The 71,258-nt window shown below is 42.9% G+C and overlaps 4 protein-coding genes across 8 annotated transcripts; all 4 read left to right on the top strand.

The window, feature by feature from the left end:
• The first annotated feature begins 27,818 nt into the window (after window positions 1-27,818).
• Window positions 27,819-33,375, top strand: LOC110489850. 2 transcript variants are annotated; one of them, XM_036945577.1, is made up of 13 exons: window positions 27,819-28,221; window positions 28,336-28,403; window positions 28,503-28,548; window positions 28,800-28,852; window positions 29,342-29,396; window positions 29,777-29,911; window positions 30,148-30,242; window positions 30,338-30,386; window positions 30,488-30,588; window positions 30,878-30,964; window positions 31,099-31,200; window positions 31,450-31,569; window positions 33,045-33,375. In XM_036945577.1, the coding sequence occupies exons 1-13, from the start codon at window positions 28,056-28,058 to the stop codon at window positions 33,093-33,095; spliced, it is 1,128 nt and encodes a 375-aa protein (XP_036801472.1). In that variant the 5' UTR covers window positions 27,819-28,055; the 3' UTR covers window positions 33,096-33,375. The 2 variants fall into 2 exon arrangements, with proteins under 2 accessions (XP_036801472.1, XP_036801471.1); XM_036945576.1 differs by lacking the exon at window positions 33,045-33,375 and having other exon boundaries at window positions 31,450-32,142.
• A 5,758-nt stretch (window positions 33,376-39,133) lies between these two features.
• Window positions 39,134-49,675, top strand: LOC110489849 (annexin A13). Of its 3 annotated transcripts, none has more exons than XM_036944115.1 (11): window positions 39,134-39,280; window positions 42,219-42,294; window positions 42,482-42,576; window positions 43,204-43,374; window positions 43,494-43,527; window positions 44,816-44,895; window positions 45,232-45,300; window positions 45,386-45,487; window positions 45,708-45,783; window positions 46,051-46,163; window positions 47,993-49,675. In XM_036944115.1, exons 1-11 carry the CDS (start codon window positions 39,194-39,196, stop codon window positions 48,110-48,112), a joined length of 1,023 nt encoding a protein of 340 aa, XP_036800010.1. In that variant the 5' UTR covers window positions 39,134-39,193; the 3' UTR covers window positions 48,113-49,675. The 3 variants fall into 3 exon arrangements, with proteins under 3 accessions (XP_036800010.1, XP_036800012.1, XP_036800011.1); XM_036944117.1 differs by lacking the exon at window positions 39,134-39,280 and adding an exon at window positions 41,061-41,216; XM_036944116.1 differs by lacking the exon at window positions 39,134-39,280 and adding an exon at window positions 41,330-41,789.
• A 1,831-nt stretch (window positions 49,676-51,506) lies between these two features.
• On the top strand, window positions 51,507-58,439 carry LOC110489848 (annexin A13). The gene is made up of 11 exons (XM_021562792.2): window positions 51,507-51,772; window positions 53,073-53,148; window positions 53,304-53,398; window positions 53,557-53,727; window positions 53,822-53,855; window positions 55,527-55,606; window positions 55,907-55,975; window positions 56,061-56,162; window positions 56,296-56,371; window positions 56,514-56,626; window positions 56,975-58,439. The coding sequence occupies exons 1-11, from the start codon at window positions 51,671-51,673 to the stop codon at window positions 57,092-57,094; spliced, it is 1,038 nt and encodes a 345-aa protein (XP_021418467.2). The 5' UTR covers window positions 51,507-51,670; the 3' UTR covers window positions 57,095-58,439.
• Window positions 58,440-61,269: 2,830 nt separating this feature from the next.
• LOC110489847 (coiled-coil domain-containing protein 106) lies at window positions 61,270-66,331 on the top strand. 2 transcript variants are annotated; one of them, XM_021562790.2, is made up of 5 exons: window positions 61,270-61,535; window positions 62,160-62,376; window positions 63,075-63,293; window positions 63,510-63,719; window positions 64,696-66,331. In XM_021562790.2, the coding sequence occupies exons 2-5, from the start codon at window positions 62,169-62,171 to the stop codon at window positions 65,073-65,075; spliced, it is 1,017 nt and encodes a 338-aa protein (XP_021418465.2). In that variant the 5' UTR covers window positions 61,270-61,535; window positions 62,160-62,168; the 3' UTR covers window positions 65,076-66,331. The 2 variants fall into 2 exon arrangements, with proteins under 2 accessions (XP_021418465.2, XP_021418466.2); XM_021562791.2 differs by having other exon boundaries at window positions 61,341-61,535; window positions 62,157-62,376.
• The last annotated feature ends 4,927 nt before the right edge of the window (window positions 66,332-71,258 follow it).

The following is a 71,258-nucleotide window of genomic DNA, read 5'->3' as shown; positions in this document are numbered from 1 at the left end:
TTGTAGCTTCACGGTCGAATTTGGTTTATTGTTTTTGTTACTCGTTTGTATAGTGTTCAGTCTTTCTTGATTAAAGATTTGCCATGGACACTTACCACGCCGCGTATTGGTCCTCAGATCCATCTCGTCTCTCCTCTTCAGATGAAGATACTGAACGGAGAGGGAGGAGGAGGAGGAGATACTGAACGGAGAGGGACCCTGGGCACAGGCTGGGGAATATCGCCGCCCCAAAGCAGAGCTGGAGGCAGCGAAAGCTGAGCGGCGGCGATATGAGGAGGCAGCACGGCAGTGCGACAGGTACGAGAGACAGCCCCAAAAATTTTTTTTGGGGGGGCACACGAGGGGTGGAGCTAAGCCAGGTAGCAGACCTGCGCTCACTCCTCGTGCTTATTATAAGCAGCGAGATACTGGGCAGGCACCGTGTTATGCGGTTAAGCGCACGGTGTCGCCAGTACGTGTCCATAGCCCGGTGCGCTATGGGACAGCCCCCCGAGAGTGTCATGCGAGTGCGGGCATCGAGCCAGGGCGTATGGTGCCTGCTCAGCGGGTCTGGTCGCCGGTACGCAGTTTTGGCCCCGGGTATCCTGCGCCGGCTCTGCGTGCTGTGTCTCCGGGGCGCTGGGAGGGTGCAGTGCGTCCTCTGCCCGCGCTCCGCTCGTGCCGGGCGAATGTGGGAATGGAGCCGAAGGGAGAGGTGCGTGTAGTAAGCACTAGATCTCCCGTGCTTACCCACAGCCCGGTTCAACCTGTGCCTGCACTCTGGACGGTCCGGGCTAGAGTGGTTATCCAGCCTGGGGAAGTGGTGCCAAGGTTGCGCACCAGAGCTCCAGTGCTCCCCCACAGCCCGGTCTTTCAGGTGCCTCCTCTTAACCCCAAGCCTCCTGAAGGTCTTCCCAGCCTGGTGGTTCCTGTGGCAGCCCCACGCACCAGGCTGTCTCTCTGTCTCCTCCCTGCAGGTGGTCCTGTCTGTCCGGCGCCGCTGCCGGAGTCTCCCGCCTGTCCGGCGCCGCTGCCGGAGTCTCCCGCCTGTCCGGCGCCGCTGCCGGAGTCTCCCGCCTGTCCGGCGCCGCTGCCGGAGTCTCCCGCCTGTCCGGCGCCGCTGCCGGAGTCTCCCGCCTGTCCGGCGCCGCTGCCGGAGTCTCCCGCCTGTCCGGCGCCGCTGCCGGAGTCTCCCGCCTGTCCGGCGCCGCTGCCGGAGCCTCCCGCCTGTCCGGCGCCTCTGCCGGAGCCTCCCGCCTGTCCGGCGCCTCTGCCGGAGCCTCCCGCCTGTCCGGCGCCTCTGCCGGAGCCTCCCGCCTGTCCGGCGCCTCTGCCGGAGCCTCCCGCCTGTCCGGCGCCTCTGCCGGAGCCTCCCGCCTGTCCGGCGCCTCTGCCGGAGCCTCCCGCCTGTCCGGCGCCTCTGCCGGAGCCTCCCGCCTGTCCGGCGCCGCTGCCGGAGCCCCTCTGCCCAGAGCAGCTGCCTCTCTGTCCCGAGCAGCTGCCTCTCTGTCCCGAGCAGCTGCCTCTCTGTCCCGAGCAGCTGCCTCTCTGTCCCGAGCAGCTGCCTCTCTGTCCCGAGCAGCTGTCTCTCTGTCCCGAGCAGCTGTCTCTCTGTCCCGAGCAGCTGTCCCTCTGTCCAGTGGGGTCATTGAGAGGGGTGGTCATGCTGAGAAAGCCACGGAGGCGGACAATAAGGCGGACTAAGACAATGATGAGGTGGGGTCCGCGTCCCGCGCCAGAGCCGCCACCGCGGACAGACGCCCACCCAGACCCTCCCCTATAGGTCAAGGTTTTGCGGCCGGAGTCCGCACCTTTGGGGGGGGGGGTACTGTCACGTTCTGACCTTTATTTCCGTTGTTTTGTATTTATTTAGTATGGTCAGGGCGTGAGTTGGGTGGGCAGTCTGTTTGTTTTTCTATGTTTTGGGGCATTTCTATGTTTTCGGCCTAGTATGGTTCTCAATCAGAGGCAGGTGTCATTAGTTGTCTCTGATTGAGAATCATACTTAGGTAGCCTGGGTTGCACTGTTTGTTTGTGGGTGATTGTCTATGTTGATGGCTTGTTTCAGCACAGGTCTCATTTTGTAGCTTCACGGTCGAATTTGGTTTATTGTTTTTGTTACTCGTTTGTATAGTGTTCAGTCTTTCTTGATTAAAGATTTGCCATGGACACTTACCACGCCGCGTATTGGTCCTCAGATCCATCTCGTCTCTCCTCTTCAGATGAAGAGGAGGACGGCCGTGACAGCGTGACCAGAAAGCATGCTTCAGTTTGTTTTCTTCCTGTATTGAACACAGATGATCCCGTCTTCAATTTTATCGATTATTTACTTTAAAAAATACCTAGTTGTATTAAAAAAGTAGTTTGATATGTTTTGGCAAAGTTTACAGGTAACTTTTGAGATATTTTGTAGTCACGTTGAGCAAGTTGGAACCAGTGTTTTTCTGGATCAAACTCGCCAAATAAATGGACATTTTGGATATATATCGATGGAATGAATCGAACAAAAGGACCATTTGTGATGTTTATGGGACATATTGGAGTGCCAACAAAAGAAGCTCGTCAAAGGTAAGGCATGAATTATATTTTTATTTCTGCGTTTTGTGTCGCGCCTGCTGGATTGAAATATGGTTTCTCTCTTTGTTTACGGAGGTGCTATCCTCAGATAATAGCATCGTTTGCTTTCGCCAAAAAGCCTTTTTGAAATCTGACATGTTGGCTGGATTCACAACAAGTGTAGCTTTAATTTGCTTTAATTTGCATGTGTGATTTAATGAAAGTTTGATTTTTATAGTAATTTATTGGAATTTGGCACTCTGCATTTTCCCTGACATATCCCAGAGAGGGTACGAAAATATAATTATCAGGTATGAAGGTAAATCCCAGATGCAGACATCGTCGAATAAACAATGGTTTAATAATCCAACAGGGGCAGGGAATAGACAGGTCAAGGCAGGCAGGGGTCAGTAAACCAGAGGTGGGGCAATGGTACCGGACAGCAGGCAGGCTCAGGTTCAGGGTAGGCAGAGGTCAATAATCCAGAGATGGGGCAAAGGTACAGGTTGGCAGGCAGGCTCAGAGTCAGGTGCAGGCAGAGTGGTCAGGCAGGTGGGCTCAGAGTCAGGACAGGCAAGGGTCAAAACCAGGAGGACAAGAAAAAGAGAGACTGGAAAAAGCAATAACTGAGACAGAAAAATGTTGGTTGACATGACAAGCAAGATGAACTAGCAACAGACAAACAGAGAACACAGGTATAAATACACAGGGGATAATGGGGAAGATGAGCGACAACTGGAGGGGGGTGGAGACAGCACCTCTCATCCGGGCCATAACCCTCCCAGTCAACCAGGTACTGGAAATACCTGCCCCATGGTCGAACACTCAGGAGGCGTCTCACTGTGTACGCTGGATGGCCATCGATGACACGTGGAGGATGGGTGGGCCTGGAAATAGAAGACAAATGGTTGTGAGACATGGGCTTAATCCTAGTCACATGGAAAATGGGATGAATATGAAGGGTACGGGGTAACAAAAGACAAACGGCCGATGAAATGGGGGGGAAAGTTTATGGGACTCCACCTGGAGGAGCAGGTCCCAGGTGGAGAGCCAAACTCTCCTTCCAGACTCATATCAAACATCTCCCATCTAAAATCAAATCTAGAGTCGGCTTTCTATTCAAAGCCTACTTCACTCACGTCGCCAAACTTACCCTAGTAAAACTGACTATCCTACCGATCCTCGACTTTGGCGATGTCATCTACAAATTAGCTTCCAATACTCTACTCAGCAAACTGGATGCAGTTTATCACAGTGCCATCCGTTTGGTTACTAAAGCACCTTATACCACCCACCACTGCGACCTGTATGCTCTAGTCGGCTGGCTCCAGGTCATCTACAAGTCCATGCTAGGTAAAGCTCCGCCTTATCTCAGTTCACTGGTCACGATGGCAACACCCACCCGTAGCACACGCTCCAGCAGGTGTATCTCACTGATCATCCCTAAAGCCAACACCTCATTTGGACACCTTTCCTTCCAGTTCTCTGCTGCCTGTGACTGGAACGAATTGCAAAAATCCCTGAAGTTGGAGAATTTTATCTCCCTCGCCAACTTTAAACATCTGCTATCTGAGCAGCTAACCGATCGCTGCAGCTGTACATAGTCTATCGGTAAATAGCCCACCCAATTTACCTACCTCATCCCCATACTGTTTTTATTTACTTTTCTGCTCTTTTGCACACCAGTATATCTTCCTGCACATGACCATCTGATCATTTATCACTCCAGTGTTAATCTGCTAAATTGTAATTATTTGCCTACCTCCTCATGCCTTTTGCACACAGTGTATATAGGCTCTTTTCTTTTTTTCTTTCTTTTTTCTTCTTTTTTTCTACTGTGTTATTGACTTGTTTATTGTTTACTCCATGTGTAACTCTATGTTGACTGTTCACACTGCTATGCTTTATCTTGGCCAGGTCGCAGTTGTAAATGAGAACAAAAATAAAATACCCTCTGCCTGAGCCAATAGCATAGAGTAGGGGTCCGGTGGTAATCCGCTTGTCGCCTATACCTGGAAGTGGTCTTCAACAAAGCGGCTCGGGCTCTCTTACAGGTACGGCAACAGCGGCGGATGAACATCTGGGCAGAGGGATTGCTGATCACCTCCTCTTGCATTAGGGCGAGAGACCCATGTTAGAGCAAGGAAGGGTGTTGCGAGCATACTTAACCCATACCAGTTGCTGACTCCAGGTGGTAGGGTTAGCGGAGACTAGGCAGCAAAGAGTCGTCTTTAAGTCCTGGTTGGCTCGCTCCGATTGGGCGTTGGACTGGGGGTGGAATCCTGAGGACAGGCTGGCCGATGATCCAATGAGCGTGCGGAACGCCTTCCAGAACTGGGACGAGAACTGTGTACCCCGGTCTGAGACCATGTCCACGGGGAATCCGTGGATCCGGAAGACGGGCTGGAAGATGTTCTTCTCCGTGGCGTTGAGGCGGTGGGAGAAGATGGTGCAGGGATGCAGCTTAAGGTCCAGAGCAGAACATTGGGACAGAACAGCCCCCACTCCGACATCCAAAGCATCTGCCTCCACCACGATCTGACGGGAAGGGTCAGGATGAACCAAGATAGGAGCAGTGATGAAGCGGCGTTTAAGGTCCTGGAACACCAGGTCAGTGGCAGAGGACCACGTGAACGGAACCTTGGTAGAGGTGAGTGCAGACAGGGGGTGCCAGGGTGCTGTAACCCCAGATAAAACGGAGATAAAAGTTGGCAAACCCCAGGAAGCATTGCAGCTGCACCCTGGATGTGGGCTGAGGCCAATCCACCACCGCTCTCACCTTCTCGGGATCCATCTGGACACTCCCAGCAAAATTGATGTAGCCCAGAAAGGGAATGGTGGAGCGATGGAACTCACACTTTTCCACCTTAACAAACAACTGGTTCTCCAGAAGGCGCTGGAGACCCTGTCAGAAATGGAGCACATGTTCTTGGGGTGAGTGGGAGAAGACGAGGATGTCATCAATGTAGACGAAGATGAACCGGTTCAGCATGTCGCGGAGAACATCCTTCACCAGAGCCTGGAACACGGCAGGGGCGTTGGTGAGGCCAAAGGGCATGCCCAGAAATTCGTAGAGGCCGCTGGCCATGTTGAAGGCGGTCTTCCACTCGTCTACCTCTCGTATCCGCACCAGGTGGTAGGTGTTTTGTAGATCCAGCTTGGAGAAAACAATGGCACCCTGGAGCGGCTTGAAGGCCGAGGAAATGAGTGGTAGCAGATAACGGTTCTTCACAGTAATGTCCTTGAGTCCCCGATAGTCAATGCAAAGGCGCAGGGTCTTGTCATTTTTCTCCATGAAGAAGAAACCTGTGCCAGTGGGAGCCCATGATAGCACCTGTAGACCAGTTGATGAGGGGATTGTGTCGCTGGAGCCAGGAGAATCCCAAAACCACTGGAATCTGGGGTGACTTGATGAGCAGGAATTGAATTTATTTATTTCACCTTTATTTGACCAGGTAGGCAAGTTGAGAACAAGTTCTCATTTACAATTGCGACCTGGCCAAGATAAAGCAAAGCAGTTCGACACATACAACGACACAGAGTTACACATGGAGTAAAACAAACATACAGTCAATGATACAGTATAAACAAGTCTATATACGATGTGAATGGTCTCGCTGTGATTCCCAGACACACGTAGGTGTGTAATTTTCATCATATGTACACTTCAACTATGACAGACAAAATGAAAAAAAAAATCCAGAAAATCACATTGTAGGATTTTTAATGAATTTATTTGCAAATTATGGTGGAAAATAAGTACTTTTTATGGCGGTTGGCAACCAACTTTAAGGTGCGTTACCACCATCAACTGGACTGGAGTGTGGACCTCAGTTCATCTTGCAGTCACCCATGTGGGTATATGCTCCTAAAAACCAATGAGGAGATAGGAGTTGCAGCACATCAAGTGACACAAATATTTTAGCGCCTGGCTACGTAGACACTTGTTGCCGCTTGCGAGCAGTGTGGGTGCAATGATTGAATATCATGTACAGTGGCAAGAAAATGTATGGGAACCCTTTGGAATTATAAATTGGTCATCAAATTTGATCTGATCTTCATCTAAGTCACACAATAGACAAACATAGTGTGCTTAAACTAATAATACACAAATTATTGTATGTTTCTTGTCTATATTGAATACAGTGCCTTGCGAAAGTATTCGGCCCCCTTGAACTTTGCGACCTTTTGCCACATTTCAGACTTCAAACATAAAGATATAAAACTGTATTTTTTTGTAAAGAATCAACAACAAGTGGGACACAATCATGAAGTGGAACGACATTTATTGGATATTTCAAACTTTTTTAACAAATCAAAAACTGAAAAATTGGGCGTGCAAAATTATTCAGCCCCTTTACTTTCAGTGCAGCAAACTCTCTCCAGAAGTTCAGTGAGGATCTCTGAATGATCCAATGTTGACCTAAATGACTAATGATGATAAATACAATCCACCTGTGTGTAATCAAGTCTCCGTATGAATGCACCTGCACTGTGATAGTCTCAGAGGTCCGTTAAAAGCGCAGAGAGCATCATGAAGAACAAGGAACACACCAGGCAGGTCCGAGATACTGTTATGAAGAAGTTTAAAGCCGGATTTGGATACAAAAAGATTTCCCAAGCTTTAAACATCCCAAGGAGCACTGTGCAAGCGATAATATTGAAATGGAAGGAGTATCAGACCACTGCAAATCTACCAAGACCTGGCCGTCCCTCTAAACTTTCAGCTCATACAAGGAGAAGACTGATCAGAGATGCAGCCAAGAGGCCCATGATCACTCTGCATGAACTGTAGAGATCTACAGCTGAGGTGGGAGACTCTGTCCATAGGACAACAATCAGTCGTATATTGCACAAATCTGGCCTTTATGGAAGAGTGGCAAGAAGAAAGCCATTTCTTAAAGATATCCATAAAAAGTGTCGTTTAAAGTTTGCCACAAGCCACCTGGGAGACACACCAAACATGTGGAAGAAGGTGCTCTGGTCAGATGAAACCAAAATTGAACTTTTTGGCAACAATGCAAAACGTTATGTTTGGCGTAAAAGCAACACCCTGAACACACCATCCCCACTGTCAAACATGGTGGTGGCAGCATCATGGTTTGGGCCTGCTTTTCTTCAGCAGGGACAGGGAAGATGGTTAGAATTGATGGGAAGATGGATGGAGCCAAATACAGGACCATTCTGGAAGAAAACCTGATGGAGTCTGCAAAAGACCTGAGACTGGGACGGAGATTTGTCTTCCAACAAGACAATGATCCAAAACATAAAGCAAAATCTACAATGGAATGGTTCAAAAATAAACATATCCAGGTGTTAGAATGGCCAAGTCAAAGTCCAGACCTGAATCCAATCGAGAATCTGTGGAAAGAACTGAAAACTGCTGTTCACAAGTGCTCTCCATCCAACCTCACTGAGCTCGAGCTGTTTTGCAAGGAGGAATGGGAAAAAATGTCAGTATCTCGATGTGCAAAACTGATAGAGACATACCCCAAGCGACTTACAGCTGTAATCGCAGCAAAAGGTGGCGCTACAAAGTATTAACTTAAGGGGGCTGAATAATTTTGCACGCCCAATTTTTAAGTTTTTGATTTGTTAAAAAAGTTTGAAATATCCAATAATTGTCGTTCCACTTCATGATTGTGTCCCACTTGTTGTTGATTCTTCACAAAAAAATACAGTTTTATATTTTTATGTTTGAAGCCTGAAATGTGGCAAAAGGTCGCAAAGTTCAAGGGGGCCGAATACTTTCGCAAGGCACTGTACATAATTTAAACATTCCCAGTGTAGGTTGGAAAAAGTTTTTGAACCCATAGGCTATTGACTTCTCTAAAAGCTCATTGGAGTAAGGAGTCAGCTAACCTGGAGTCCAATCAATGAGATGAGATTGGAGATGTTGGTAAGAGTTGCCTTGCCCTATAAAAAACACTCACAAAATTTGAGTTTGCTATTTACAAAAAGCAATGCCTGATGTGAACCATGCCTCAAACAAAAGAGATCTCAGAAGACCTAAGATTAAGAATTGTTGACTTGCATAAAGCCCTGATGTTCATCAGTCCATAGTAAGACAAATTGTCTATAAATGGAGAAAGTTCAGCACTGTTGCTTCTCCCCCTAGGAGTAGCCGTCCTGCAAGGATGACAGCAAGAGCACAGCGCAGAATGCAAAAAAAAATCTCTGGAACGTGCTAGCATCTCTGTTGATGAATCTACGATACATAAAACACTAAACAAGAATGGTGTTGTTGGGAGGGCACCACAGAAGAAGCTACTGCTGTCCAAAAAAACACAATGCTGCACGTCTGAAGTTTGCAGAAGTACACCTGGATGTTCCACAGCGCTACTGGCAAAATATTCTGTGGACAGATGAAATTACAGTTGAGTTGTTTGGATGGAACACACAACACTATGTGTGGAGAAAAAAAGTACAGCACACCAACATCAAAACCTCATTCCAACTGTAAAGTATGGTGGAGGGAACATCATGGTTTGCGGTTGCTTTTCAGCCTCAGAGCCTGGACAGCTTGCTATTATCGACGGAAAAATGATTTCCCAAGGTTATCAAGAGCTTTTTCAGGAGAATGTTAGGCTATCAGTCCTCCAATTGAAACAATTGAAACAGGACAACGACCCAAAACACAGAAGTAAATCAATAACAGGATGGCTTCAACAGAAGAAAATATGCCTTCTGGAGTGGCCCAGTCAGGGTCCTGACCTCAACCCGACTGAGATGCTGTGGCATGACCTCAAAAAAGCAGTCCTCACCAGACCTCCCAAGAATATTGCTGAACTGAAACAGTTTTGTAAAGAGGAATGGTCAAAAATTCCTCCTGACCAATGTGCAGGTCTGATCCGCAACTACAGAAAATGTTTGGTTGAGGTTATTGCTGCCAAAGGAGGGTCAACCAGTTATTAAATCCAGGTTCACATACTTTTCCCACCCTACACTGTGAATGTTTACACTGTATGTTCAATACAGACAAGAAAACGTATAATTGTTTGTGTGTTATTAGTTTCAGGAGACTGGGTTTGTCTATTGTTGTGACCTAGATAAAGATCAGATTAAATTTGATGACCAATTTATGCAGAAATCCAGGTATTTCCAAAGGGTTCACATACTTTTTCTTGCCACTGTATGTGTAAAAAAAATGCAACTCTCTGGCGGTGTGGTCAGCATGTAAGTGATGTTGTTCAATAGTTTAGCCCAATTAGAGCAGGGGTGGTAGGGTTAGTTGAAAATAATATGTATATATATATATATATTCTTTTTTTTGCCAACCATTCCACAAATGTCTTGTTCATGAACTATAGTTTTGGCAAGTTTTTACCAAAAATTGGTTATAGACAGATTATTTTGCTTATAATTCACTGTATCACAATTCCAGTGGATCAGAAGTTCACATACACTAAGTTGACTGTGCTTTTAAACAGCTTGGAAAACTCCAGAAAATGATGTCATGGCTTTAGATGCTTCTGATGGGCTGACATCATTTGAGTCAATTGGAGGTGTACCTGTGGATGTATTTCAAGGCCTACCTTTAAACTCAGTGCCTCTTTCCTTGACATCATGGGAAAATCAAAAGAAATCAACCAATATCTCAGAAAAAAATATTGTAGACCTCCACAAGTCTGGTTCATCCTTGGGAGCAATTTCCAAACGCCTGAAGGTACCACATTCATCTGTACAAACAATAGTTTGCAAGTATAAACACCATGGGACCACGCATCCGTCATACCGCTCAGGAAGGAAACACGTTCTGTCTCCTAGAGATGAATGTACCTTGGTGCAAAAAGTGAAAATCAATCACAGAACAACAGCAAAGGACCTCGTGAAGATGCTGGAGGAAACAAGTACAAAAGTATCTATATCCACAGTAAAACGAGTCCTATATTGACATAACCTGAAAGGCCGCTCAGAAAAGAAGAAGCCACTGCTCCAAAACTGCCATAATAAAAGCCAGACTACGGTTTGCAACTGCACATGGTGACAAGGATCGTACTTTTTGGAGAAATGTCCTCATAAGGAAGGGAAATTATGTGGATATATTGAAGCAACATCTCAAGACATCAGTCAGGAGGTTAAAGCTTGGTCGCAATTGGGTCTTCCAAATGGACAATGACCCCAAGCTTACTTACAAACTTGTGGCAAAATGGCTTACGGACAACAAAGGCAAGGTATTGGCGTGCCCATCACAAAGCCCCGACTTCAAACCCATAGAAAATTTGTGGGCAGAACTGAAAAAGCGTGTGCGAGCACGGAGGCTTACAAACATGACTCAGTTACACATGCTCTGTCAGGAGGAATGGACCAAAATTTACCCAACATATGGTGGGAAGCTTGTGGAAGTCTTGACCCAAGTTCAACAATTTAAAGGCAATGCTACCAAATACTAATTGAGTGTATGTAAACTTCTGACCCACTGGGAATGTGATGAAAGAAAACAAAGCTGAAATAAATCATTCTCTCTACTATTATTCTAACATTTCACATTCTTAAAATAAAGTGGATGACCCTTACTGACCTAAGACAGGGAAGTTTTACTAGAATTAAATGTCAGGAATTGTGAAATACTGAGTTTAAATGTATTAGGCTAAGGTGCATGTAAACTTCCGACTTCAACTATATACAGTCCCAGTAAAAAGTTTGGACACACATACAAGGGTTTTTATTTAATTGTACTATTTTCTACATTGTAGAATAATAGTGAAGACATCAAAACTATGAAATAACACATATGGAATCATGTAGTAACCAATAAAGTGTTAAACAAATCAAAATATATTTAAGTTTCTTCAAAGTAGCTAACCTTTGCCTTGATGACAGCTTTGCACACTCTTGGCATTCTCTCAACCAGCTTCATGAGGTAGTCACATGGAATGTGTTTCACTTAACATGATTGTTTAGTTAAAAGTTCATTTGTGTAATTTCTTTCCTTCTTAATGCGTTTGAGCCAATCAGTTGTGTTGTGACAAGGTAGGGGTGGTATACAGAAGATAGACCTATTTGGTAAAAGACCAAGTCCATATTATGGCAAGAACGGTTTAAATAAGTGAAGAGAAACGACAGTCCATCATTACTTTGTGACATGAAGGTCAGTCAATCCAGAAAATGTCAAGAACTTTGAACGTTTCTTTAAGTGCATTCGCAAAAACCATCAAGCGCTATGGTGACACTGGCTCTCATGAGGACCGCCACAGGAAAGGAAGACCCAGAGTTACCTCTGCTGCAGAGGATAGGTTCATTAGTTCATTAGGTACCAAAACCCTGCCATTTTATATGTGCCAAACAGATCATATTCCAAGTGCATTGTCATACTGTGGGCAAACGTATTCTGTATTCTGGCTAATAAATACTTTATTGAAACAAAGTGTGAACAGAGAGTCAATCCATACAGTTTCAGAAGAAAAAGTTTCAGTTACAGGTATATAATTTTAAACAGCTGACAGTATGACATGGAGTAGCTCTGGTCCAGATCCTTTAACATTTAAGGCTAAAACCACACTTAAGACCCTGGACCAGAGCTAGACATGGACCAGATGAAGTAAAGGCAGGTTTGTCCTGCAGAGAAATGTTGGGCCTCATTCACCGTCATTCAAAATGTTTTAGGAAGGGAAAACAGTAGTATTACAGTAGTAATACTACTGTACAACAGCATTACAGTAGTAATTATTGGTCAGAGGCTGCATCCCTAACTGCAATGATTGATAACTTATTCAATTCAGAGTGTTACAACAATCTTTCCTCGCTGTCAACATGTGACACATCAGCATAACTAAATGTACAGTTAACATCTGTATGTACTTGATCCATTACATCAATCTTAAGTTCATTTAAGAGAACTACATGTGATTTAGGGGCAGGAGTAGGCTAATTATGGGGTATTGTAACTTCCAGTTTATGCTCTCTGATGCTGAAATTAAAATGTACAGCTATACGCTTCCACACTGAACAGGCTTACACTAGTAAATTCTTACCCTTAGTAAATTCCTACCCTTGGGGAATATGAAGATCATCAACAGCAGCACTTTAAGCTCATTAACCATGCATTGCCTTCCCTTTGAGCAGAGGTACTTGCAATCATTATTGCTACTGTAGTACGGTTAGTGGTAAAGAAAGAGCTTGCTCTATTTTATAATGCGGAGATACAGTAAAATACAGTATGCTCGCTGCAATGAAGCTTGCGGTGTCAATGTTCCTTTATTAAAAGGTGGGAGGTGTACAATGTTGCTGAAATAAGCGATGCATGGCGATGATAATGGATGCGTCCCAAATGGCACCCTATCCCCTTCATAGTGCACTACATTTTAACAGACCCATAAAGTAGTGCACTATATAGGGAATAGAGTTTAATTTGGGACATGGCCAGTGATGGTTGCCTGAAAGCAGATGTGTCTATCTACTTCCCGGCAACGTCTTCCTCATCTGAGTCATGAGCTCCTCTCCTCTAGAATCTCATCCTCTCCCCTGTCCATGTCTTCTGGGAACAGAGGAACAACATGGTGAGGAAGAATTTGTCATGGATCATGTCTGAATACCTGTACTAGTGTTCTACATGGATCATGTCCGAGTGTCTGTACTAGTGTTCTACATGGATCATGTCTGAATACCCGTACTAGTGTTCTACATGGATCATGTCTGAATACCCGTACTAGTGTTCTACATGGATCATGTCTGAATACCCGTACTAGTGTTCTACATGGATCATGTCTGAATACCCGTACTAGTGTTCTACGTGGATCATGTCCGAGTGTCTGTACTAGTGTTCTACATGGATCATGTCTGAATACCCGTACTAGTGTTCTACATGGATCATGTCTGAATACCCGTACTAGTGTTCTACATGGATCATGTCTGAATACCCGTACTAGTGTTCTACATGGATCATGTCCGAGTGTCTGTACTAGTGTTCTACATGGATCATGTCTGAATACCCGTACTAGTGTTCTACATGGATCATGTCCGAGTGTCTGTACTAGTGTTCTACATGGATCATGTCCGAGTGTCTGTACTAGTGTTCTACATGGATCATGTCCGAGTGTCTGTACTAGTGTTCTACATGGATCATGTCTGAATACCCATACTAGTGTTCTACATGGATCATGTCCGAGTGTCTGTACTAGTGTTCTACATGGATCATGTCCGAGTGTCTGTACTAGTGTTCTACATGGATCATGTCCGAGTGTCTGTACTAGTGTTCTACATGGATCATGTCCGAGTGTCTGTACTAGTGTTCTACATGGATCATGTCTGAATACCCGTACTAGTGTTCTACATGGATCATGTCTGAATACCCGTACTAGTGTTCTACATGGATCATGTCTGAATACCCGTACTAGTGTTCTACATGGATCATGTCCGAGTGTCTGTACTAGTGTTCTACATGGATCATGTCTGAATACCCGTACTAGAGTTCTACATGGATCATGTCCGAGTGTCTGTACTAGTGTTCTACATGGATCATGTCTGAATACCCGTACTAGTGTTCTACATGGATCATGTCCGAGTGTCTGTACTAGTGTTCTACATGGATCATGTCTGAATACCCGTACTAGTGTTCTACATGGATCATGTCTGAATACCCGTACTAGTGTTTTACATGGATCATGTCCGAGTGTCTGTACTAGTGTTCTACATGGATCATGTCCGAGTGTCTGTACTAGTGTTCTACATGGATCATGTCTGAATACCCGTACTAGTGTTCTACATGGATCATGTCCGAGTGTCTGTACTAGTGTTCTACATGGATCATGTCCGAGTGTCTGTACTAGTGTTATACATGGATCATGTCTGAATACCCGTACTAGTGTTCTACATGGATCATGTCCGAGTGTCTGTACTAGTGTTCTACATGGATCATGTCTGAATACCCGTACTAGTGTTCTACATGGATCATGTCTGAATACCCGTACTAGTGTTTTACATGGATCATGTCCGAGTGTCTGTACTAGTGTTCTACATGGATCATGTCCGAGTGTCTGTACTAGTGTTCTACATGGATCATGTCTGAATACCCGTACTAGTGTTCTACATGGATCATGTCCGAGTGTCTGTACTAGTGTTCTACATGGATCATGTCTGAATACCCGTACTAGTGTTTTACATGGATCATGTCCGAGTGTCTGTACTAGTGTTCTACATGGATCATGTCCGAGTGTCTGTACTAGTGTTCTACATGGATCATGTCTGAATACCCGTACTAGTGTTCTACATGGATCATGTCCGAGTGTCTGTACTAGTGTTCTACATGGATCATGTCTGAATACCCGTACTAGTGTTCTACATGGATCATGTCTGAATACCCGTACTAGTGTTCTACATGGATCATGTCCGAGTGTCTGTACTAGTGTTCTACATGGATCATGTCAGAGTGTCTGTACTAGTGTTCTACATGGATCATGTCTGAATACCCGTACTAGTGTTCTACATGGATCATGTCTGAATACCCGTACTAGTGTTCTACATGGATCATGTCTGAATACCCGTACTAGTGTTCTACATGGATCATGTCCGAGTGTCTGTACTAGTGTTCTACATGGATCATGTCTGAATACCCGTACTAGTGTTCTACATGGATCATGTCCGAGTGTCTGTACTAGTGTTCTACATCGATCATGTCTGAATACCCGTACTAGTGTTCTACATGGATCATGTCCGAGTGTCTGTACTAGTGTTCTACATGGATCATGTCTGAATACCCGTACTAGTGTTCTACATGGATCATGTCTGAATACCCGTACTAGTGTTTTACATGGATCATGTCCGAGTGTCTGTACTAGTGTTCTACATGGATCATGTCCGAGTGTCTGTACTAGTGTTCTACATGGATCATGTCTGAATACCCGTACTAGTGTTCTACATGGATCATGTCCGAGTGTCTGTACTAGTGTTCTACATGGATCATGTCCGAGTGTCTGTACTAGTGTTCTACATGGATCATGTCTGAATACCCGTACTAGTGTTCTACATGGATCATGTCCGAGTGTCTGTACTAGTGTTCTACATGGATCATGTCTGAATACCCGTACTAGTGTTCTACATGGATCATGTCTGAATACCCGTACTAGTGTTTTACATGGATCATGTCCGAGTGTCTGTACTAGTGTTCTACATGGATCATGTCCGAGTGTCTGTACTAGTGTTCTACATGGATCATGTCTGAATACCCGTACTAGTGTTCTACATGGATCATGTCCGAGTGTCTGTACTAGTGTTCTACATGGATCATGTCTGAATACCCGTACTAGTGTTTTACATGGATCATGTCCGAGTGTCTGTACTAGTGTTCTACATGGATCATGTCCGAGTGTCTGTACTAGTGTTCTACATGGATCATGTCTGAATACCCGTACTAGTGTTCTACATGGATCATGTCCGAGTGTCTGTACTAGTGTTCTACATGGATCATGTCTGAATACCCGTACTAGTGTTCTACATGGATCATGTCTGAATACCCGTACTAGTGTTCTACATGGATCATGTTCGAGTGTCTGTACTAGTGTTCTACATGGATCATGTCCGAGTGTCTGTACTAGTGTTCTACATGGATCATGTCTGAATACCCGTACTAGTGTTCTACATGGATCATGTCTGAATACCCGTACTAGTGTTCTACATGGATCATGTCTGAATACCCGTACTAGTGTTCTACATGGATCATGTCCGACTGTCTGTACTAGTGTTCTACATGGATCATGTCTGAATACCCGTACTAGTGTTCTACATGGATCATGTCCGAGTGTCTGTACTAGTGTTCTACATGGATCATGTCTGAATACCCGTACTAGTGTTCTACATGGATCATGTCTGAATACCCGTACTAGTGTTCTACATGGATCATGTCTGAATACCCGTACTAGTGTTCTACATGGATCATGTCCGACTGTCTGTACTAGTGTTCTACATGGATCATGTCTGAATCCCCGTACTAGTGTTCTACATGGATCATGTCCGAGTGTCTGTACTAGTGTTCTACATGGATCATGTCTGAATACCCGTACTAGTGTTCTACATGGATCATGTCCGAGTGTCTGTACTAGTGTTCTACATGGATCATGTCTGAATACCCGTACTAGTGTTCTACATGGATCATGTCTGAATACCCGTACTAGTGTTTTACATGGATCATGTCCGAGTGTCTGTACTAGTGTTCTACATGGATCATGTCCGAGTGTCTGTACTAGTGTTCTACATGGATCATGTCTGAATACCCGTACTAGTGTTCTACATGGATCATGTCCGAGTGTCTGTACTAGTGTTCTACATGGATCATGTCCGAGTGTCTGTACTAGTGTTCTACATGGATCATGTCTGAATACCCGTACTAGTGTTCTACATGGACCATGTCCGAGTGTCTGTACTAGTGTTCTACATGGATCATGTCTGAATACCCGTACTAGTGTTCTACATGGATCATGTCTGAATACCCGTACTAGTGTTTTACATGGATCATGTCCGAGTGTCTGTACTAGTGTTCTACATGGATCATGTCCGAGTGTCTGTACTAGTGTTCTACATGGATCATGTCTGAATACCCGTACTAGTGTTCTACATGGATCATGTCTGAATACCCGTACTAGTGTTTTACATGGATCATGTCCGAGTGTCTGTACTAGTGTTCTACATGGATCATGTCTGAATACCCGTACTAGTGTTCTACATGGATCATGTCCGAGTGTCTGTACTAGTGTTCTACATGGATCATGTCTGAATACCCGTACTAGTGTTCTACATGGATCATGTCTGAATACCCGTACTAGTGTTCTACATGGATCATGTCTGAATACCCGTACTAGTGTTCTACATGGATCATGTCCGAGTGTCCGTACTAGTGTTTTACATGGATCATGTCCGAGTGTCTGTACTAGTGTTCTACATGGATCATGTCCGAGTGTCTGTACTAGTGTTCTACATGGATCATGTCTGAATACCCGTACTAGTGTTCTACATGGATCATGTCCGAGTGTCCGTACTAGTGTTTTACATGGATCATGTCCGAGTGTCTGTACTAGTGTTCTACATGGATCATGTCCGAGTGTCTGTACTAGTGTTCTACATGGATCATGTCCGAGTGTCTGTACTAGTGTTCTACATGGATCATGTCCGAGTGTCTGTACTAGCGTTTCATTTTCGGTAATTGAGTATGCTTTACAGCCATTACTATGAGCCAACTTTCCCCGGGCCCTCACCAACCTCCACTGATACATGGTGACTTTGTTTTTCTGTTCTCACCATACAGATACTACAGTATTCTTAAAAGGTTTGTTTGGTACTGCCCTTCTCGGGGATGGTGTAGGCCACAGTGATGCCCTCCGGGAGGCTGGGGATGGGGCCTGTGGCTGCCTGGAGCTCCTCATCAGTCACCTCCTACACCAGCTCAGAGAAACAACATAGGTCAGTAATGTTACTTAGACATGAGGACTTACTATGGACAGTACATTGAGACAATATCCTTCTAGCTTACCCCAGTCGTTCTCCTCGTGAACCACCTCCTCCTCCACCACTTCCTCTACAACCTTTTTTCTGTGGTCCACAAAGCACACAACACCGTCAATATTAACTGTACTTGGTCATATACAGTACATCCCCTCAAACATCCTAGGTCATGATGGGTGAGGTAGAGAGAGAGAGGTAGAGCGAGAGAGAGAGAGAGAGAGAGAGAGAGAGAGAGAGAGATACAGCGACAAAGAGGATGAGAGAGAAAGAGAGAGAGCGAGAGATAAAGAAACAGCGGCAAAGAGGATGAGAGAGAAAGAGAGAAAGAGAGAGAGAGACAGCAAAGCACCCACATACCATGAATGAGTAGTTGTGTCCAAACTTCTGACTGGTACTGTGTATATATATATATATATATATATATATATATATATATATATATATATATATATATATATATATATATATATATATATATATATATATATACATACTATATATATATATATATAGTTGAAGTCTGAAGTTTACATACACCTAATAGGCTGACCACACCGCTCATGTCGCGTGTGCGAGTGTTGCAAAATAAATTTAGAAATCTATGTTATTCCATTATTGCATCCACACTGCTCGCGTGCGTCAACGAGTGTCTGCGTTGCCAAGGGCTAAAATAGAACTCCTTTCTATTTTGGACACAGATGGCGCTGCAAGTCCTGCCTCTCCCTTCTCTTCATTGGTTTATAGAAGCAGGACCTTGTGCATTTCAGGTAAAATAACAACTGAATGTTTATATCCCAGGACAAATTAGCTAGCAACAGCAAGCTAGCTAATTAGGACAAATTAGCAAGCAAGTGCAAACTAACTAGCGAAATTGCCATAAATGTTTAATGCTTTTCAACTTGTTCCCAAATTAATGTAATTGGTTCAGACTTTGTTTTGATATTTTAACCTGCGTGTCGTGATCTCGTTTGGTGTAGGGGTCAAAATAAATGTATGCACGATGGCGCACGATGGCGCATGCTCGCAACCAGTTTGGGTTCCATGTAGCCAGAAAATCCCTGTTTTAGGTCAGTTAGGATCACCACTTTATTTTAAGAATGTGAAATGTCAGAATAATAGTAGAGAGAATGATCTATTTCAGCTTTTATTTTTTTCCTTACATTCCTAGTGGGTCAGAAGTTTACATACACTCAATTAGTATTTGGTAGCATTGCCTTTAAATACTTTAAATACTTATTTTCCACCATAATTTGCAAATAAATTCATAAAAAATCCTACAATGTGATTTTCTGGATTTTTTTTCTCATTTTGTCTGTCATAGTTGAAGTGTACCTATGATGAAAATTACAGGCCTCTCTCATCTTTTTAAGTGGGAGAACTTGCACAATTGGTGGCTGACTAAATACGTTTTTGCCCCACTGTATATACACTACCGTTCAAAAGTTTGGCGTCACTTAGAAATGTCCTTGTTTTTTAAAGAAAAGCACATTTTTTGTCCATTAAAATAACATCAAATTGATCAGAAATACTGTGTAGACATTGTTAATGTTGTAAATGACTATTGTAGCTGAAAACAGCAGATTGTTATAAATGGAATATCAACACTGGCGTACAGAGGCCCATTATCAGCAACCATCACTCCTGTGTTCCAATGGCACGTTGTGTTAGCTAATCCAAGTTTATCATTTTAAAAGGCTAATTGATCATTAGAAAACCCTTTTGCAATTATGTTAGCACAGCTGAAAACTGTTGCTCTGATTAAAGAAGCAATACAACTGGCCTTCTTTCGACTAGTTGAGTATCTGGAGCATCAGCATTTGTGGGTTCGATTACAGGCTCAAAATGGCCAGAAACAAAGACTGTCTTCTGAAACTCGTCAGTCTATTCTTGTTCTGAGAAAGGAAGGCTATTCCATGCGAGACATTGTCAAGACACTGAAGATCTTGTACAATGCTGTGTACTACTCCCTTCACAAAACAGCGCAAACTGGCGCTAACCAGAATAGAAAGAGGAATGGGAGGCCCTGGTGCACAAATGAGCAAGAGGACAAGTACATTAGAGTGTCTAGTTTGAGAAACAGATGCCTCACAAGTCCGCAACTGGCAGGTTCATTAAATAGTACCCGCAAAACACCAGTCTCAATGTCAACAGTGAAGAGGTGACTCCAGGATGCTGGCTCTTTGCTTCTTCATATACAGCGCATTCGGACTGTTTTCAGACCCGTTGACCTTTTCCACATTTTGTTACGTTACATCCTTATTCTAAAATGTATTAAATTATTTTTTTCCCCTTTTCAATCTACACATCTTATGTTTAATACATTTGGAAAAATTCATAAAAACTTGTTTTCGCTTTGTCAGTATGGGGTCAGTGAAGGGGACTGAATACTTTCCGAATGCACAGTACCTTGACATTTTCTTTTATCTGAAAACCAGTTAGTATCTGGTGTGACCAACATTTGCCTCATGCACGCATCTCCTGAACGAAGTTGCTGGATGTTGGTGGAAACTGGAACACGCTGTCGTACACGTTGATACAGAGCATACCAAACATGCTCAATGGGTGACATGTCTGGTGAGTATGCAGGCCATGGAAGAACTGGGACATTTTTATCTTCCAGGAATTGTGTATTCCTTGTGACATGGGGCCGTGCATTATCATGCTGAAACATGAGGTCATGGCAGCTAAGAAATGGCATGGTATCTCTGTACATTCAAATTGCCATTGATAAAATGCAAGTTTGTTCAGTGTCCATATCTTATGCTTGCCCATACCATAACCCAACCGCCACCATGGGACACTGTTCAGAACGTTGAGCAAACCACTCGCCCACACAGCGCCATACACATGGTTTGCGGTTGTGAGGCCAGTTGGATGTCCTGCCAAATTCTCTAAAAAGACATTGGAGGTGGCTTATGGTAGAGAAATTAACATTCAATTCTCTTGCAAGATCTCTGGTGGACTTTCCTGCAGTCAGCATGCCAATTGCACCCTCCCTCAAAACTTGACACATCTGAGGCATTGTGTTGTGCACATTTTAGAGTGTCCTTTTATTGTCCCCAAGCACAAGGTGCACCTGTGTAATGATCATGATGTTTCCTCAGCTTCTTGATATGCCGCACCTGTCAGGTGGATGGATTATCTTGTCAAAGGAGAAATGCTCACTAATAGGGATGTAAACAAATTTATGCACAAACTTTGTGAGAAATAAGCTTTTTGTTCACGTGGAAAATGTCTGGGATCTCTTATTTCAGTTCATGAAACATGGGACCAACACTTTACATGTTGTATATATATTTCAGTTAAATGTTGTTGACACAGTTCTGTTCAAAGAGCAACAGTGCTACCAGTATACTAATGCTGCTCCCAGAACAGCAACATAAAAGATGACACAGTACAATTATTCTCTTAGAGTAGCAGAAGACCCTGTTTGCTCAAACTGGTCTCAGAGCAGCAATATCTACTGTGGTTGACACAGTTCTGCTCCAAGAGCAGCAGTGCTCCCTGTTCATTCATGCTTCTACTATAACAGCAACATATTTATCTGGCTAGCTAGCCTGCATGCTTAAATTGGTGACCTAAAGCTAAAACTGTTGAGCTAGCTAGATTGCTAGCTTGGTAACTAAGGATAAACTATAACAGTTTAGCCTTAGTTACCAAGCTAGCTAGCGAGCCTAACAGTTGGCTAGCTAACGACATTAGCTCAAAAAACACATTTTAGCTAACTAACCCCAGCTTGCATCACATTTAATATTTAATCAATTATTTAGACTAGCTGGAAACAGGACATTGATGTGCAAAATGAACAACTTGCTAGCTATATTGAACACCCCCTCCCCCCACCACTCTGTTTTGTTATTCCCGTCACCTCTCCATTTTCATTGGTTGCCTGACACAACCAATCATAATCCTTTATTCTCTGAAAACATGTTTGAGTAAGTAAAATTCCCATGAGCAACCTGCTCATCCATATGATTGAGACAGCGAGTGGTGATCTGATTAGTCTTTATGCCTCTGAGGCCCCCTGGTCTCATCTTATAACACGCTACACGTGGATCTCTCTCCTCGGGCCTCTCTTCATCTTGATTTCTCTCCCACCTAGAGTGCAATGTCTTGAGGGAATTCGCCTGTGCTGAGCCCCACTCCTCCTCTCTGCATCACAGGCCTCCCACTCTTCCTCTCCTGTTGCTCGTGTGTGCTGCATGTGAACACAGCGGTTCAATTGGCCAGACTGATGGGATGTTGTGTCTCTGCGTGTTGTCTTTATGGGGAAACATCATTCTGAATGGCAGGATTTATTTTTAAACCTCAGACGATGATTGGTGTGTCCGGATGAATCATATACCCTTTGTGGTGGGGTGCGTGGGGGGGGGGGGGGGGGGGGGGGGAGAGACAGGGAGAGAGGGAGAGAGGGAGCAGGACAGGAGATGGGTGAAATCTGATCGCTAGGCCCAGGCCAGGCTGTGTCACTGACTCATCTTTCTTTTTGCGATGGTGGTGAGGGGTGGGGAACGAGGGAGGGAGCCAGGGTCAATGAGGTCATCACGTCTCGTGGCTGGCTCATGACTCACATGCCTTGGCTCAGTGCATGCATGGCAGGGGCAGCAGGATGGCACAGACACGCACACGTGACATTACTATAACACCCCTACACTCTATGCATGTAGCCCACACACTGGCTTGAGGGAGGTTTTAGTCCTGAATCATAGCTGTCTGCCAAGCAAATAGTTGGAGAAAGTCCCTCCCCTTCTGCAAACAGAGGCCAACTTTTGCATCCTCTAATCAGATGCAACACTTTTCTGCTGGAGGCTAAACATGACATCAGCAGGAGGCAAGTGGCTACAGTCAGTGGACTGAAGACTTCCAATCCTAACAGTCTAACAATGTCTGTTATGACACTGAAACTGGACTGTGCTCAAGGTGACTTCCCACTGAGCACAGATGTCAGTTTAGTTTTAATTTATACTTGGTTGCGTTTTCAACTAACATGAATTCAACATGAAATTAACAAAAGATCCCCATGTCATTGGATTTACGTTAAAAGTTGTGTGGAAAAAAATACGAAATGTCGTGAAGTTGATTAATTTTTGCTAATCCAATCAGTTTTCCACGTCGATTCAGCGATATCACAAAGATGAATGGTGTATCCAGATGAATCATGTTTTGGGTTGAAATAATGTGGAACCAATGCTAATTCAACCAGTTTTTGCCCAGTGGGTTTGTTACAGAAGTAAAAGATCCGGATCTGGTGTTGATTAAACAAACAAGATATATGGCTTATAGCAGCGATATGAGATTCAGCACAAAATTATGGCATTCAGTACCACAAAATAGTGGACAGTGGCCGTCTGTTGCAACCCGTCCACACTCGGCGAATCTCAAGCTTAGTACAGCTAGCCTGCTGCAGCTATCTTACATTTTTCAACCCAAACCTTGAGAAATGTAAATAATAGGAAATTATTCTGCAAGTGATTGAACCATACATTTCCGGTGCCCGTAATTGTTTGGAACGATACGCCTACAGTGCTCAAGGTGATCATGCTTTTCTGATTAAGTGCTTGTGTTTTTATAACATATTTTTTTATTTTGGGATTTTCTTGGCAATTGGAATCATTTATGGGTAAATCTCATAGTCCATTGGATTATCTATTCAATAAATAGGATTCTAACATCTCAGAGTAATATAATTCAAATAATCAAATCCGTATAGTATTAACGTAACCAGCACTGCCAGTGGGTAGACCGCCACCCACAGAGATCTGTAGCTCTTCATTTTATCCTCAACAAATCCCAATTCTGGTCCGGACACCTACACAGCTTTTTCAGCACCGCTGTCATCACTACTAGAGGGTCCCCCGTGTTGCGTAGGGGTTCCATGACTCACCACGCTCCATTGTTGAGCACCCCCGTCCTCCGCCCGCGACTAGACAGCGCCGTTGTTAAAGTTATGAATGTGTAATCTATTTGCCCATTATTTCTCCATGTCTAGGTTTGGCCCGATTGATTGTGTTAAATTGAGACGAACTGCTGGAAATCAGATGCTTTGGGTAATGTCATGTTGACCTCCTATTACGCACATGTAGGTGTTTAGCCTGTGTCACGCTGCAAGGGAAAACAAACACATCAAGCAACACGTGTGTGTATGGGCCATAGTCATCTGTGGGCTTCACACGTCATTAAAATAATACATTTATCTGCATTGGATGCTTCAATCTTCTGGATGTCCTTAACTGTGAGGCCATAATAATGATATGGATGTGTGGTTTACAGAAATGAATCAATAATCGTGATTGCAGTGATGACATGACATAGCAGATTACATAGGCCTATCATGTAACACGACAGGACATAGGCTATTACCCTACTTAGTACTATCTGGCCTCATATTGTAAACACTATAGCACACCTTTGCAATACTGCACATCAAATCAACAAAATGAGGACCAAGACTTATTGAAATGAATAGACTGATGCATATTCATTGGGATTTTGAGACCAGCTTATTATGCTTGAATGGTTAGTTATAAAACATGGTTGGTAACACCTTTTCAGCCAACCACTTTCACTTGTCATCAATAACCCCCCATTTAAAAGTTGTGAGACATTGTATTTTGTGCATGATAATAAGTTATTATCTGAGCCGAGATGTACAATCAGACATCATCTTTATTTATGTCCATTCTCTGGTGATAATGGAGGACTTTTGCTGAATGTAATTTCCACAAAAAAGTACCAAGTCTATCTCTGTATTCAAGAGGCAACAGGTGCAATCTACCAAATTAATTTAGCAGTTTCAATAACAATGAATATAATATGTGAGCTATTGTCTAGATTAAATATGATTATAGACTAACTTACTGTCATTATCAAAATCTGTTTTAAACATGCAATAGATTTATATGGGGGGGGGGGGGGGGGGGGGTCAGTGTCTGACCAATAAAAATGTAAGACTATTGTTTTTTATCTATACTGTTTGGGAGGTCATTGAGGGATTGTCGTGTTCAAATAAGCAAATGAACACATATAGCATTGATTCAGGAATTGAGGAAGCTTAAAGGTTAGATTGACATACACAAGTCAATGAACTGAACACATAGTAGTCTATAGACTCCAATTAGAACATGAACCGAACATGCTGGGTCATGATTTCCTCAGGCCAACCTCAAAAGTCTCCACACTCCTCATTGAATGGTGACTATTTCCCAAATTATCTTTCTTCTGTCTTGTCTTTCTCCTTCACTTTGCTATGATTAACTGCATGCCCCTGTGGCACCTTCCCCCAATTAAAAGCTCCTTTCAGCAGCCTCTTGTCTTGTGTGGAGAGAAGACCATTTCTGTGAGAAATATCTGTGTGCGCCTGCCAGAAAATACTGTCTGCTCGTTGGAAGCACACCCACACCTTCTCCACCCGCACCAGTTTTATAATATTGTGTAGGGTAAGTCTATAGTGTGTGTGTGTGTGTGTGTGTGCGTGCGTGCATGCGTGCGTGTGTGTGAGTGAGAGAGTGTGTAAGAGAGTGTGTGAGAGAGAGGGGGGCATTTGGCTTACAGTCAGTTGCCTATTTATTGCTATTAGATTGAAATGGCTTCTATTAGGGTTATAAAGTGATGATTATTTGACGTAAGCCTTTATTGTTAGTAGTTTGGACTTGAATCGTGTGGAGCTTATGACCCTTTGCAATCAATACCAATAGGCTATCTGTTTCGTGCTGCAGTAAAGGATGTGAATGTCTGTAGCCTTTAAGCCACAGTTGGCTATTTTCTAATCTATTACACTTGCATCCTCGCTTCAAGCGCGTTGTTTAGTATACTATTACATTTTCCCACATCAACTTTGCTAGAACGGGTCCTCAACCTTAGGGAAATCAGTGGTTGTGCACTGACCCCTCGTGGATACAACCAGTAGGCTACTGTCACAGAAACGAGGAAAACATGAATGAAAGCAGTGCGCAGTTTAGGTCTACTTGATGAAGAAATCAGAGACGCGCGTTGTCATGGCATTCGACATTTATGACGTAATGATAAAGTAGATCGCAATGTTCTATATCAATTTAGCGCCATTCGCGACACCATCGTTGTCGCTTTCTCCCAAATTCCCATTCCTGATCAGTTTCTATCGTCTGAGTCGTCTGCGGTCCAAAATTATTATTTTATGTGCGAGTGTTATATAAGATCAGTTCTTGTAAGTATTGACTGTATGAATTTAAGTTACTTTATTTGAGTTGTTTTATCTAATGAAGAAGCTCTCAAATATGTTTATTATGACCGCTATAGTTAAGCAGTCTGCCTGCATTTTGATTTATTCTCATAAATAAATTATATATCACCTTGATTAATGCTGTATGCTACTGAATTACTTCTCATGACTTGGTTTGTTTCAAAAGTTGGCCTACATCAGATCTACCATCAAGGGAAGGTATGGAGACTCCGGAAGGTGACCAGTTCAACCCTACTCAGGAAATGCAGTGTCCATCAACTGTGGTGTGTATTTATTCCCCATGCTTGGGGATTGCGTACTGTAGGGCAGGCAATGTCCTTGCTATGCTTCCCTCATTCATACTGTAGGAAATCACATGGAGTGATGCTTATGCCATTGCCCATGTTAAATCAGTGATCACCCTACATAAAGACAAAATAAAGTTCTGTAAGAAATAATAGACCGACAGAATTCATGTCAGGAAATGAAGAGTTTTTTCGATAGTCAAATCTATGACTTGAATTTGGTTGACAATAAACGTAAACGTTGTAAACCACAAGGTTCCATGGTTGGGATGTGTATGGGTTGTGGGGTCCACCCTGGTCATTCCCTAGCCACACCTATAACCATTTCCTTGTTTAGAAACCGACTTGATTTTGCAATTTCGTTTGTGACTCATAGCCTGATCCTACAGCCTACATGTGAGTGCATTTTGGTTAGATTCTCTATGGCAACTGATTCATCTGTGAATGCACATGATGATTTACATGACATTTGTGCCCTCTTGTTGTTTTTTGTGCTGATTGACCATTAAAATGTTGTCTGTGCACTGGATGAAGGGCAGGCGAAGTGTGGAGATGAAAAGTGTCGCGAAGGAGTTCTTCTGTCTCACTGATGAGACAGACCAAGGGAGGGTGAGTGTGTCAACACGTGGAGCCAGTATGAGGCGCAGCCACACTCCTGGACACTGCAAAGGGAGTGAATCTGTTCTGCTTAGGTGAGTACTACCCGTTTATTGGCATGCTAGTTAAGTATAGATAGCAGCGTCCCGGAGTAGTAGGCGTGTCGAAAGAAATGGGGAAAAAAACAAATTGAACAGGGTTTGACAGTAGCCTATTTTGTTCAGTCGCTTTCTGGAAGTGCATGGAGGATGCTTAAGCATTTTTAATCACATACAACTCAAACTTTTATGAAAGCAAACATGGCAAATTGTTACCGTTGTACAAAGTGCCATGAACAGTATTGTTCAGTCTTAATACTTTTCACATTCACACCTCTAACTTGCATTAAAGCAATCGTGACGAAACATGAACACCTGCCTTCAGGTTCACCTAATTGTAATGTTTTGATTGTGTAACGTGCGCGTAGTATCAGACGGGTGTCAGTGTAGCCCATTTTCCCGGGAAGCTCACTTCTGAAATTGGTCATCAACTCATGTCTGCCCTTGTGTTTAGAAATGAGGCATCGACAAGTTTAATAATGGCATTGCGTATACTAGCCTATACAATTGCAATGAAATGGGATACATGTAAAATGTTCACAACATGAAAGCATGTTAAGATACGTGCTTTTACATGCAATGCTTTTCCACTGCCTGAGTTATTTCACGACACCACCATTCTGAGTTTCCCAAACGTCCTCAAATTAATTTCGATGCGCAGTCATACACAGTCATGTTTCCACAAATCTGCACTCGCTGACAGAAAGTCAGACCAATACATGTGCTCTTTCGATACGCCTACTTTCTTTCGACACACCCAGTCTCTGGCCGCCTTATCGGGCTGCAGCTATCCCTTTCTCATGTTAGTATTTACAGTGATTGGCCAGCATAGGCCATGTACTGGTGCATTCAAGACAACTGGGAACTCGGGAGAAACGATGTCGTCATATCATGACGTTGGAAGTTGGAGAATTCCGAGGTCCCAGTTGTTTTGAACGCGGCATTACGAATCAAGAGACTTCTTTCAGGACTGTGACCTTGGATTATAATGATGGTGATGACTATGATGATACAGAGGGAATCGCTGAACTTACAACAAAACCAGAAGTCACAGAAGGTACTAATTATTTCACTCAACAATACAACTAGGATAACAGATAATAGGCAGTGGAAATAATGTATCAGTTATTGACACTTCTCTCAATTACAGTCTGTTTGCTTCTGTGTTTAGAATGGATGTCAGTCATGGAGGCAAAACTCCCAGAGTTACCAGTTCATAAAAAGGAGACCTCAAGAACGGTAAACAAGAACAAGGACCTCCCATGACGCAGACACAGAAATATAGAATTAATTGAACAATTCAAACATATACATAAATAGAATTGATTTGAATTTCAGAAATGTGAGTCTCCAAAAGAATATATTCAGCTCCAAAGTGATACAGGTACAGTGTACACTGTAGACATAATCATGATGTTCTGTTAAATCAACAACTACCTATAATCTCTCATGCCAACTAAGAACTACTTAAGCAGACTGACGCTTGTTTTGTTTTCAGTCAAAGAAAGAACTAGCTTATGTCCTCAGAATGTTAGTCTGCAGTACTTGGCCTATAACTTTTACAATTAAAACTGCTCTCATACAGTATACTGTAAATGTTGGCATTTGAAAAAGCATGACATTTTATTTTATAAGGGATGAGTGTACCAGAAATACAGACAAGGATGAAAGATCAGGCCAAGATACTGGTGAGTCACAGCGTACCAGAGGAGGCTGGTGGTAGGAGCTATAGGAGGACTGGCTTATTGTAATGACTGGAATGGAGTGAATGGAACAGAGACAAACATGTGACTTACATATGTTTAATGTGTTTGATACGTTCCGTTTTTTCTCCATTGCAGCCATTTCAATGAGCCTCGTGTAGCTCCTCCCTCCAGGCTCCTCTGCAACGTACTGTCTGAATCAAGGACAAGTGCCCATAATTCCCACCCGTACGTCATTATACACTCTTTTCCCTTGAATTTTCTCTGAAATTTCAGCATGAACGTTGTATGTTATAATACGTTTTTAAAAAACTTGCTCGTTACCTAAGGTTATGCCATACTTTCTGTTTCATGTTCTTGCTTGATGTAGATAGGCTCTAGCCAAGTACTGCAGTTGAGATTTCTCAAAACCTACTGAAAGCCCTTGCTGTTGGGGCCGCTGTGGTTCACTGTGTTTACGCTATCTGCTTTCAGTCACCACTAAAGCCTTTCAGTGAGGGATATGAGGCTGCATTCCTCAGGGACAGAAGTGAGATCATTCAGTCATTATTATTGTTATTATTATTATTACAAGTCATTTAAACATTACTGTTACAAATGGAGGTATGCGTTATCATAAATCACATTGATGACATAACTTAGTTTCAAGAGATCTGAGTCTCAAACATTGATAATGATAAATGACACTAAGGGAGGTTGAAGATGGATCGTCCCCCGGCTGGTGTCGTTTAATCAGTATAATTACAAATAATCATAGATCATGTTTATGAAATATCTGCCTCCCATTGAGTCATCCCGTGATGTCTGTGTTTTGGTACTATCATGATGATGGAGTGTCTTAATGGAGGTTTCCTCTGTGAAGCCACCTGGTTTGTGTCATGGGCCTCTGTCACTTCCTGTGTTTTGCAGTGCGAAGGCTCTGCAGAAGATCAGGACCTCCTTTCTCGCTGTTCTCCCCTACGGAAAGCCTGGGGGACATACTGTACAGGAAAACCAAGCATGTGTTTGACTACACAGTCACGGACATGAAAGACAAAAAGCCTGGTGAGTCAGCCTGATAGTGGGATTTGGAAATAAAATGTATTGAACGCTACAACAAAGAGACAGATAGGATAGCATCTATTGGAAAGGCCTGGGGTCCTATTCAGTCACAATCGGTCACAGGCGTTCAGGATTAATACCAGAAAATATATTTGTATATAAGTATAGCAGTATGATCTTTTTTTATTTCACATGCTTTGTACTAGAGATTAAATTAATCAAATGATGCCACATTGCAGGTGTTTCAAGGTGTGGTTCCAATCTAAACCAATGTGTTAGACCAGCCCTTCCAGTACGGAAGGGCTTCAATGTATCCACATCTAGGTACAGCCAGGTGAGTAATATACTGTAACTGAGATGATGTTCTCACACACACACACACACACACACAATGGTACAGTGGTAACCTGTATTTATCTTATTTTTCAGAGAAGGGAACAATCAATTGATCAGATGACGGTGATCAGAAAAGATCATGGTAAGATCCTATACTAATTCCCTCTGTTTTAATGTACAAAGAAACACACTGGACATACCCAATTGTAAACTGTAACTTTTGTGTTCTTGTTCCCACTTTAGTCGGTAGGCCTTTACTAATGCTGAAAGGCAATGCAAGTCTAACCAACAGTGATGGAAGCAACAACACAGATTCATTTGCTTATTCACCCAGACTCACAAAGGTATCAGAACCCTTTATTGATATTATGTTGGTATTGATTTAGTAAGAATGTCATTAACGTTTTATAGTCCTGAATAAACGAAGCAACATTTATATAGCCGTTGGCTTTTTTTTTACTGACATCATTGATAATGAGCCAGTAGTCGTACATGTACTAGCTTCAATGAAACACAGGAGGCCAGTGTTGCTCTACATTTGACTCAAATCATCCAACATGCTCAGCTTATTCATATGTCGAGCACATAGGATAGGCTCTGCCATAACAAAATATATTGACATCTTTAATCTAGGGTAAACCATCAACCTCCTCTCAGCCAGGACCTGACACCAGGATCCCACCAGTTGTAACCAGGAAGCATTCTGACATCATCAGAGAGGCAATCACTTTATAAACTGTTGTGCCCCCCAAAATAAGCTTTTGTCCGTGTTAAAAGAGCAGATCATGCTAATTTTGCCGTTTTAAAAAAAAATGTTGAACCAGACTCCATGACCAATATGCTGTAACTTATAGGAAAGAAAGAGGGACTACTACAAAGACCTGTGTCAGCAGGTGGAGGAGAAGAGACAACAAAAAGCGAGGGAGAGGAGAAGGATTACCACCGCCGAACAAACTGTGAGTCATCTCAAGCATAATTATTCTGTTACCCATACCTTCTATATAGAGATCGGACAGGAACTTGTCACCTTTTTCAGTCACATGATCCTCATTATACCCTACCTCAAAGTAGTCCAATGGATCCTAAACCATTATCTTCATGATTGTTTGGAATAATTATACACAACAATGGTCACTGATAGTGATTGACTCAATTGGAAGGACTGACATTGACAGATTGCACTTCAATCGCCTTGTCATTGGCAGCACAATGAGACAATGCAGTTCTTCACCTGGGGGATGCCAGGGAGCGGAGCCCCAAACTACCACCTGGACTCTGTGAGAAGGAACAAGTTCAGTTCCACAGAAATGATACCCCAGGAACAGGTATCCAGGGAACAAGGGAACAAAGTAAAAGTTTTAGGCTTTTGCTTAGTATGAAAATAATATGGGTTAGGATCAGGGTTAGGATTAGAATTTTAGGTAAGGATTTAATTGTAACAAATGTTACAATTAACCTCCATTACAACTCTAATCCGAGTCTTAATAATTATTGTCATCAACTATATATAAACAATTATTTATGGATTTAAGCAAAATTTCCAAGGCAGGTACTGTAGCTACACTAACCAAACATTAGCACATTGGATAACAGCTGTCTAAGTTAGTTCTAATTTGAGTTATTTAGTTACTTTGCCCGTGTTACTTTGTTCCCCGGTCTAACCCACTACCATTCACTACATAGAAGCAGGTAAACCTTTGTTAACAGGGCCCATATTCACAAGATGTCTGAATTGGAGCACTGATCTAGAATCAGTTTTATTTTTATTTTTTTTTCATGTTTGAGGTCATTTGAAAAGGAACAGGAGTACCGCAATACTCTAGGAGCTCAGATGCAATAATTGAATAACCAACGTTTCGACAGACAAGCTGTCGTCATCAGGGTATAATGACAAGCACTGCGGGTCACTAGTTTATATAGTTTCAAGGGACACACAGGTGTCTGTAATCATGGCTGGGTGTGGCTTGATTTTATTGGTTAATTTACAGATATAAATATAACATTTTAAAAAGCATGAACGGATAACATATGATCATAGATACAATTTGGCTACATAAGCCTACAAACATTTACAATGAATAGCAAAATCACAAGAATGGCTTCAGATCAAAGTCTACGTTGAGACCGACGGGAGCAAGGGTCTTTCAATTAAAGATCCAGGCAGCCTCTCGTTTTAACAATACATTTTCAAGGTCACCCCCTCTCCTAGGGAAGGGGACTTGCTCGATGCCGATATAACAAAGGGACAAAATAGAGGTTTGCTTCCAAAAAGTGGGCCGCAACTGGGTATGTAGAGTTTTTGCACCTAATGGTGCTTTTGAGATTCTTACTTATAATTCGCGCTTCGTTTTACCCACATCATTTTTTACCACAAGGACAAGTTACAAGATAAAGAAATGCCTTAGTGGAGTTCAGTACGTGATAACGCCTTTGATTGGGATCTGTTTCCCTGTTTGAGGGTGTTTAAAGGATCTGCATTTGTAAGAGCCATTACACTTGTAGTTTCCATCGGGTGGAGGCGCAAATAGACGTTGTGCATTTTTGGGTGTTAAATCAGTGTTTACCAATTGATCTCTGAGAATACAACCAAGGGAGGGTCCGAAAAACACATTACAGATACTGTCATCAGATCTTAGAATGTGCCAATGTTTGTGAACGATTCCCTTAATTTGTTCAGAGCACTTTGAATAGCACGTTGTTTGAGGTCATAACATAGTCTGGATGCTGATTCATAGTGCCCATTAAACCCTGTTTTGGTGGATAGATGGACCTCTGAATGCTGTCTTTGTTCTCTCCTCAGCTCCGCTGTAAAGGCTTCAGCGGGATCCCTTTTCATCTGCATGTCAAATGATGGCCATTTTATGGTCCCCCCCAGCCCAGACGATTGATGCTCAGCTCAGACAACTGATAAACCCATTAAACTAACGCAGTAGTAGACCAAACTCTGCGCTCTGCTGACTTTTGTCCCATAGGTGATAGATAAGTCATCAATTAGCTGGATTTCAGCACTCATTGGCACTTATATCCATTGATTAATTTACTGTTTCAAACTCCCATATGTGCATAACCACACTCAAAACAATTCTGGATCCACACATTCTGATGGTGTTCAAATCAGTTGTGATGGTAGGGATGCACATAAACAGTTTTATATATATATATATATATATATATATATATATATACACACACACATACAGTGCCTTGCGAAAGTATTTGGCCCCCTTGAACTTTGCGACCTTTTGCCACATTTCAGGCTTCAAACATAAAGATATAAAACTGTATTTTTTTGTGAAGAATCAACAACAAGTGGGACACAATCATGAAGTGGAACGACATTTATTGGATATTTCAATCTTTTTTAACAAATCAAAAGCTGAAAAATTGGGCGTGCAAAATTATTCAGCCCCCTTAAGTTAATACATTGTAGCGCCACCTTTTGCTGCAATTACAGCTGTAAGTCGCTTGGGGTATGTCTCTATCAGTTTTGCACATCGAGAGACTGCAATTTTCTCCCATTCCTCCTTGCAAAACAGCTCGAGCTGTTTTGTTTGTTTTGAATTTTACCCCTTTTGGATACCACAAAATTGGGGAGAAAAAGGGGGAAAATTCAAAACAAACACAAAAAAAAACATTTTTTTAAAAGCCGATACTGATTAAGCGGACGATTTTTATTTATTAATTACAACAAAACTGAATTAACACTTAGTAAATAATGAAACATGTTAAATTTGTTAAATTTGGTTTAAATAATGCAAAAACAAAGTGTTGGAGAAGAAAGTAAGAATGTGCTATGTAAGAAAGCTAACGTTTCAGTTCCTTGCGCAGAACATGAGAACATATGAAAGCTGGTGGTTCCTTTTAACATGAGTCTTCATTCAATATTCCCAGGTAAGAAGTTTTAGGTTGTAGTTATTATAGGAATTATAAGACTATTTCCCTCTATACCATTTGTATTTCATTAACCTTTGACTATTGGGTGTTATATGCACTTTAGTATTGCCAGTGTAACAGTATAGCTTCCGTCCCTCTCCTCGCTCCTCCCTGGGCTCGAACCAGCAACACAACGACAACAGCCACCATCGAAGCAGCATTCCCCATTTCACTTCGGTTAGACCAGCCTCATCTCGGGTGTTGATAGGCTTGAAGTCATAAACAGCGCAATACTTGACGCACAACGAAGAGCTGCTGGCAAAACGCACGAAAGTGCTGTTTGAATGAATGTTTATGCTCCTGCTTTTGCCTACCACCGCTCAGTCAGATACTTAGATACATATAATCAGAATGAGTATACAAGTAACGCAGGACACGCTATATAATATCTAGTAATATCATCAACCATGTGTAGTTAACTAGTGATTATAATTGATTGTTTTTTATAAGATAAGTTTAATGCTAGCTAGCAATTTACCTTGGTTTACTGCATTCGCGTAACAGGCAGTCTCCTTGTGGACTGCAACGAGAGAGAGGCAGGTCGTTATTGCATTGGACTAGTTAACTGTAAAGTTTCAAGATTGGATCCCCTGAGCTGACAAGGTGAATATCTGTCGTTCTGCCCCTGAAGGAGGCAGTTAACCCACCGTTCCTAGTGTAACAGATGTGAAATGGCTAGCTAGTTAGCGGTGGTGCGCGCTAATAGCGTTTCAATCGGTGACATCACTTGCTCTGAGACCTTGAAGTAGTGGTTCCCCAGCTTTTGTGGAGCGATGAGTAACGATGCTTCGTGGGTGTCAGTTGTTGATGTGTGCAGAGGGTCTCTGGTTCGAGCCCGGGTATGGGCGTGAGGACGGATTAAAGTTATACTGTTACACTAGGCCGTCATTGAAAATAAGAATGTGTTCTAACTGACTTGCCTAGTTAAATAAAGGTATAAAAAAATTAATTATAATAATAATCGGCGCCCAAAAATATCAATTTCCGATTGTTATGAAAACTTGAAATCGGCCCTAATTAATCGTCCATTCCAATTAATCGGTCGACCTCTAGTACGTAGATTGGGTGGGCTATTTACAGATGGACTATGTACAGCTGCAGCGATCGGTTAGCTGCTCAGATAGCTGATGTTTAAAGTTAGTGAGGGAAATATAAATCTCCAGCTTCAGCGATTTTTGCAATTCGTTCCAGTCACTGGCAGCAGAGAACTGGAAGGAATGGCGGCCAAAGGAGGTGTTGGCTTTGGGTATTACCAGTGAGATATACCTGCTGGAGCGCGTGCTACGGGTGGGTGTTGTTATCGTGACCAGTGAGCTGAGATAAGGCGGAGCTTTACCTAGCATAGACTTATAGATGACCTGGAGCCAGTGGGTCCCGGTAGCGAGAGCCAGCAGTGGTGGGTGGTATAAGGTGCTTTGGTAACAAAACGGATGGCACTATGATAGACTGCATCCAGTTTGCTGAGTAGAGTATTGGAAGCTATTTTGTAGATGACATCGCCGAAGTGGAGGATCAGTAGGATAGTCTGTTTTACTAGGGTGAGTTTGGCGTCGTGAGGCTTTGTTGCGAAATAGAAAGCCAAATCTAGATTTGATTTTGGATTGGAGATGTTTAATATGAGTCTGGAAGGAGAGTTTACAGTCTAGCCAGACACCTAGGTATTTGTAGTTGTCCACATATTCTAGGCCAGAACCGTCCAGGGTAGTGATGCTAGTCGGGCGGGCGGGTGCTGGGCAGCGAACGGTTGAAAAGCATGCATTTGGTTTTACTAGCATTTAAGAGCAGTTGGAGGCCACGGAAGGAGTGTTGTATGGCATTGAAGCTCGTTTGGAGGTTAGTTAACACAGTGTCCAAAGAAGGGCCAGATGTATACAGAATGGTGTCGTCTGCGTAGAGGCGGATCAGGGAATCACCTGCAGCAAGAGCGACCTCATTGATATATACAGAGAAAAGAGTCGGCCCGAGAATTGAACCCTGTGGTATCCCCATAGAGACTGCCAGAGGTCCGGACAACAGAACCTCCGATTTGACACACTGAACTCTGTCTGCGAAGTAGTTCGAGGCAAGCAACACTGAGGCATGCATGAGAGCATCAGCTGTTCCGGACGACTGTGTGATCACGCTCTCCGTAGCCGACGTGAGTAAGACCTTTAAACAGGTCAACATACACAAGGCTGCGGGGCCAGACGGATTACCAGGACGTGTGCTCCGGGTATGTACTGACCAACTGGCGGGTGTCTTCACTGACATTTTCAACATGTCCCTGATTGAGTCTGTAATACCAACATGCTTCAAGCAGACCACCATAGTCCCTGTGCCCAAGAACATGAAGGCAACCTGCCTAAATGACTACAGACCCGTAGCACTCACGTCCGTAGCCATGAAGTGCTTTGAAAGGCTGGTAATGGCTCACATCAACACAATTATCCCAGAAATCCTAGACCCACTCCAATTTGCATACCACCCAAACAGATCCACAGATGATGCAATCTCTATTGCACTCCACACTGCCCTTTCCCACCTGGACAAAATTAACACCTATGTGAGAATGCTGTTCATTGACTACAGCTCAGCATTCAACAGCATAGTCGTTCTGCATACAAATCTGTCGTTCCTCCCCTGAACAGGCTGTTAACCCACTGTTCCTAGGCCGTCATTGAAAATAAGAATTTGTTCTTAACTGACTTGCCTAGTTAAAAGGTCAAATTTATTTAAAAAAAATAGTACCCTCAAAGCTCATCACCAAGCTAAGGATCCTGGGACTAAACAGCTCCCTCTGCAACTGGATCCTGGACTTCCTGACAGGCCGCCTCCAGGTGGTGAGGGTAGGTAGCAACACATCTGCCACGCTGATCCTCAACACTGGAGCTCCCCAGGGGTGCGTGCTCAGTCCCCTCCTGTACTCCCTGTTCACCCACAACTGCATGGCCCAGCACGACTCCAACACCATCATTACCACAACAGTGGTAGGCCTGATCACCGACACCAACAGCCTATAGGGAGGAGGTCAGAGACCTGGCCGGGTGGTGCCAGAATAACAACCTATCCCTCAATGTAACCAAGACTAAGGAGATGATTGTGGACTACAGGAAAAGGAGCACCGAGCACGTCCCCATTCTCATCGATGGGGCTGTAGTGGAGCAGGTTGAGAGCTTCAAATTCCTTGGTGTCCACATCAACAACAAACTAGATTGGTCCAAACACACCAAGACAGTCGTAAAGAGGGCACGACAAAGCCTATTCCCCCTCAGGAAACTAAAAAGATTTGGCATGGGTCCTGAGATCCTCAAAGGGTTCTACAGCTGCAACATCGAGAGCATCCTGACCGGTTGCATCACTGCCTGGTACGGCAATTGCTCGTTCTCCAACCGCAAGGCACTTCAGAGGGTAGTGCGTACGGCCCAGTACATCACTGGGGCAAAGCTGCCTGCCATCCAGGACTTCTACACCAGGCGGTGTCAGAGGAAGGCCCTACAAATTGTCAAAGACCCCAGCCACCCCAGTCATAGACTGTTCTCTTTACTACAGCATGGCAAGTGGTACTGGAGTGCCACGTCTAGGACAAAAAGGCTTCTCAGCTGTTTTTACCCCCAAGCCATAAGACTCCTGAACAGGTAACCAATGGTTACCGGGACTATTTGCATTGTGTGCCCCCCTCCCCCCAACCCATATTTTACGCTGCTGCTACTCTCTGTTTATCTTATATGCTTAGTCACTTTAACTATACATTCATGTACAAACTACCTAAATTGGCCCGACCAACCAGTGCTCCCGCACATTGGCTAACCGGGCTATCTGAGGAAAGCATGGCCAGCCGTAGAGAAATGCTTATTGACATTTTCGATTATCATGGATTTATCGGTAGTGACCGTGTTACCTAGCCTCAGAGTAGTGGGCAGCTGGGAGGAGGTGCTCTTGTTCTCCATGGACTTTACAGTGTCCCAAAACTTTTTGGAGTTAGAGCTACAGGATGCAAATTTTTGTTTGAAAAAGCTAACCTTTGCTTTCCTGACTGACTGTGTGTATTGGTTCCTGACTTCCCTGAACAGTTGCATATCGCGGGGACTATTCGACGCTATTGCAGTCCGCCACAGGATGTTTTTGTGCTGATCAAGGGCAGTCAGGTATGGAGTGAACCAAGGGCTATATCTGTTCTTAGTTCTACATTTTTTGAAAGGGGAATGCTTATTTAAGATGGTGAGGAAATTACTTTAAAGAACGACCAGGCATCCACGACTGATGGGATGAGGTCAATATCCTTCCAGGATACCCGGGCCAGGTCGATTAGAAAGGCCTGCTCGCAGAAGTGTTTTAGGGAGTGTTTGACAGTGAAGAGGGGTGGTCGTTTGACCGCAGGCAATGAGGCAGTGATCGGTGAGATCCTGACTGAAAACAGCAGAGGTGTATTTGAATGGCACGTTGTTTGAGGTCATAACATAGTCTGGATGCTGATTCATAGTGCCCATTAAACCCTGTTTTGGTGGATAGATGGACCTCTGAATGCTGTCTTTGTTCTCTCCTCAGCTCCGCTGTAAAGGCTTCAGCGGGATTCCTTTTCATCTGCATCCTGATTGAAAACAGCAGAGGTGTATTTGGAGGGCAAGTTGGTCAGGATAATATCTATGAGGGTGCCCATGTTTACGGATTTAGGGTTGTACCTGGTGGGTTCCTTGATGATTTGTGTGAGATTGAGGGCATCTAGCTTAGCTTGTAGGACTGCTGGGGTGTTAAGCATATCCCAGTTTAGGTCACCAACAGAACGAACTCTGAAGATAAATGAGGGGCAATCAATTCACATATGGTGTCCAGGACACAGCTGGGAGCTGAGGGGGGTCTATAACAGGCGGCAATGGTGAGAGACTTATTCTGGATAGATTCATTTTTAAAATTAGAAGCTCGAACTGTTTGGGCATAGACCTGGAAAGTATGCCAGAACTTTGCAAGCTGTCTCTGCAGTATATTGCAACTCCTCACCCTTTGGCAGTTCTATCTTGACAGAAAATGTTGTAGTTGGGCATGGAAATCTCAGAAGTTTTGGTGGCCTTCCTGAACCAGGATTCATACACGGCATGGACATCAGGGTTGGCGGAGTGTGCTAAAGCAGTGAGTAAAACAAATTTACGGAGGAGGCTTCTGATGTTAAAATGCATGAAACCAAGGCTTTTTCGATTACAGAAGTCAACAAATGAGAATGCCTGGGGACACGCAGGGCCTGGGTTAACCTCCACATCACCCAAGGAACAGAGGAGGAGTAAGATGAGGGTACGGCTAAAGGCTATCAAAACTTGTTGTCTAGTGCATTGGGAACAGAGAGTAAAAGGAGCAGATTTCTGGGCGTGGTAGAATAGATTCAGGCCAGAATCTGCAGTATGGTGGGGTGCGGGTACAGTGGAGGTAAGCCCAGGCGCTGAGGGATGATAAGAGAGGTTGCATCTCTGGATGTGCTGGTTATACTGGGTGAGGTCACTGCATGTGTGGGGAGTGGGACAAAGTTGTTGAGTGGGACTAGGGGCTCCACTGTAAACTAAAACAATGATAACTATCTTAAACAACAGTATACAAGGGATATTGACATTTGAGAGAGACATAAAGCTAGGCATAAAGCAATCACAGGTGTTGATTGGGAGAGCTAGCTAAGACAACGGGTAAGACAACAACAGCTAATCAACTAAGACAACAACAGGTAAAATGGTGATGAATGGGCTACACACCGGGCCTGAGTTCGGGGCTAGGGCCGACAGATAAAGAAATAAACAAAATGGAGTACTGTGATAAACAAACAGTCCAGCAGGCATCAGCTATGTAGCCAAGTGATCATATGGTACAGTGAACAGCAATAGATGGGAGCAGGGAAGCCGCGGCGTAGTCGTTACTACGCTAGCACACGGGAGACACAGCGTTTAAAGTTAGCAGGCGGGGTTAAGTAGAAACAACTACAATGTTGACATAATATGCAACTATAGGTATTTTATCTGTATAAAATATAGCTGATTGACCATTATCTAATACATATTAAATGTATGTTCTAATGCCTTATTGTCATCTGCAAACTTCCTGTAAGGGTAATTAATTAAGGTAAAGTTGATAACATTGAATAGGTTGTTCCTGTTGGTGCTGTCAGGTTGGCTTGCACATTAAAATCCAAGAGGATGAGTCACTCTCTAATTGCACTGTTCTGTGGCAGTGGCATTGGGATATTTAATTGTCCCAAGGTTTTTTAGGCCAACTGGGTATAATTTCAGTGGGGACAGGATTATTTTCCTCCAGTGGGTGGCTAATTAACATAGAGACAATTCTAAAGTGCAGGGAAGAAGCTGTGATTAAACTGTAAGCTACCAGGTTTGTAATTTCAATGAACAGCAGCCTGCCTCATCAACAGGAGAGGTGGCTGTGAAAAGGTGTCTAGTTGTCACTGTGATACCCTGGACATAAATCCTGATCTTACTGTTCTATTCGGTAATGTGCGTGGACAGTGGGCACGCACAGACATCAATAATGTCAGCTGGTTGAATTTGATTCAATCGGCATTTTCTTTGGAATGTTTTAGCAGGTCTAGTGCCAATTCGATTTGCGTTCATAGCTCTTAGGCTACTTGATTTACTTGGGTATATTTTTTGTAATTATTGATAAATCCATATTTACTAGTATAGACAATTTGAGCACAAAGTTCATATCTTTATTATTCTGAGTAGCATATGTATCAATGTAGTCTCTTGGAATCATCTTTGAGTATAACATAGTTTGGAGAATAATAATATGTTTAATAATATCCCCATAGTAAATGTAGTTTTGTGTTCATAACATTTCAAATTTAAGGATGACGATCTTAGATGTTCGCCTTTCGAGTCGCTATCTCCGACGTAAGTAAATAGTTAACTGAAGGAGGTGCTTTCAATTCCGTTATATTTCTGCGCGATGACGTTGCACATTCGTTTTACTCGCCAAGTCCTTCCACAACTACGGTAAAGAATCCGACTCTCCTCAGCAGCCCAAGACTCACAACAGCGAGACAAACTTTTCGAAAATGGGCAACTGTCAAGTGAGTACCATGCTTGTTTTTTTTTAAACGTAGGCCTATGCGCATGCTGAAATTGCGGCTAGAAATGCGAATGAAATGTTAAAATTTAGGCCCTACTCTATGGTCAGAAAAAAACATCTCGAAGATGTGGAGAAAAAACGTAAAATAAGGCATATCTATTGAAAAGTATAGGCCTATAAAATACGTTGAATACATTTTTACAATTGCTGTGTAAATGTTTAATTGTAAGGGATGTGGACATCTTCATCAAAACGATTATCCAAACGACATTCCACACTAATCTCAAAAACAAATCTCGCGTAATTTGGTCAACTGCTTGCAGAATGTGGCTACGGGAGATTTACACACTACCACAATTGAATGCGGGGTTATGGATCACTTTCTGAGGTTGATTTTAAAATGTAAAAAAATCCACATAGCCTTTGAAATGTCACACATGCGACTCATGTGACAGTGAGGCAGGGGAAACGCAGAGGAAGTCGCCACTGCGGAATTCGTCACAATCCCGTTAGATTAATGTAGGCCTAAACAATGAGTGAATCCGAGCGGAAGGCTATGGGTGGGATTAGGTTGGTGAGTGTGTTTCCATTGTCCTCTCAATTTCGCCTATGGGGCGCTACGCCCTTCTACTTTGTTTGGTTAAAACACGGCAGCGGCCAAATTCCTCAGCTAGTGCATTTCTTGCCATTGCGTTCTCCCCCTCCCATGTCATGTTACATTCTAATAGGTTTACGGCAGTTTTATTACATATGTGAACAATTGATTCAAAACTTTCATAAAGCTATTCAGATGTCCAATCTTTTGTTGATTTGAGGGGTGGCAGACATGATGGCTCCTATGAAGAACTAAACTAAGGGAAAGCAGAAATTACAATAGATTAGGCCTACTAAGTGTGTGTTTAAAAAAACAACACAACATTGAGATACAATAGTGGTGGTTGTGTTGATATTAGCATTTTATTGTCTTGTTTATGTCATAACAAAAACAAATGGTTAATTTCAGCCCACTATCGTGCCATATGAGGAGTTTGATGTTATGGCTGATATAAAGGCCATACGCAAAGCCTGTAAAGGCTTGGGTAAGTTGCGATCTTTTTAGTTAATTTATAATTATGGCATTCCAGGGATGCTTCTACTCCGTGAGTGAGAGATTGACAGACCGTTCCAAACAATGTGTGTTTACTTATAAGTAACATATCTGTGCAAATGCTTTTTAAAGGTACAGTGTGGCACCAGTTTATTTATTGATTGTGTCCTGTTGTGCAGGCACTGATGAACAAGCCATCATTGACATACTGGCTAACCGCTGTGCAGCCCAGCGGATGGAAATTAAACAAGCCTATTTTGATAAATATGACGATGTGAGTATCAAACACATTTTTATTCAAAGTAGAAGAATCTGACCATTGCACCGGTTCCAATCCAAGTGCCAATGCCGTTGACAAACTCCAGGCGGTGCTATGGTCAGATGACATGAAAATAGAGGTCTTTGGTCAAACATACCAGTCGTGGGTTTGGTGTCGAAAAAGCGATGCATGTGCAGAAAAGAGCCTCCTACCTACTGTAAAATATGGTGGTGGATCTCTGATGTTATGAGGCTACTTTGCTTCCACTTGTCCTGAGGTCTATGTTAAGGTCTAAGACATTTTGAAGTACAAGGACATTTTAGCCCAAAACCTGGTCGCCTCTACCAGAAAGCTGAAACTTTGCTGCAAGTGGATCTTCCAGCAAGACAACCACTCCAACCACACATCAAAATCCACAAAAAAATTGTTAATTGACCACAAAATCAACATTTTGCCTTGTTCTTGGACTTGAACCCCACTGAAAACGTGTGGTTTGAATTGAGGGCAGTCCATAAACACAGATGAAGGATATCAAGGATCTGGAAAGATTCTGTATGAAAGAATGGTCAGAGACCCCCCCCCCCCCCCCCCCCCCCCCCCCCCACACCCATCTCTCTCTCTTTCTCTCTTTCTCTGGAGAAGGAGTTGGTGGATGTGCTGAAGAGTGAGCTGGGGGGGAACTTTGAGAATGCCGTCCTGGCCATGCTGGACCCTCCAGTCGTCTATGCAGTGAAGGAGCTCAGGAGGGCCATGAAGGGAGCAGGCACTGATGAGGATACTCTGGTGGAGATTCTGTGCACTGCCACAAACGCTGTATGTTTTCTGTTTCATTCTGAATAGAATCCTATAAGTCATGGGAAAAAGAAAATGCTGTTCAAGATTTAAAAACATAACGGTCTGCTTAAGATTTATTTTTCGCTCTTTCCCAACAGGATATTCACATGTTCAAAGAATGCTACTTTCAGGGTAAGTATCAATTTCATTCTCACGCTGCACCTTAAAGCTGGCATCCTTATTAATGGTGAAACAGCCACATCCAGCCAGTACCAATGCTACCCCTCACTCAATCAAGTTGTCTTTTTACATAATTATTTCTAACAGAATACTTACCAGGGTTGTGAACGCAGGAGGACACTCATTGGGCTCCAGTTAATAGTTGGCATAACTTGAGAGACCCATAAGGCTTTGTAGCATACAGGTCACATAATCAAAATCTAGAACAGTGACTAAAGTTCTAAAGCAGGCGGTACCTGCTGTACTAGGCGGTGATACAGCCTGACAGGGTGCTCTCAATGCTGCGTCTGTAGACGTTTGTGAGGCCAAGCTGTCCGTGTGAATGGACCCTTTTAGGTTGCCAGTGGCGTGCACACCGAAGAACTTGAAGCTTTTGAACCTCTACTGTGGCCACGTCTACGTGGATGGGGGCGTGCTCTCACTTTTGTCTCCAGTAGTCCACGATCAGCTCCTTCGTTTTTGTTGACGATGAGGGAGAGGTCATTCTCCTGGCACCACTCCGGTTAGGACTCTCCCCTCCTCCCTGTAGGCTGTCTCTTCATTGTTGGTAATCAGGCCTACCACTGTTGTGTTGTCAGCAAATCTTGATGATTGAGTTTGAGACGTGCGTAGCCACACATTCATGGGAGTACAGGAGTGGGCTGAGCACGAACCCGTGTGGGATCCCCGTGTTGAGGATCAGCGTGGCAGAGGTGTTGTTGCTTACCTTAACCACTTTGGGTCGGCCCGTCAGAAAGTCCAGAACCTAGTTGCACAGGGAGGGTTTCAGTCCCAGGGTACCTAGCTTAGTGATGAGCTTTGAGGGCACTATGGTGTTGGAGGCTGAGCCGTAGTCCATAAACAGCATTCGCAAACTCTGCCATCTAGCCAGGTTTTTGGGTTTGGATACATTCTAACTGAATCATCCATCCTGTTGTTTTCTGTGCTGCTGATTCACTTTTGTTAGGGTTGTGATTTAAAAATATATATAAATAAAAAAGAAAACACACCTTACTTTTTTTTTATAACACCCATAATAACAAGATATGTTTTTTTTTTACCACAATCCTGAATCAGAAGTTAATCAGCAGTACAGAAAACCACAACAGGTTGGGAAGAATCTTAACAGAATGACACCCGCTTTCCACAATGGCTCAAATAGAATGACATCAGCAGTTATATAAATAACAAGGGAACTCCCATTCCTCTGCCCTTAATCTCATATTATCCCTGTCTGTCTGTCTGTCTGTGACTTCTCTAGTGCATGAACGGGACCTGGAATCAGATGTCGAAGGGGACACTAGTGGAGATGTGAGAAACCTGCTCACTGCTCTTTTACAGGTAAGTGGCCCCATGGTTTCACTCTTGGACTCTTGCCATGTAACACAATTAGATTTCTTTGGACTGAAATCGAGCTCCCTCTGCCTGACCTCTCTCTTAACCCTAAGACTCTCTCCCTCGGTCTCTCTCTTGCTCTTTCTCTCACACACACACACACACACACACACACACACACACACACACACACACACACACACACACACACACATTGGCTGTCTGCCTGCTTTTCCAATGTCCTTTCATTAGTAAAATGGAGGCCAGATACAATATCCTGAGCCAGACAGAAAGGCTACATTTCATCTCACCACAGAAGTCAGTGAAAGCTTTCTGTTCTAGGGCACCAGAGATGAGACTTACGATGTGGATGAGGGTCTGGCTGAAGCAGATGCCACCGCCCTGTTTGAGGTATGGCATGGAGAAGTGCATTCAAGAAACCACAATATCAAGAAGTGGATTTACCTGTTTCATTTAAATCATATTTACTATTTAGGCTGGTGAGGGATGTTTTGGGACGGATGAATCCACTTTCAGCTTCGTCCTGGCCAACCGAAACTACCTTCAGCTACAGGCCACCTTCAAGGTGTATGAGCAGGTGGGTCTGCTATTAGCAGCCTATGTCTGTTCACACAAGCTGAAACGAGTGCCTTGAATATTTATAGATATAAATAATAATAAAGGGTTATACTTCAATGTATTTTATTTAGAACCTGTGGTAAGTCTATTTAATTGGAAGCACATCGGGCTCCTTTTGCTGTAGCTATCCTCTGTACCAGTGTTTATGCTTATATTCATTCCCTCCCTGCTTTACCCAGCTCTCTGGAACTGAAATTCTGGATGCCATTGATAATGAGGTCTCTGGGACACTGAAGGACTGTTACATCACACTTGGTATGTATACAAGTTGGCGTATGTGTGTTTGTGTGTGGGTGCAGAGATCTGAGGCCAGAGACACTGAAGGGATGCATGTGACTTGAGTAAAGTGGGTATTACTCAGTATTTAGTTGGTTGTGTGGGTGGCTATTCAGAATTTCCTTTAGCTAGCCTGCGTTTGTTCAAAATGTCAAATGGTGTTTTACAATACAGGCCTATAAACCAGTAACGAATTAGAAGTAACTGACAGTATATTTGAATGCCTTTCTGATTTTCTATTTTCAGTGAGGGTTGCTAAAAACCCTCAGCTGTATTTCGCCCGGCGACTGAATGAAGCCATGAAAGGAGCAGGCACTGATGAGGACACCCTCATCCGCATCCTTGTATGCCGCTCTGAGGTACGGTAACCTATGGATCCAAACTCTCTGACAGAACCTTAGCATGGTTCTTGGGTCTATCAGACACCAAATCATTTGTGACCACTGACTACATTGTGATTGCATGCATTTAAGGGATTTTTGAATAGTTTCTGTTATGGACACGTGATCATTTCTCCATAGCACATTTATAAAACCGGGGGAGGCTATGCTATCAAGCAAGGCTATACTAACTTTGTGGACTACCATGGCAACACTTGAAGGCACTATAAACTCAGCAAAAAAAGAAACGTCCTCTCACTGTCAACTGCGTTTATTTTCTGCAAACTAACATGTGTAAATATTTGTATGAACATAACAAGATTCAACAACTGAGACACAAACTGAACAAGTTCCACAGACATGTGACTAACAGAAATGGGTCCCTGAACAGAGGGGGAGGGGGGGGGGGTCAAAATCAAAAGTAACAGTCATTATTTGGTGTGGCCACCAGCTGCATTAAGTACAGCAGTGCATCTCCTCCTCATGGACTGCACCAGATTTGCCAGTTCTTGCTGTGAGATGTTACCCCACTCTTCCACTAAGGCACCTGCAAGTTCCCAGACATTTCTGGGGGGAATGGCCCTAGCCCTCACCCTCCGATCCAACAGGTCCCAGACATGCTCAGTGGGATTGAGATCCGGGCTCTTCGCTGGCCATGGCAGAACACTGACATTCCTGTCTTGCAGGAAATCACGCACAGCACGAGCACTATGGCTGGTGGCTTTGTCATGCTGGAGGGTCATGTCAGGATGAGCCTGCAGGAAGGGTACCACAATCGGAAGGAGGATGTCTTCCCTGTAACGCACAGCATTGAGGTTGCCTGCAATGACAACAAGCTCAGTCCGATGATGTTGTGACACACCACCCCAGACCATGACGGACCCTCCACCTCCAAATCGATCCCGCTCCAGAGTATAGGCCTCTGTGTAACGCTCATTCCTTTGACGATAAACGCAAATCCGACCATCACACTAGGTGAGACGCAACCGTGACTCGTTAGAGAAGAGCACTTTTTGCCAGGCCTGTCTGGTCCGATGACGGTGGGTTTGTGCCCATAGGCGACGTTGATGCCGGTGTTGTCTGGTGAGGACCTGCCTTACAACAGGCATACAAGCCCTCAGTCCAGCCTCTCTCAGCCTATTGCGGACAGTCTGAGCACTGATGGAGGGATTGTGCGTTCCTGGTGTAACTCAGGTAGTTGTTGTTACCATCCTGTACCTGTCCCGCAGGTGTGATGTTCGAATGTACTGATCACTGCGAGGACGATCAGCTGTCCGTCCTGTCTCCCTGTAGCGCTGTCTTAGGCGTCTCACAGTACGGACATTGCAATGTATTGCCATGGCCACATCTGCAGTCCTCATGCCTCCTTGCAGCATGCCTAAGGCACGTTCACCCAGATGAGCAGGGACCCTGGGCATCTTTTTTTTTGTGTTTTTCAGAGTCCGTAGAAAGGCTTCTTTAGTGTCCTAAGTTTTCATAACTGTGACCTTAATTGCCTACCGTCTGTAAGCTGTTAGTGTCTTAATGACCGTTCCACAGATGCATGTTCATTAATTGTTTTTCATTGAACAAGCATGGGCAAGTGTTTAAACTCTCTTTAAAATGAAGATCTGTGAAGTTATTTCGATTTTTACGAATTATCTTTGAAAGACAGCGTCCTGAAAAAGGGACGTTTATTTTTTTGCTGAGTTTACATGGCTCAGGGAATTGTGTAATCATATAAGAAAATGCCCCTTTTAGACTACTTGACTTGGAATCTAAAAGCAGACAAATGTCAGCTAAAGAGGTATGTGTTTTCTGTTCAACAGTATGATCTGGAGACCATTAAAGACATGTACCTGGAGAAGTATGACATGTCCCTGAAGGATGCCATCAAATCTGAGTGTGGTGGAGACTTCAAACGTCTCCTGCTGGCTATCTGCCATTGAGAGAGCGGCGAGAGAGCAGAGTGCCTGAAAGGGACCGAGGGTGCTGCTGCTCACTCCTGGACAAACTAACGCTACTTACAATCGGTCCTACTGTCCTCAAACATGCGACATTCTCGGATAGGGCAGGGGGTGGAACTGCAGATAGCTCAAATCCAGCTGGTTCTGTTCTCCTGATTTGGCATTGATGTCTAGGTTCCCTACAAAAGTGTTATCAATATGTGGCTACCATATTTGATCTACTTATCTAAAGGCAGTTGGATGCTCATAACATACCATGTGGTGTGATTGGTTTTGATCGAGAGGAGTGCTAGGACTAGAGACTTACCTTAGACCAGCGCTCCACATTACCAGTGAAACTTAGTAGCCCTAGTCCTTGAAATTCTGTTTACTATGTACAGTTGTGTGACTAGATCTCAAATTCCTAAATTCTCTTTTCTGCAGTTAAATTGAAGTTCAGTAGGATCAGGTGGTTCAGTGCTTGGTAGGAAGGTCAGTCTGCACACAAGGGCATTTGTAGGAACTGGGACAGGGTGTTGCTGGAAGATTATGGTTATGCATTGTATTGGACTTATCTGTCTTATACAGATGAGACCTATTCCATTGAGCAGTGATCATATTTTTGAGCTTGCATTTAAAATGATCAGCAAACATTTTGTCCATGCTTAGTGAGACACCAATTTGGATTTGATCTATCCAGTGCCAGTACCTTCCACCCCCAACCTCCATCTTCAGTATTAACAAGTGTTTATAAACTGTTAGCTAGCTAGTTATGTGCAATCTGTCCATCTACCTTGAAGTTATAACTTAAATGAAGGAGAAATGAAAGTGTCCTTAAGAAGCAATGGTATTTTATATGCCATGAATCAATGCATATATAATATTGATATTATTTTTAAATAATCAACACTACCACTCCAAAGATAAGTACATTGTAATTCTACTGTCTGATTAATCTTCACGGTGTTAGTCAAAAACAGTTATTTAATTTAAAAAACTGACTATGCATTGACTTCATGCTTCAATATGTTGCAAGGGAAACTGCTGTGACAAATCTTCAAACACCTCATAAAATGTTTGTATTGCAAGACTAACACTAAAACTATTAACTGCATTAAAACTGCAGTATTATATATCATTCAAATGTGTTTAAAGATTTACTGTATACACAAGAAGGTATTTGAAAAGGTCTCGGAAGGTATTTGAGAAAAGATTTAGACTTGTACCTATGAAGTATCTAAACTCTTTGAATAGCATGGTCTAAAATGTTACGACCACTGTCACTTCTGTGTCCCATAATGGCAGCCGTATTTTTAACATATTCCTATATTAGGAATTAGGTCATATTAGAAAGTCCTGTAATCTCAGCTGCATAACTTGAGATATTTGTAACATTTTATAGTGCTGGCTAGGCTACTATGAATTCCATGCAAGAGAGGATAATGTCAACAGGTTTCAGACCGTGCACACCTGCCCTTATGAAAAGATATGGAATAGGGACCAATATTTGCCTCTGTATCAGCAAAATAATACATGCAAATTACAGAATAAAATGTATCTAAAATTGTTTTTGTGTTTTTTTTTTTGTGAACATGGGTCTGTTTATGGAATCATATTTTACTGTACCTATTCAATATGTTTATTGGCCTAGATATAGGGATACATAAATACCATTAGTGTAAAAGGGGAGATGTTACAATCACTGCAAAGTGCTCATGTTTCAAAGTTGATGCGATTTATAGACTGTACAGGGAAGACAACCTTAATATTCAACCTCCTGTCCTTCGAATACAGTTTGTTTCATGCTCTCTGTGATGAGTCTTTGGTCGTGTTCCCCTCCTTAGATGTTACATGCATCAACCAATGGTTACATGCCACCTCATCGACTGTTCTGTCAGAGACCAGATTGCTATATTGTGGGTTGTGTTCCTCTGCTCAGAGCAATGACTGTATATGAATGGACAAAGCCATTGATCACGTGAAACCATTCATTCCTATGTGAAGACTGAAAAGCGCATTGAAGCCAAATGAAGTCAGTTAAGATGGCGTTTCATGGAGACATAAAATGCTCAGTTTAAGATATTCTAGGAAGTGACGTTGCAGGCAAGCTCAGTGCTGCCCCCTCTCATTGAGTAACTCAAATTGGAGGCTGAATTGGGTACTGCAGACTGCAATTTGCAACTACATTATGCATATCTATTCTTCTGGGTGCGATTTTAATATAATCGGTTCAAGGACATACATCTTGTGTATTAGAAGTAATTATTGTTACCATGATTTTCTTCAACTTTGTATTTATTTATGCGAAGACTGACCACAAAGATTGCCATTTTTCCATTCACTATAATGGGGATCCTGTTTTCTGCTAACAGTGCCTAGAGTATCGCGGTCAGCCTTGATCTTCCGGGGCTTCATCAATGAGAGGGGGCAGTCGTTCTCCCCTGGGTGCAATTACCATGAAAGTCCTGGACCAGATATAATGACGAGATATCTATGTCTCCGCCCTAACAATGGGATTCGTTGTCCACAGAGCGTAACGGCGGGCTGTCAAGCTCCTGCCTACTCATCTATTTGAATACATTTTTGAATATTCTATGTATGTTGACGTCAACCACCTGTACTCAATGAAGAGTGAGATGCTATGCTATACTCATGAATATGCATAGACAGTCTCGAATTTCAACAGGGACAACTCCAATATAAAGTGTTTTTCTCAATGTTGCGGGGTCACGTGCATCACACGTATATCAGTAAACTCAAAACAACATTAAGAAACTTCTATTAGATCAAATGAGCCTCACGTATCAAAATAGCAATTCATTTTTATCTTGACTAAATTTGACACTCGCTAGTTTCCCCCCATACAAAACGTCTCACTTGCTTAATAATTAATGATCTGCTTAACGTGGACAGATTTTGGGCGGAGTAAACGCTCATGCTTCGCCTCTTCCTCTCTGTCTGGGCTTAGAGCAGGGGTGTCAAACTAATTCCATGGAGGGCCTAGTGTCTGCTGGGTTGCCTTTTTTCCTTTCAATTAAGATCTAGACAATCAGGTGAGGGGAGTTCCTTTCTAATTAGTGACCTTAATTTATCAATCAAGTACACAGTAGGATCAAAAACCAGGAGACATTCAGCCTTCTGTGGAATTAGTTTTGACACATGTGGCTTATAGTTTTACCAAAGATAAGTTTAGAAACTCTGTGGTTTTAGCCAGAGACAGAAGAGGAAGTGAGACAGCCCACACGCTGTTTTTTCTGGTTCAATGAAAGTCAATTAACTAAATCATATTTCACTTAGGGCCCCCAAAAGGCTCTGTCTACATGTGTGGGTAGGTAGACCTGTGAGCCACTGCAACCCCCATCAATGTTGCACATCCCTGAACTAAGTAAACCAGACCCAGCTGCTATTTCATTGGTGTCTATGGGAGACACACCCAGTTAAGTAGACCGGATCTCACACATTTATTTCAATTGTAAACGGCCTGAGTGAACTGTCTTTATTTATCCACCATCTTTAATTTTAGCCTCGCTAAATCGTAGTTGATCTCGCGAGTTTACATGAATGTCCGCTACCACATCTGGTAAATACGAGGATATCTCAACTATATACCTCAGTGATCTCAACGCAGCGGGCCAAAAATCTGTAAAAATGGGAAACTGCCAAGTAAGTCCCGAAACCTACCTTTGTTTTATAATTTTACAAAGATGTGATAAAATGAAGTAAAACCGGGTCCGGTCGATTGGAAATGATAGGCATTTGTGAATATTATCTAGGCTACTATGTAGGCCAATATGTTTTTTTGTTTTTGTTGTTGTTGGTCAATTATCATTGTAAAGTGGATTATAATGGATTATAATGTTATAACGCCATCAGAAAACTATTTTGAGTTTGTTTCCGACATTCCACACTGTACCACAACTGTATGTAGAATTATAATAGATTATGCAATTTTTATACAGATTGACACATTGTGTCAAATCTGTCACCGTGATTTATTAAATCCAAGTGCCCTACAAATTACAAACCAGCGCATGTGACAGGCCTGGGGAAACGCAGAGGAAGCAGCCACTCCTCTGCGGAATTCATCACAATCCCGTTTAGATTAACCTAAATAATGAACGAGTGAATCAGAGAGGAAGGGTACGGGTGAGGCTATGGTGGGAGCAGAGCATGAGGGTGTTTCATAGAGATAGATAGAGGACTTATCTTTGCTAATATGGAGTCCGCGACATCATGGGCAACGCCATTGAGACTCTCTATTTTAAAGTAGTCAATATTCTTATTTTGTGTTTGAAAGAAGCATAAAGCTAATATTGGGGATTGAACCAAGTCTGATGCGTTAAGTTATTGTTGCCACTAGGTGGCCGTGATATACCGGTAGCTTTAAGCCATTTACTAACCATTGGCAACTAAATTTGAAGAAGAATGCAATGTTGTGATCATTGGCTGATCACTCCCAACCCATAGGAATCACCACCCAGTTGACTATTATAAAATGGTGAAAGCCCTCAATGGCACTGTCCCTGCTAAAACGGTTATGTCCATCTAGAGTCCTCTGTATTTTTCTATGGGGCGTTTCCATCGTCATGTCTCAGTATCGGCTATGGGGCGCTGCGCACATCTACTGTTTGATTAACACACATCCGCCGCCAAATTCCTGAGCCAGTGTTTCTTGCCATTTCAGTTCAATATATTCTCCCCTCCCCCATGTCATGTTACGTTGTTTCTAATGCTACAGTGTTATTACATAATACATACCTGAAAAGGCCTACTGATTTCAATGTTTTTAAACTAATGTGATGTTAAATAGTTTATTTCTTACTAGGATTGGAAGGGAGGGTAGACTAGACCAGGCTACTATATAAGGGAAATCATGCATCAAACTGCTCCTAAAACGTTTGTATTAAGGTGTTTTTTTATGTGGCTATTAGCTTGTATGTAACGATTGTCTTTGTTAATTTAGCCCACAATCATGCCATGCGAGGACTTTGATGTCGCGGCTGACATAAAGGCCTTAAGCAAAGCCTGCAAAGGCTTGGGTAAGTTGTGATATTGTTTGTTAATGTATAGCATTCCAGGGATGTTTCTGCTCAATGAGTGAGAGTTGTGTGGGTTTACTTACAATGAACAAATAGCTGTGCCCAAGCTACGGATGGTATTTGTGTGTTTTTTATGATTGCATTTTGTTGTACAGGCACTGATGAACAGGTCATCATTGACATACTTACTAACCGCTGTGCAGCCCAGCGCATGGAAATTAAACAGGCCTATTTTGACAAGTATAAGAATGTGAGTATTAAGCTAATTAATTTCATAGTAAATGAAAAATGTACATCTTATACCGCACCAAGAAATATGTTGTTTTGCATAACCGAAATGTGTGGCTAATTTGAGGAAACCAGCCAACCACACCCATCTCTCTCTCTTTCTCTCTTTCTCTGGAGAAGGAGTTGGTGGATGTGTTGAAGAGTGAGCTGGGGGGGAACTTTGAGAATGCTGTCGTGGCCATGCTGGACCCTCCAGTCGTCTATGCAGTGAAGGAGCTCAGGAGGGCCATGAAGGGAGCAGGCACTGATGAGGATACTCTGGTGGAGATTCTGTGCACTGCCACAAACGCTGTACGTTTTCAGTTTCAAGATTAGAAGAAAAACGGTCTAACTAATATGTGTTTATTTCCCCTCATTCTCTTTTTTTTTTTCCCCCCCCCAACAGGATATTCACATGTTAAAAGAATGCTACTTTCAGGGTAAGTATCAATTTCGCCCTCACACTGCACCTTAAAGCTGGCATCCTTAACGGTGAAACAGCCACATCCAATTGCGACATGACATCAACAAAGAAATGACTGCAAATAACAACTTTTTTTAAATCTCGGACATCATTGCACGTGTGAAAGAAGTTTCCCCCTACCGGGCATGACATCTTTGAAGGGACGACCTCATATTCATAATCTCCAGCACCACCCCAACATCGACATATGTGAAAAGACAAGTGTTTCTGATGACATCATACGCAAACACTGACATCATCTGGTGTATGTCGTGATTTTAACCAACTATGAGTAGGCAAAGGTTACTTCACCAGTTACTTTATTAACCTTTGCCCGCTCATAGATGGCTTAAATCACATGATGCACACCAGATGACGTGGAAATCTGGTGTGCATCTTTTTCACTGCAAAACAGAGAAACTCACTGTTTTCACATGTGTTGATGTTGGGGTGGTGCTGGAGATGATGAATTATGAGCTGCCCAAACTCCAGTGGATTACGCGCTGTCAAGCCATTATTAGAATGGTGAGGTTACGTGATGGCTAGTCGTTTTATTTCCATGTCAATTTCCAACCGTCTACTAGGGGCAACGCGAGTGTCTTAACATCGAGTTGGCTCGCTAGGGTGTTGAGGATGGGCTAAACCGTAAGATACAGCTCCGAACATTGCGGGTTCAATCCCTGTGCTAGGCACTCATTTTTGAATTGTAATTTTATTCTAACCCTGACCAACACCTTAACCCTAACCTTACCCACTTGGAATTCACGCCTAAACTTAACCCTCAAGGTTAGTTTCAGTTTTCCGTAGTTTGACTGATAACTACAGATGTAGGATCTTCATTTGAGCCAATATAATACAACGGATAAATAATCCTGCAGCAACAGGAAATTTGAATTATTATGTGGATTATAAATCATGGAATTTGTTTTGTCATGGTCTGACATTTTAAAATGGAAATTAAAAACTTTTGAAGCCTTTTAAAACCTTGAATACACTACACGTTAGCATTTCCTGCTGAGCAGGAAAATTCTCTGCAACAAAAGAGTGACCAACTTAAAACCCTACATCTGTAACAGATGGCAACACACTCCATAATCAGCCACACACTCTGTAAACTCTGTTTCCTGCAGTTATGGCAACTCTCTCTGTCTGCCTTAGAGGTTGTGTTGAATATAAGGTTGAAAAATATATATTTTCCCCCATTAACTTAATCAAGTGTCTTTTTTCATGATTATTCATTATATGATATTTACTAAAGTTGACAAGGGCTAACAGGAAGAAGCCATGAAGTGAACCTAACTCATTTGGCTAGTTTAGGGCAAGAGTTCATTGTTTGCATGACCCGTAAAGTCCATAGGCTTGCCATCCCAACCACACTGGTCACCTTATTCTGCTCATCCTGTTGTTTTCTGCACTGCTGATTCTGTTCTGATTTGGGATTGTGATTAAAAGGCATATCTTGTTGTTATGGGTGGGTTTTCCACCATGCCTTTTCCCCATTGGCTTAGATAGAATAATGATATCAGTTGTCATGACAACAAGGGAACACCTATTCCTCTGTGCCTCTCAATGTTACATCAGCCTTTAACAATATATTCCCAATTTTTCTGTTGCGTTCTCTCTCTTTGTTTCTCTGTGACTTCTCTAGTGCATGAACGGGACCTGGAATCAGATATCGAAGGGGACACTAGTGGAGATGTGAGAAACCTGCTCACTGCTCTTTTACAGGTAAGTGGCCCCATGGTTTCACTCTTGGACTCTTGCCATGTAACACAATTCCCTTCCCTTCTTTGGACTGAAATCAAGCTCCCTCTGCCTGGCCTCTCTCTTAACCCTACGCCTCTCTTTCTGTCTCTCTTACTCACTCACTCACTCACTCTCTCACACACACACACATTGGCTGTCTGCCTGCCTGCTTTTCCAATGTCCTTTCATTAGTAAAATGGAGGCCAGATACAATATCTTGAGCCAGACAGAAAGGCTACATTTCATCTCTTCACAGAAGTCAGTGAAAGCTTTCTGTTCTAGGGCACCAGAGATGAGAGTTACGATGTGGATGAGGGTCTGGCTGAAGCAGATGCCACCGCCCTGTTTGAGGTAATGCACGGAGAAGTGCATTCAAGAAACAATAATATCAAAAAGTAGATTTACCTGTTTTATTTAAATCATATTTACTATTTAGGCTGGTGAGGGATGTTTTGGGACGGATGAATCCACGTTCAACTTTATCCTGGCCAAAAGAAACTACCTGCAACTTCAGGCCACCTTCAAGGTGTATGAGCAGGTGGGTCCACTGTTAGCAGCCTGTATCTGTTATCAGTCTCCTTCTTTTGTACGCACAGAAGGCTCCATGGGATCTATCCTCTGTACTGCTGTGTATGCTTAGTGTTATGCTAACCCTGTTTCGTTTGTCCCAGCTCTCTGGAACGGAGATCCTGGATGCCATTGAGAATGAGGTCTCTGGGACACTGAAGGGCTGCTACATCACACTTGGTGTGTACACAACTTAAAAGCAGTACATTCAACTAGATTAAAAAGTTACTCACTTGAATACGATGTGTCAGGTGCCTTACAAATAGCTATCTTTATTTTGGTTGAGAAAATCAGTGTATTTTAAGGCATTTTCTCTTTTCAGTGAGGGTTGCTAAGAACCCTCAGCTTTATTTCGCCCGGCGACTGAATGAAGCCATGAAAGGAGCAGGCACTGATGAGGACACCCTCATCCGCATCGTCATATGCCGCTCTGAGGTAATGTATGGACATGCACTCTGACAGAGTCTTCGGATCGTGCTTTGTTCTATCAAAGACACCAAATACGTTTGTGACTACTGACTACATGCATAAAATGTATATTAAATACTTTACTTTATGGTCACATTTGTAAACCATGCAAATAATGACATGAAAATAGGTTAGGGGTATGTCATCCAAAGAGACTATGCTAATTTTGCCGACTACCTCGGCAGCAATTGCAAATGCATTATACATGGCTCAGGGAAATCATTAAGAAAATGCCCCTTTTAGACTACTGGACTCGGTTGATTAATCTAAAAGCAGACAGAGGTCAGCTGATGAGATGTGTTTTCTGTTCAACAGTACGACCTGGAGACCATTAAAGACATGTACCTGGAGAAGTATGACATGTCCCTGAAGGATGCCATCAAATCTGAGTGTGGTGGAGACTTCAAACGTCTCCTGCTGGCTGTCTGCCATTGAGTGAGGGAGAGGGAGGGAGGGAGAGATATAGAGAGGGAGGAGAGATCAGAGTGCCTAAAAGGGACCGAGGGTGCTGCTGCTCACTCGTGGACAAACTAACGCTACTTACAATCAGTCCTACTGTCCCCAATCATGCGACATTCTCGGATAGGACAGCGGGTGGAACTGGAGATAGCTCAAATCCAGCTGGTTCTGTTCTCCTGATTTTTGCATTGATGTCTAGGTTCCCTGAGTATACTAAAGACAGTTGTGTGCATGTGACATGATTAGTTTTAATCTAGAGGAGTGCTAGGACTAGTATAGAGACTTAACATACTATACTTTAGACCAACAATCCATTTTACCATTGGAACATATAGTGGCTCTAGTCCTTGAAGTTCTCTCTAGATCTCAAAGTTCCCAACATTCTCTTTGCTGCAGTGACATTGGTTTAGTGAAGTTCAGTAGGATCAGGTGGTTCAGTGCTTGGTAGGAAGGTCAGTCTGCACACAAAGCCATTTGTAGGAACTGGAACAGGGTGTTGCTGGAAGATTACAGTAGAGCATTGTATTGAACTTATCAGTCTTATAAGACCTATGTCCAATGCAGCATGTACATTTGATAGGATCTGTAGTGCACAGATATGTGGCAGTTTATAAATCATTCCTATTTCAACATGACATGCATTGCTGATAAAACGGCATTGCCCTAGAGCAGTCATAACCAATATTTTTGACCCACCTGGTAACTTGTGTACAAATATGTAATGGTTCATATTTTTACCCTTGTATTGTAACCGGGCAGCAAAACATTTGGTCCATGTTTAATGAGACGCTATATAGATTTGATCGATCCAGTGCCAGTATCTTCCACCCCAAACTCCATCTTCAGCATTAACGAGTGTTTAGAACTGTTAGCTAGGGTATTAAAATATTACCTTTTTTTATTTAGACGACAATATTATATATTCAATAAATGTGTTTACAGATATAGCCACAAAAAAAGGTGTTGGGGAAGGTATTTGAGGCAATGTCAGAAGGTATGTGTTCTTATGACACTATGAATAGTCAATTGTGTGTTGCGTAACAGCAGCTGTATTAACATATTAGGCTTTTGGTCATATTAGAAAGTCCTGTAATCTCAGCTGAATAACTTCAGATACCTGTATTTATAGCAATTTATAATGCAGACTACTGATGTGAATTTAATTCAAGAGAGGAAATGTTAACAGGGTTTAGGCCATGCACACCTGCCCTTATGGAAAGATATGGAATAGGGACCAATATTTGCCTTTGTATCAGCCAAATAATGTGTTTGGTAACAAATAATCACATGACAATTACAGAATAAAATGTATGTTTATTAACATTTTTCTGTGCGTGTTTGTCTTTGAACATAAGCCTAATATAATCACATTTTCAATTATTTATATAGTACCAGTCAAAAGTTTGGATACATCTACTCATTCAAGGGTTTTTCTTTATTTTTTAAAACTATTTTCTACATTGTAGAATAATAGCGAAGACATCAAAACTCAGAAATAACACACATGGAATCATTTGTAACCAAAAAAGTGTTACAAATAAAAAATATATTTTAGATTCTTCAAAGTTGGCAACCTTTGTCTTGATGACAGCTTTGCACATTGTTGGCATTCTCTCAACCAGCTTCATGAACTCTTGAAGGATTTCCCATATGCTGAGCACCTGTCTGCTGCTATTTCTTCACTCTGCGGTCCAACTCATCCCAAACTCTTAATTGGGTTGAGGTCGGGTGATTATGGAGACCAGGTCATCTGACGCAGCACTCCATCACTGTCCTCCTTGGTCAAGTAGCCCTTATACAGCCTGGAGGTGTGTTTCTTGGTCATTGTCCAGCTGAAAGACAAATGTGCAAACCAGATGGGATGGCGTATCGCTGCAGAATGCTGTGGTAGACATGCTGGTTGAGTGCTATGAATTCTAAATAAATCAGTGTCACCAGCAAAGTACGATCACACCTCCTTCATGCTTCACGGTGGGAACCACACATGCGGAGCTCATCTGTTCACCTACTCTGTGTCTCACAAAGACACGGCGGTTGGAAGGAAGAGTGGACCAAAGCGCAGTGTGGAAAGTGTTTGTGATATTTATTTTCAAGAAACACTCTTAACAAAAATAACAAATTGAAAAACCAATGCAAACAGTTCCATCAGGCACAGACACTAAACAGAAAATAACACCCCACAAAACCCAAACGGAAAATCACAACTTATATATGATCCCCAATCAGAGACAACGATAGACAGCTGCCTCTGATTGGGAATCACACTGCAAAAACAACAAAGAAATAGAAAACAGATTTTCCCACCCGAGTCACACCCTGACCTAACCAAACATTGAGAATAAATAAGGCTCTCTAAGGTCAGGGCGTGACAGTACCCACTTCGGTGGCGTCGCCGGGACCTCCGGACCGTAGATCGTCGCTGCAAGCTCTTGACTGGGGACCGTCACTGGAGGCTCCGGACTGGGGACCGTCGCTGGAGGCTCCGTGACCTGGATTTTCACTGCAGGCTCCGGGCCATGGATCATCACTGGAGGCTTCATGCCATGGATTATCACTGGAGGCTCCGGGCCATGGATTACCATTGGAGGCTCCGTGCTATGGATCATCACTACAGGCTCTGGAACATGGATCATCACTGGAGGCTCTGGGCCATGGATCATCACTACAGGCTCCAGGCCATGGATCATCCCTGGAGGCTCCGGGCCATGGATCATCACTACAGGCTCCAGGCCATGGATCATCCCTGGAGGCTTGGTGCCATGGATCATCCCTGGAGGCTCCGGGCCATGGTTTATCACTGGAGGCTCCGTGCCATGGATCATCACTACAGGCTCCAGGCCATGGATCATCCCTGGAGGCTTCGTGCCATGGATCATCACTAGAGTCTTCGTACGTGGAGCCGGAACAGGTCTCACCGGACTGAGGAGACGCACTGGAAGCATGGTTCGTGAAGCTGCCACAGAGCTTACCAGGCTGGTGAGACATACTGGAGGCCTGGTACGTGGTACCGGAACAGGTCTCACAGGACTGGGGAGATGCACTAGAAGCCTGGTGCGTGGAGAAGGCACCAGAAACACTGGGCCGTGGAGGCGCACTGGAGGTCTCGAGCGTAGAGCTGGCACAACCTGTCCTGGCTGGATGCCCACTTCCACCCGGCAAATGAGGGGCGCTGGCACAGAGCGCAACAGCCTGTAAACGCTCACTGGAGACACCGTGCACATCACCGCAAAACACGGTCCCTGACCAGTCACACGCTCCCCACGATAAGCATGGGGAGTTGGCTCAGGTCTAAACCCTACCTCCGGCAATCTCCCCGTGTGGTCTGCCTCTCGTGCTTCCGTCGTTGAGCTAACTTCGTATAGTCGCCGTTCCGCTCTCGCTGCCTCCATCTGCTCCCTTGGACGGCGATGCACTTCTGTCATTGAGGTAACTTTTCGTATCGTCACCGTTCCGCCTTCGCTGCCTCCATCTGCTCCATTGGACGGCGATACACTCGGCAAAAACAACAAAGGTTTTCCCACCCGAGTCACACCCTGACCTAACCAAACAGAGAATAAATAAGGATCTCTAAGGTCAGGGCGTGACATTAAGTCTATCTTCTGTATACCACCCCTACCTTGTCACAACACAACTGATTGGTTCAAACGCATTAAGAAGGAAAGAAATTCCACAAATGAACTTTTAACAAGGCACATCTGTCAATTGATATGCAACGATGTCATCAAGGCAAAGGATGGCTACTTTGAAGAATCTCAAATATAAAATATATTTTGATTTGATTAACACTTTTTTGGTTACTACATGATTCCTTATGTGTTATTTCATAGTTTTATTCTACTTTTTTTTTTCATAGTTTTATTCTACAATGTAGATAATAGTACAAATAAAGAAAACCCCTGGAATGAGTAGGTGTGTCCAAACTTTTGACTGGTACTGTGTATATCATTAGTGTGGACTTGGCAATTTTACACTCAAACTCCCTAGGTGCTCATGTTTGTCATTGTCACAGGTCAAATAGCATTTTTCTGCCATCACCCCATTAAAATGGACATTTAAAATGGTTAAAGTAAGGGTTAAGTAAGGGTTATGATTAAGGTTAGAGTTAGGTTAAGGTCAGGGTAGGGACGCTCCAAGGATCTTGGATAGCACTATACCCCTTTCCTTGTCTTTGACACCACTACATAGAGACAGCAGCCCGCGTCACCTCCAATAGTGTATCCGTTAAAAAAAACGGTTATATAGCGACCACAAGCGGCTATTCAGGCTAGGCTACTACGAAGGATGCTCTTATCTGCTGAGACGCATGCATTGGACACCTGCATGACGAAACTACTATTTTGGAAAGAAGTAACCTGCAAACTGCCAAACCTCGGTTTGTAGTGTTAAAATATCTGGAAGTAAAAGGTTTTTCAAGACGGTAAGGTCACAAAGGCTCATTAGTGGCTCTATTTTGCTGCCTAGTTTGCAGCCATTTGCATCCATCTTGAAAGGTTAATTATCGCTCATAAAGAAATGGTAGCATATTATAATGCGTTGACACAATACAACCAACGGTTTAAAGTCACATCTTTGTGCTAAAAGATAGTCATTTGACAGATTTGTTTATATAAAAAACGCCTACGTAATGAATATACTGCTATAGTAAGTAAATTATTACTGAAAGATCAAATGCATTGTCCTTTGTACGCAACTTTCAGTTGTAATAATTAACTGTTTAACTAATGAATAGTTAATGATTAGTAATGACTCACTGACTGTAATGTAAAAGCCTATATTTTTACTGGTTTTACTACTTTTATGAATTTGAGCATCTGAGTAAATTTGACAAATCTCTAGGTAGGTGTATGGGTAGACATCTCCATGGAAACCTCAAGCGTGTGTGTGTGTGTGCGTGCACCAGACACATGCCTGGGGTCAAGGTTAGTGGAGGTTTAAAGTTATTACTCAGAGGGCATTTTATGTGTTATTTTAGAAAGTTATACCAAACAGTGCATTGCAACACTGGCCATGCCTTCTTTTTCCCTATCTCCCTCCCAAGTAGAGACTAGAGATGTCCTCTGTGTGGCAACAGGAGCCGATAGTGTACTCCCCCAGTGTAGAGATCGATTCCAGCACCGTGAGGAGGAAGGCCCGGGTGGGTTCCTCACAGCACTGGCTAAAGCAGGAGCATGACCTGGAAGTTGTCAAGTGGGAGAGCATGACCTCTGGAGCAACTAGCGATGTGGAGCAGGACAACACACCCAGCAGTGCTGTATCCAGTAAGATCTGCATAGAGTTCTAGAAAAATGCATGCACCAAGATGCCTTAAGATGACTTAATTACCCATAATCCATGTATTGTCCTAGATCTTCCAGTGGGTTGTGTGTATTCACACACTGGTGGCTGATATGTCCAATAATACTACTGTATTACTGTATAATAATACTTTGGTTCATTAATAATACATGTATGGCGTCAGTGTGCAGCTAGCTTCTATTTCTCACTACTAATGTATCATGTTCCCAGGGGTGAAAGTAGACATAACAAAAATGTTTTATGGGCCTAATCATAGAATTACATATAGAATCCATATTAAATCAATAGTGGGCCTAATTGTAAACATATCTGTTACACAGAACACCAAAAGGCAAGCGTCATTAGGCCAGAATAAATGCGTCCACTGCTGTCGTTGCGCATCTTCGTGTCGGCTACTCATCTTTGCCTTGGCAAAATGTTTTAAAAAATGTTGTCGAACCACATCGTAGGCTGTACCACCCGTTTTAAAGTCCATTCGCTCACTGTTCATGCCTCTGACATACGGTAAAGATAAAAAGTGGTGTAATAGTCTACAGTTTTCTTGACATTTTGTTTTAATGATTATGATATGCTCATGTTATACCGGTACGGCATACTACCACTATTTATTTTGCCGTACCGGACCGTACCACCTTATTTTCACCCCTGGGTGTTCCTCCAGCGGCCTCCCAGCCTGAGGGAAGCCTGCCTCCCCGGGTCATGCTGACCATCACCAAGCTGCAGTGCATGCTGGAAAGTAAACAGGAGCGCATTGCTGCCCTGGAGAGACAGGTGGAGGACCTGCAGCAGGACAGGAAGTTCCTCAGGAGCCAGATTGAGAACCTGACCAGCCAGCGCTCTGTCCCAACCTTCACTACCACCGCCACTTCAGCCGCTGAAGGTCAGTGCCCCCAGTCCTGAATGGTGCTGTTGTTACAGTGGACTGGACAGTGGAATCTGTATGTATTATTTAAATGGGGATTTGTATGTTATCATAAGGACATAATTCAGTGTTAAATACTTATTTACCTCTATTTTATACTGTATCTCCATATAATGTAAGAAATAAGTGAAAGGTGGGAATAAAAGCAGATCACTCCGTCTTGTCTCATCACAGCACCTAAAGCGGGGAAGTCACTGTATTCCGAACCCAAACCCCGGAAGAGAGAGAGGGTTGCATCATCCAGCTCTTCCTTCAGTAATGAAAGTGGCTCAGAAATGTCTGTATCCACCGTTATGTCCGGAGCCTCGAGCGACCACAAGAAGCGGAGACACCACAAGGACAGGAGGAGAGGAAAGAAAGGGAAAGACTACAGCAGGAAGAGAGGTATGCTAAAAAAGGGTATTCTTATCATGCCTATGAGTACTGTACAAGTTCGCGTTCAGCATCTGATCGGTTTGTACTTTTCCCATTCATTTTTTAAAATCGTTCTGCCCACAAATATAAAACAAATCCATCTGATAATTCTAGTATTGACTCAGTTAGCCAGCAGCATACCACCCTGTATCTCACTGCTGGCTTGCCTCTGAAGCTAAGCAGGGTTGGTCCTAGTCGGTCACTGGATAGAAGACCAGATGCTGCTGGAAGTGGTGTTGGAGGGCCAGTAGGAGGCACCTTTTCCTCTGTTCTAAATAACAATATCCCAGGGCAGTGATTGGGGACATTGCCCTGTGTAGGGTGCTGTCTTTCGGATGGACGTTAAACGGGGGTCCTGAATGTCTGTGGTCACTCAAGATCCTATGGCACTTATCGTAGGGGTGTTAACCCCGGTGTCCTGGCTAAATTCCCAATCTGGCCCTCAGACCATCATGGCCACTTATTCATCCCCTGCTTCCAATTGACTCATTCAACCTCCCCCTTCTTCCCTGTAACTATTTGCCAGGTCATTGCTGTAAATGTCAGTCAACTTACATTGTAAAAAAAGTTATTGTTTGAAAAGTATCAAAACGTCAGGAACTATATTCAACATTTCATCATATAATTGTTAGAATTAAATGTTCAGAATATGTTTTTATACTCAAATATTGATTTGAGAGATCAAGCCAAAGCCTTTTAGTGAAATGGAGTTGCAAATTAAAGCAGCAACTAAAAAGAGCAATTGGAATTTTTTTGACTGGATCCACGGAGACTACATACAATACCTATTTTCTCTAAGACAAAAGGGTAAGTTGTCTTCCTCAACATTGAACCATTTTTCAACTCTTCAATCCCCACATTCCAAATCAGTTTTCATACAGTTCAGCACTTCTCGCACGGACATACCATCTTCCCCTTCCTCATTGTCTCTCTCTCTTCTCCTCAGCCACTGGCGTCCAGTACGTGATCCACCGCTACAAACAAGTCCTCTCGGCCTTCATCAAGAAGAAGAGCATGAGTGGCGCTTTCCGTCACTACGGCATCGACAGGAACACCATTGCCAACACGGCGTCCATCGCTGAGCTCTACCTGGCAGCCAAGGAAACCCTGCCGCTGGTGGGGATGTTCCGCCCACGAGAGGAGACCCTGGTGAGCTACGCCCAGAAGTGTGCCCTAGTCATTGAGACTGACGTGGCGCTGGCCAGGAAGATTGAGCAGATGAAAGCCACAGGGGAGCTCCTGCCCATCACTGTGAAAAAGGCTAGGGTCATGCACTCTGCTCACCAGCAGCTAGGGGGCACCGCTGAGAGCCTGTTAATGGGCTGATGATGTAGCTAGGGGGCTTTGAGGGGTGAGTTGGACTGGAAGTGAAGAACAATTGTTTGACAGATTGGAGACATTTAATTTAAAATTGGGGTCCTGGGTTGATATAATCACATGGGAAGGATTTCTCTGCCTCTCTTTATTTATTGCAATGTAACTATTAGTGTATCTAGAATGCCTTCTTTAAAAGTAATGATTGTTTTTCTATCGTTTTTTTGATATCGTATGAATAAAATATTCAACAGGTTTAAGCGGGGACACTTCACACATGTTCCCAGAAGACCATGTCTTTTTGCTTAGGAATTTTCCTCACTCAATAATTGCCATTCAGTCATAGTGGTCTGTGCTGAACAAACACGGTACTAAACAAACACAGTACTGAACAAACATGGTACTGAACAGACACGGTAGCAGCTAGCCATAGCCACAGAATGGCTTTTCCCTGTAGCATACATGACTTACACCAGTAGAAGTAGTGACTTTTGTTTGCCCGGGTTTTCCCCTGGAAGTATCCCTCTATATTTGACTTAATGTTGATAATAACTCATCTGAAGATTCCATATTGCTGCCCTTTCCCTTGCAGACCCAAGGACAAATAGACAGTAAACTCATTGTGATGGTCAGAAATGACACATAGCTGATTGGTTATCTTAGACGGAGACTAGAAATATGTGATGAGAACATCCACCAGATGGCACTGCACTCACTTCAATGGATGTTTACACCACTACTTCTGTAATCCTGAGTACATTTTCCAGGAGTATTTTTCCAAAATGGTGGACACTTTATGTCTGCTTCCAGAGAGCACTTTGATATTATTTTATTTCTTGCACCTAAGTATTTATTTGGTTTGATATTTTGTAAACCACACAGTTGGTATGTGTATACTGATGCATTTGGAACATGCTGGCATTTTTAGGGCTGTGATTTACACATTGACTTAGCTTAGTAAAATATTGCGTTTTTTAGGTGTTTTAACTCACAACCTTCAGAATTTAGGAGAATAAAATAGAATACCTGCTATGAATTGATGGTGTGAACAAGCGTTGAGCTACTGCTAGTCCTACCTAGGGATGGGATATCCAATGTACTGTTGTGAATTATAATTGCTAATATGGACAATTCTTCTGTTGACACTGGGCTATATTCACTTTTTGTTTCAAGTTTGTTCACTTATCTCTCAAACTATGATTCTTCAAAACATATTTTACTTCTTTGAATGGTTTGAGAAATAAAGCTTTTAGCAATACTCTCATGCAGTTTTGAATGTTCTTGGCTGTACCTCCTTGTATTTGTGACATCACATCAACATGATCTCATGACCAATCATTAGAGTTCTACAGTAGAGTACTCAGACCTGTGGGCTTTATTTGTATTTTTTATGTCCACATGTGCAATATCAAGCCCATTCCATACCATCAAATGTGCTCACTTGTGTACTAAGTTTGTTTTCCCGCCCTGTGGATAAGTTATGCACTTCATACTTGCTTAAGCTTTTCTGAGTCTTGGAAGTGTTCCTTCAATGGGGGGCCATTTTGTTTGTTTGTCCTGTGACCAGAATAATCTGCAGTGCTTGCATGGACAGATTGGGCTGTTCGCTATTAGACATCCTTGGGCAATAGTAAGTGGCAGTGCATAGCCTTGCCATTGCCTTCCCCGCTGTTTGCTATTCAATCTGAGTGACAAATGACCAGTGCAAAGCCATTACAGGGCTGCACCCGGGCTGTTTATCTTTGCGCGTGACTCACTGTCACTCTGATTCACACACGGGCCCTCCCTATCTCTCACTCTCACGTCCCCCTCAGTCCGTAATTCTGTCTGCCCTAAATCACCCCACCCCCTGTTTCACTCGCTGTCTCTCCTCCCAACCCGGTTGTATCAGTCCCAATTTCCTTCATTTCTGTCTCTTGTTTGGAGATCATTTTGTCTGTCTGTAGGTCTTGTGTTTCTTTCCCCTTCTTTTTATTTTGCCCATTTATTCTCGTGCCCTTTCAACCAACGCTCTTCCTTTTCACCTCTCTTTCTCTCTATCGCTCCCTCCTTCACCTACAATAGAGCTGATTGTGGATGAGGGGCCAGGAGGAGGTGGAGCGGTATTGCTGTGGTCAGCCAGGCGTCTCAGTCGCGCCGGCAAGAGCAAACATCACAGAGAGCCCACACACTATAACCTGAGGTGGCAGGTGCATGCTGGTATTGTGGGAGGCACTGGGGAAGGGGCAGGCATACAGCTCGGCCAGCTCTCATCTCTCCTCACTTCCTCAGGGACAGAAATATCACAAATGGCTTCCTCCTCCAGTCAAATATGAGATGTATCCTACATTTTAGATGGATATTTTCCTCAATTGTATTGGCATATGATCATAATCACAACCAACAGGAAAAAAAGTAATTTAAGACAAGCTATTCATACCATGTTGTAAATGTCTACATGTTTATACCATGTTGTAGATGTCTACATGTTTATACCATGTTGTAGATGTCTACATGTTTATACCATGTTGTGGATGTCTACATGTTTATACCATGTTGTAGATGTCTACATGTTTATACCATGTTGTAGATGTCTACATGTTTATACCATGTTGTAGATGTCTACATGTTTATACCATGTTGTAAATGTCTACATGTTTATACCATGTTGTGGATGTCTACATGTTTATACCATGTTGTAGATGTCTACATGTTTATACCATGTTGTAGATGTCTACATGTTTATACCATGTTGTAGATGTCTACATGTTTATACCATGTTGTAGATGTCTACATGTTTATACCATGTTGTAGATGTCTACATGTTTATACCATGTTGTAGATGTCTACATGTTTATACCATGTTGTGGATGTCTACATGTTTATACCATGTTGTAGATGTCTACATGTTTATACCATGTTGTGGATGTCTACATGTTTATACCATGTTGTAGATGTCTACATGTTTATTCCATGTTGTAGATGTCTACATGTTTATTCCATGTTGTAGATGTCTACATGTTTATACCATGTTGTAGATGTCTACATGTTTATACCATGTTGTGGATGTCTACATGTTTATTCCATGTTGTAGATGTCTACATATTCATACCATATTGTAGATGTGTTTGCAGGTGTTGGTCAATTGACCAGAAACAGGCAAATAAACAACATGTCCACCTGCCGGTCTTTAAGAGTGGCAGCTGTGTATGTGGCAGTAATGACTGGGGGCAATGGAGGAGATCAGTGATGGGTGTCGGCCTAATCGAGCCTGATGCATTCCCTCTCTTCTCTCTGGCTCTCTTACTCACGTTGGTCTGAGTGCAGCTGGGACTTCACTTTGTGGCTGTGTGGTTGTTTGTTTGGTACTTGAATTTTATGGCAGGTGCAATGGCACGGTCTGGGGCCCATGTGCCTGATGAGTGCGATGTTTATATTCCTCCTCTTGTCCAGTTTTGTAACAGACAGACGCCCCACCCCCTTTCTGATCCAAGCTAATGGTTGAATAGAGAGCATTTACATGCACTTGCTAAGGGGAGCTGATAATGACCTCTAAATACCCTCTACCAGATCTGTAGCTGTGGGATCAATTGTTTGGATTTGTTACAATTCCAGCCACATGACAGATCCTATAGTCTTGGTATTTACCAGTTACTTGTTAGTAAATGAGTTAGTATGCTTCTAATGGAGAATGGAAGGATTCTAAGACAAATGTGAGAAAATAAGCTGTTTACACTTCAGCAATTGATTTGGAGCTTTCAAGTAAATAAGAGTTGAATGACATTGCTGCCTTCTACTGTCAGATAACTTGAGTAACAGCAAAAACCCTGTTTCATTATAGTATGTTGTGCTGCAGTGGTTAATGCATGGCTTGTAGTTGGATACTTAAACATGTTCAGGAGTTTTCAGTATTTCATAGCACATTAAAAGCACACATAATGGGGATGCATGTAAATAAACATAGATACATGTTCCTTTAATTTAAAGGGAATAAAGGGAACTAAGGAAAAAGGGAACTAAGGAATCCTTAGTTGAAACAATAACAAAGTGGAACACCCCGCCTCTTTTTTGGTCATTGTTAATAAGAATTTGTTCTTAACTGACCTGCCTAGTTAAATAAAGGTTACATTTAAAACGTTTGGTAAAAGCTGAGGGAGGAGCCTGGAGAAATGTAGCCACTCTCACATTCATAGACAAAGCTATGGATGCAAGGACTGACCATCCATGATATCAACATTATAGTTTTAACCATGTTTTGAGGCTATACATTTTTTTGTTTACAAACATTGGAGGGGAAAAAAAGGCTTATATTTTGGGTTCTGATACTGATACTGGTACAGCAGTTGAACTAAGCATTGATAATTTATATTCTTTAAGAATCAATGGGCATATGTCATTAACTTAAGTCCAAATATGGATGTAGCAACTAAGGATTCTAGCTTTAATGGGGTTATTGCAATGTTTACCATCAAAATAGGGTTGGAATTCAAGATTCTTCTAATTACATATGATTTCCAATAGTCTGTATTCAATACTGTGATGGGACACCAGTTCGCTACATTTTCATTTTAAGTACGGTCTTTTAAATGAGATATCAGAAGCACTTTTTGACACTTCAACGCAGCAACATAATATCGTATTTATAGTTTCAGTTATGTTCTTAAAGCCAAGCATTGATTTTTTTTGTTCATGCTCTTTAAGAAAAATAATGAAATGAGAAGTCCAAGCTTGTGGTATTTTGACATATACCTAAATCAGCTACAGAGACCTAGGACTTTCAACGCGGTTGGTCCTCATAATGGTATTGATTCCTGAATGTTAAAGCCGTCCCTGATCTATTATAACCTATGAAAGAGAAGTGAGAGGCTGATAAACCACGGGACAGGACGTTGGTTCTAGTTATAAATACATGCCCTACAGTGAAGGCAATGTAAAGAATTGCGAAATGAAAGGGACTGTCACTGACTGTACAGCTGTACTTGTTTCCCATAATGTTGTGTAAACTGTGAAAATGTGATAACTGTTCAGTCATGTAGAGTAAAATATCACTCTTGCAAGATAGCAAGTATGTTTACAGATCAAATGGCCCTTGGTATGATAAGTTGGTAAAGCAATGATGAAATAGAGCAATGCAAATGCTTCTAGTCCCACCCAGCCATTCTTTGATGGAGTAGCTGCCATTGGTTTTCTATTTTCTCTTGGTGGGTTTCAAAGCTGATAATCTGTTATTTGTCTGACGTGGTCTGTCGCCTCTCCATGTCTTTGCAGATGAATTGCCCACAGGATCAACCTTTGACCCCTATGATGTAGCTCCCTGAGCTGAACTGACGTGTCATTTCATCTCCATGTCAGCAGTGGGTTGGAAATGACCATTTAAAGCCACCTGATAGAACAATGAAGCGCCACATCTTTGAGGTAATTTGGGGACTCGAGTTTGACATTTTGTGCCATTGTGTACACCAGATGTCCTCATGTCCATGTTTTGTCATAACTTAATGCTATTCTTAGAGATATGTAAATGCTGAATGTTTCACAAATTACTCTTGACTGAGTGCGCACAAGCGAATTTGTACATTCTTTGCATTAGTATTCATTAGGATCATCCTTACATGGACATCTGCTTTGCATATCTGTAAGTCATTGGCCAGGCAATCCACCTTTTTTTTTGCCCTGTGGGCAGCTCTCCGTTGTGAAATCTTAAAATAACCTGCCCACTGCTGAAAGTGGGTCAGAGCACCATGGCGACGTCAATCCAAAACAAAAGGACCATGTGGTGCATTATGGGTATTTACCCCCTTGATGATTGAGGTGGCGTTATAAAGAAAAGGTTAGCGTTGTACCTAGCAAACTAGGCATCATCCTTATCAGTCTTCTCCAGTCAGGGTCACAACATCCTCATTGACCTTTTTGATTCATGGCCAGCCTCTGAATCCGCTCTAGTGAGCACACCACCCTTGGGTAACTGCAGGGTTGCTGTAGTAACTGACTTGGATATGTGACAACTATTTATCAATGTGGCACTAGAGGGCACTGTTGTATCCAGAAGAATATGCAGTGTTGATTTGATTTGGCCAGACACATATAGACATACCTGGATGCACAGCCCTACCACAGCCTATTAGATTCTGTCTGAGGGTTTTATGTGGGATATTCAATGTCTGTTTCCATTTGGAACGTGTTGTGCCTACACCTTTAATTATCTAAATGTCTCGAAGA

This window comes from Oncorhynchus mykiss, chromosome 15, assembly GCF_013265735.2.
Source record: "Oncorhynchus mykiss isolate Arlee chromosome 15, USDA_OmykA_1.1, whole genome shotgun sequence".
Lineage (NCBI taxonomy): Eukaryota > Metazoa > Chordata > Actinopteri > Salmoniformes > Salmonidae > Oncorhynchus > Oncorhynchus mykiss.
Note: the sequence above shows the minus strand (reverse complement) of the source record. Positions and strands in the feature narration are given on the sequence as shown.

Excerpts from the sequence above, each read along its gene's own strand:
- LOC110489850 (XM_036945576.1), top strand. The coding sequence starts at position 28,056 with ATGACGTTGGAAGTTGGAGAATTCCGAGGTCCCAGTTGTTTTGAACGC. Across the intron at positions 28,222-28,335 it reads AAAACCAGAAGTCACAGAAG|AATGGATGTCAGTCATGGAG; the intron begins GTACTAATTATT and ends TTCTGTGTTTAG. Across the intron at positions 29,912-30,147 it reads CATGAAAGACAAAAAGCCTG|GTGTTTCAAGGTGTGGTTCC; the intron begins GTGAGTCAGCCT and ends GCCACATTGCAG.
- LOC110489849 (XM_036944115.1), top strand. The coding sequence starts at position 39,194 with ATGGAAATCTCAGAAGTTTTGGTGGCCTTCCTGAACCAGGATTCATAC. Across the intron at positions 45,301-45,385 it reads ATGCCACCGCCCTGTTTGAG|GCTGGTGAGGGATGTTTTGG; the intron begins GTATGGCATGGA and ends TTTACTATTTAG. Across the intron at positions 46,164-47,992 it reads TCCTTGTATGCCGCTCTGAG|TATGATCTGGAGACCATTAA; the intron begins GTACGGTAACCT and ends TCTGTTCAACAG.
- LOC110489848 (XM_021562792.2), top strand. The coding sequence starts at position 51,671 with ATGTCCGCTACCACATCTGGTAAATACGAGGATATCTCAACTATATAC. Across the intron at positions 51,773-53,072 it reads TAAAAATGGGAAACTGCCAA|CCCACAATCATGCCATGCGA; the intron begins GTAAGTCCCGAA and ends TTGTTAATTTAG. Across the intron at positions 53,149-53,303 it reads CAAAGCCTGCAAAGGCTTGG|GCACTGATGAACAGGTCATC; the intron begins GTAAGTTGTGAT and ends TTTGTTGTACAG.
- LOC110489847 (XM_021562790.2), top strand. The coding sequence starts at position 62,169 with ATGTCCTCTGTGTGGCAACAGGAGCCGATAGTGTACTCCCCCAGTGTA. Across the intron at positions 63,294-63,509 it reads CGCCACTTCAGCCGCTGAAG|CACCTAAAGCGGGGAAGTCA; the intron begins GTCAGTGCCCCC and ends GTCTCATCACAG. Across the intron at positions 63,720-64,695 it reads AGACTACAGCAGGAAGAGAG|CCACTGGCGTCCAGTACGTG; the intron begins GTATGCTAAAAA and ends TCTTCTCCTCAG.